Below are 72,089 nucleotides of genomic sequence, written 5' to 3'. Positions count from 1 at the left end.
TATTTCTAGGTTTCAGAAACCCAGAAACTCTAATTCTCATCTCCCTCTGAATTCTAAGTTAAAATATTATTTTCAGTTGTAGCCAAGTGGGACAAAACACATTTCTCCTCCCTGTATGAGGCCCTAAAATTTGTAACAAATATGTGGCAATTTATTCTGTTTTACTGCCCTATTTTATTGTATGGCTCTCTCCAACAGCTTTCCATTTGGGAATGAAACGTTTAGTCATCTAAAGGCTTGGAATCTGGCTATCTGCTACTGAGAGAAAATATCAGCTCTGATTTCCACATTGACAGATGCTCAGCATCATTGCATTTGTTCTGATTTAGAGCCTTCCTCTGTTCTGTTATAATAGTAGCCATGGGAATTCACAATACTAGGAGGCCAGAGAGACATGGGATATTTGAACATACACATCCTGGATATGATGTGGAAAAGTTGGAAATGGGAACAGTGTTTGAATGTTGGTCAGGCAGTTTCTGAATGTCTGCATCTTTTCCACAGAACCTGTCTCTGTTCCTATTCTTAGATTTTTATCAGCTCCACCAGATGCCTCATGTTCTGGGAGCTCCGTGACAATCTCCTGTGAATCTGTCCACGGATCACTTGCCGTTCAGTACGCATGGTATGAAAAGACCCCATCTGAAGATTCAAAGATATCTCACACCAGTAAACGGGATCCACGTTGTCAATCCTTCACACAGCAACATCATCGATATTACTGCACAGCCTCAAATACTCAGGGAGAAAATTCCAGTGAAGAGGTTCATGTGTCAGTCAGCCACAGGTCAGGGGAGAGCTGCACTTTTGTGGCACAAATCAGCAGCAGTGGTAATTTATACTGTAAATAATCAATATAATTGCTGAAAGGTAGTAAGAACTGCTGAAGCTGGGTCAGACATAACAAGCGTGGAGCTGGAGGAACACAGCAGGACAGGCAGCATCAGAGGAGTAGGAAAGTTGATGTTTCGGGTCAGGACACTTCTCCAGAACCTGATTGTATTGACCGGGTCTTCAACAGATGAAATAGCTATTTTTAGCAGATGAAATTGTGACCTCTATCTCTTGTGTCCTCATTTGTGAAGGATGTCAGGAGAGAGTGTCAGAAAATTTATCTAAAATGCAAGTGACTCAGCATAATTAATGGATGTCTGAAGCATGAACAGACCTTACTGAAATTTCCTCACTCCTGCAATGCAGAAAATCAATTTGTATAGAGCCAGTTCCCACAGACAGCAATGTGAAAATATCCAGATAATCTATTTTTAATTGGGGATAAATATTATCCAGTACACTTGGAATAACTGCACTACTCTTCTTCAAGACAATGCCATGGGTCAAGCAGAGTTGCCAGATGTAGTCTCATTTTAACATCTCATCTCAAAGGTAGCACTGCCAACACTGCAGCACTCCTTCACCAATGCACTGGAGTCACAGCATTAAGTGTTATGCTCAACCCCTGGACCTGATGTAAGTATTTAAAGAGGATGTCAGCATTGGAATACATTTCTCAGGCTCAATAGGTAATGCTGTACATCCATCTCTGAGATATTGGAAACAATTAGAAACTGCTATGACAGATTAGTCACTGGCAGTTCACAATGGGATTGTCTTGGTAGTGGGGCTGTGGGGATAACACAGAGATTATAACTTTCAAAACTATTATGTCAGCCAAAGATTCCATTTGACAATGTTTCTGTTTTGGTAACTGCAGTAAAAATGAGACTAATCTGAATGTTAGATAACACGGTGTGAAGTTGGATGAACACAGCGGGCAAAGCAGCATCAGAGGAGAAGGAAAGTTGACGTTTCGGGTTGAGACTCTTCTTCAGCATCGGCAGTTCCTACTATCTCTGCTTAATCTGAATGTTATTCATTTGTTTCAACTGGAGCTGATCACTTCTGAAATTGCAACAGTACCGTTGACAACTGCAAATTCAAAAGTCAGGTCTCAATTTGAAATAAGGTACAATTATCACATCGTTAGTATTTGACAGCTTCCACATGAGAGATTAAATCCTCTTGAACAATGTTTTGTTATTCATGAAGGAAGTTATTTCTTATTTCACAATGTAGATCCCAGAATGGAAATGGGACTGGACTGACATCAGGTAGTTGCATTAGATTCTTAACAAAGTGTGCTATGTGTTCTTATCATTTCAGTCTGGGGATGATGGAAAAGCTGCTCTTCTGTGGATGAAAATGAGAAATTATATTAATAAATCTGCTCTGCTCTGGTATCACTGGGGAGGAACATATTGCAGCTTTGGTCAAGTTTGCAGTGAGGAGGCCTCCTTCTTGATGGTATTCCCACTGTGGTATGAAGAAATATCAGATACAGCACACTGCAGGGTCACAGATAGGATCATAGAATCATACAGCATAGAAACAGATTCTTAGGTCCCACTCATCCATACCGACCAGGCAGCCCAATCTGACCCAGTCCCAATTGCCAGCATTTGGCCCATATCCCTACTAAACCCTACCTATTTATATACTCATCCAGATGCTTTTTTAAATACTGTAATGCACCACCTGACCCAAGGAAACAAAATATATACTATGAAGGCAGAATGGAATACTGTTTACTGGAGTCTGTTCGCATGATGTTATTTGATGTGTCCTTTTCACTGCTGTAAGTCATGAGGTGATTGTGATTAATGAGTCAAGATTTTCTGTATAGACCCTCTAGATATTGGCATTGCACAGTATGTCTACAGGACAAACGGTGTTAAAGTTGAGAGGGTGCAAAAAAGATTTACGTGGATGTTGTTGGGACCAGAGGCTTTGAGTTATCAGGAGAGACTGAATAAATTGGGTTTTTTTTCCCTGGAGCATCAGAGGCTGAGGATTGACTTAATAAAGCTTTGTAAAATCATGAGGGCAGTTGATAAATGAATAGCTGAGGTCTTTTTCCCAGGGTAAGGGGGGTTGTCCAGAACTAGAGGGCATAGTTTCAAGGTGAGAGAGGAAAGATTTAAAAAGGACCTGTGAGGAGACTTTTTCATGTACATTGTGGTGCATATATGGAGTGAGCTGCCAGAGGAAGTGGTGGAAATATGTACAACAATTACAACATTTGAAAGGAATCTGGATGGGTATATGAATTGGAAGAGTTTACAGGGAAATGGGTCAAATGGAACTATGCCAGATTGATATGGCTGGTCAGCACGGGTGAGTCGGACGAAAGGGTGTGTTCCCATGCTGTACAACTCGATGACTTTACCTATGACTCGATGTCCCTGAGATGGTGTGTCCTGTTTACACTGTCAGCCAGTGGTGGAGCAACTGGGTATTCACTGGTGGCAGCTGGACTTTGTGTCACGTTAAGTCAATGCTTGGAGGTGACCTTTCCATTTTCATTTGTGATGCACTTACTCATTTTGTATAATATACTTCTCATTTCCATACTCTTTGCCCAAGCTGCTGGCAATAACCCTCAGAAATTGTAGGCTGGAATTAACACTGCAGAACTGAGCCTTTGAATCTACGTGGCAGTAGTAGAATAGAAAGAAACAAAACATCAAACAAAATGGAAATGAGAAGTGAAATTAGAAACAGGAATAGAGAGAGTAGGAAGCACACAGCAAGTCAGACCTTAAGTTTGGAGAAAACAGATGAAGCGGTCTCCTAAAGATGTTCCCAATTCTTATTTGGTCATATCTCATTGCTGCTTCAAAGATTTTTCTCTATAGAAATCAGGTGTATAATTTCCTGTTTCAGACATTGACAAACATTCAAAGGCATTTCCTTGAGGCTATTCAAAGGTCATGAAAGATCCTTTATAAATGTTAAAGCTTCCTTTCTTTAAACAAGTGCCCAAGAGCCAACAGTGAACAGTGAACTGACGCTTTGCTATTCTCTATATCGCAGTCCGGTTTACATTGTGGTCGCTGTACTGGGGGCCATGCTCATTGTTTTTGCTGTTTTGCTGCTTTTGTACCTGAAGCAAGTCAACAAGGATAAGTTTCAATTTCTCCTCAATCATTTCATAGTCTGTCAATAGCTTGCTGCAGATTAAAAAGAGATTGCAGTTCATCGTAGTTAGCAGACAATACTTAACAAACTATTGTAACTTGTTGCACATTTTGGTTCAGGTGCATTAATAATAGAAGTATGATTGTTGTCTCTAGCTAGTAACCGTGGAGTCTGGAGGAAGTAAAAGTCCCCTCAACAACTTCTTTTTCAATTCCTCTCACTTCCTACAGATTAAGGGGGTGGCCATGGGTACCCGCATGGGTTCAAGCTATGCCTGTCTCTTTGTAGGTTAGGTGGAACAGTCCCTCTTGCACACCTACACAGGTCCCAAACCCCACCTCTTCCTCCGTTACATTGATGACTGTATTGGTGCCGCCTCTTGCTCCCAAGACAAGCTCGAACAGTTCATCCACTTCACCAACACCTTCCACCCCATCTTTAAGTTCATCTGGGCCATCTCCAACACATCCCTCACCTTCCTGGACCTCTCAGTCTCCATCTCAGGCAACTAGCTAGAAACTGATGTCCATTTCAAGCCCACCGACTCCCATAGCCACCTAGAATACACCTCCTTCCACACACCTTCCCGCAAAAATTCCATCCCCTATTCCCAATTCCTCCGCCTCCGCCGCATCTGCTCCCACGATGAGGCATTCCACTCCCGCACATCCCAGTTGTCCGTGTTCTTCAAGGACCACAACTTCCACCCCGCAGTGGTCGAGAGCGCCCTCGACCGTGTCTCCCACATTTCCCACAACACATCCCTCACACCCCACCCCCGCAATAACAGCCCAAAGAGAATCCCCAGTCCTCACGTACCACCCTACCAACCTCCGGATACAACGCATCATCCTCCGACACTCCTGCCATCTACAATCCGACCCCACCACCCAAGCTATTTTTCCATCCCCACCCTTGTCTGCCTTCCGGAGAGACCACTCTCTCCATGACTCCATTGTCCGCTCCACACTCCCCTCCAACCCCACCACACCCGGCACCTTCCCCTGCAACCGCAGGAAATGCTACACTTACCCCCACACCTCCTCCCTCACCCCTATCCCAGGCCCCAAGATGACTTTCCATATTAACCAGATGTTCACCTGCACATCTGCCAATGTGGTATACTGCATCCACTGTACCCGTTGTGGCTTTGTCTACACTGGGGAAACCAAGCGGAGGACTGGGAATCATTTTGCAGAACACCTCCGTTCAGTTCGCAATAAATAACTGCACCTCCCAGTCGCGAACCATTTTAACTCCCATTCCTTAGACAACATGTCCATCTTGGGCCTCCTGCAGTGCCACAATGAGGCCACCCGAAGGTTGCAGGAACAGCAACTCATATTCTGCTTGGGAACCGTGCAGCCCAATGATATCAATGTGGACTTCACAAGCTTCAAAATCTCTCCTTCCCCCACTGCATCCCAAAACCAGCCCAGCTCGTCCCTTCCCCCACTGCACCCCAAAACCAGCCCAGCTCATCCCCGCCTCCCTAATCTGTTCTTCCTCTCACCTATCCCCTCCTCCCACCTCAAGCCGAACCTCCATTTCCTACCTAGTAACCTTGACCTGTCCGTCCTCCCCGGACTGACCTATCCCCTCCCTACCTTCCCACCCATACTCTCCTCTCCACATATCTTCTTTTCTATCCGTCTTCGGTCCGCCTCCCCCTCTCTCCCTATTTATTTCAGAACTCTCTCTCCATCCCCCTTTTCTGATGAAGGGTCTGGGCCTGAAATGTCAGCTTTTGTGCTCCTGAGATGTTGCTTGGCCTGCTGTGTTCATCCAGCTCCACACTTTGTTATCTCGGATTCTGCAGTATCTGCAGTTCCCATTATCATCGAAGTAAAAGTCAACATTGGTTTAGCCTGACAGAAATGATTAACAGGAAAGGATTCAGTCAAACTGAAATTTAGAGACCTTGATATTTCACATTTTTAAAACAAGTACATTATAATTGCAAGTACTCAGGACCTAATGAGCCAAACCATTTTTATATCCAATTGTAATCAGTTGCAGGCCAATTCAGGACCAGAACTTCATCTTCAAGTGAGTTAGTTTGAGAGTCAGGTGACCAATATTGAAATACTGCAATACTGCTGCCACTTCACATGCAAGTTCGATAAGTACCTGAGCTAGAAAGGATTAGATGAATATATTGTTTGGGTTAAATGACGACTGATGTGAACTGGTTCGTGTGGATGAACAATATTGAAATATTGACTGATTCCCCAAATAGTTCCCAGATTCTCTGTAGGACTGGATCTTGTCAGGTTCAAATCTAACATGAAACTCAGCAGGTCTGGCAGCATCTGGGGGAAGAAAGCAGAGTAAACAATTCGAGTCCAGCGTCTCTTTACCTTCATCTGTCAGACCGGCTGAGTTTCTCCACCAATCTCTGTTTTTATTTAAGATCTCCAGCATTCACAGTTCTTTGTTTTATGAAATAGAAAGAGATTTAACTTTCTGTAAAGTAGATCTGTGTTAAGACCAAGTTGATTCTTTCTCTAAGACTTCTGTTGATTGAAGGGAAAACATTTCAGTGAGTTTTTTTTTTCTGTGAACACCGAATTCCCTGAATTCCCAAAAATCTGAAGTTATTTCTGAAGAAGGGTCCAGACCCGAAATGTCAACTTTCCTGCTTCTCTAATGCTGCCTGGCCTGCTGTGTTCCTCCAGCTCCATACCATGTTGTCTAAAAAATCTATCGATCTCTGTTTTCAGTATGCCAAATGCCTGAGTGTTTAAGGCTGTCTGGGTAGAAATTTCACTAACCTATGTGAAAACACATTTCTCCCAATCTCAGTCCTAATTAGGTCTACCCTTTATTTGGAGACTGTGACACTGTTGTCTACATTCGCTAGCCAAAGGAAACATTTTTCAACATTTTGCTTGTCAAGTCCCTGAAGAAGTTTACACATTTCAATGGCATTACTTGTCAAACATCTAAACTCAAGCTGTTCTCGTATAACAATTTCCGCCACCTTGGGACCTGAGGATAAGTTGGCCCTTCAAGGAGATCAGTGCTACAAATGGCACTACCACTATGTGAACACTGCTTCTGTATTTTTACATTCATCCCTTCGTAATAAAATATGATGTATTACTTGCCTTCATTTGGCTATGAATTGAAGGTCTTATAGTGCAATAATAGCGTTGCTTCCTCTGCACCAGGAATCTTTGGTTGAAGTCTCAGTCTAAGACTTAATAGAAGAGAAGTGTGTTCATAATGTAGCAGCCACATGGGTTAAGTATTGGCTTGTAAACCCCTCCAACCTTTCCAATACGTGCTAACTCAAGGGGAAATTCCTATTGAGTGGAATCTTAGAGTAGAATCACAGAATGCCTACAGTGTAGAAACAGGCCCTTTGGCCCAACAAGCCCACACTAAATCTTAGAGCATCCCACCCAGACCCATCCCCACATAACACACCTAATCTATACATGCCTGAACACTACAGGCGAACAATTTAGCATGGCCAATCAACCTAGCCTGCACATCTTTGGACTGTGGGAGGAAACCGGAATGCCCAGAGGAAATCCACACAGACACAGGGAGAGTGTGCAAACTCCACACAGATGGTTGCCCGAGGCTGGAATCGAACCCAGAGCCCTTCCCTCTTGACCCGTAGCTGCACCATTTAGCCAATGAGAAAACATCCTCCATTCTGATCACAGATATTTCAAATGCGGTGTTGTAATTTTTCAGGTAAAGGTGGTGTAGGTGATAGAACAGATAATGCTTTTGAGAATCAGGTAAGGAGATCAAATATCAATTTATTGAATAATATTCAGAAATTTACATATTCAACGAATAGCACAGAAACATTCCAATCACAACAACTGGTTCCTCCCAAGACCTCTCAAACTAACCCGATCAATAGAAGCTCCTATTTCTTTTGCCCTCTTTTGTTTCTCGAGATTCTCCTTAAATATGTCAACTTGACTGATCTAGCTCTTGGTTTTGTTTATGTTTGAATATTCTAATTGATCAGCATAAAGAGAGGATGAATCGTCTTTACAATTAAAAATGAGACTTTGTTAAGCATTTAATCGTGATTTCAGATTTGCTGACACTTCCCAACCTGCATTTCCATCTGTTCCTGAAGAGTTCAATGTGTTGACACAAAAACAGAATAACATTAAGAATACCGAAAGACGGTCTTCACGAATCCTACTGTCCCTCAATGTCTACTTCCACTGGTCACCGCTAGGGTGCACACCTTTTCGTATGAATTGTATGTTGACCTTCTTCAATCACAGAGTTCCAAACATATTCCATAATTTGTGAGTAAAAGTGCTTTATAATATCTCTGCTGAATGGTCTGGCCCTAATTCTCAGACAATGCCCTCTAATTTGAGAATCCCCAATCAAATAGTTAATCCTTATCTACCCTGTCTTTTTGTATTAATATCCTGAAAATTTCAATCAGATCACCCCTTACTCTTCTAAACTCGAGAGAAAACAATCATAGTTTGTAGAATCTATCCTCACAATATAACTCCAGAAATCCAGGTAGTGTTCGTGTAACTCCACACTGTATTCCCCCCAAGGCCAATATATCCTTCCCATCTTCTGTAACTGTTCTTGGCTTTTTAAAGATCTATGTATTTGAGGTTGCATGTTTCTTTTGGCGTTCACTATGTTTAACTTCATTTCATCCAGGAAGTATCCTGATTGATCCGTATATACTCCAAAATGGATAGCCTCACACTCGTTTACATTGAACTCCATTTGCCACAATGATGCCCTATCACTCAGTCTATCAATGTATCCCTTTGTAAATATATGCTGCCATCTACACTGACTGCAATACCCGCCGAACTGCTACATCACATGCAAGTTCGATAAGTACCTGAGCTAGAAAGGATTAGATGAATATATTGTTGGGGTTAAATGAAGACTGATGTGAACTGGTTTGTGTGGATGAACTTATCAAACCGAGTTGTTCGTTCCAGCCTGAGATAACATACAAAACTTTGCAACGGTTTGTCAACTAACTTATGATAATCCAAATACGGATTTCCTCTCATAGCTACGGAAATCACCATTAAAGTTAATCAAAAATGAATTCAAACTTCATGTTTTTGTTTTAGCAAATGTGAAGGAGTGAAGAGAACATGGTATATTCAGCTATGAAACACAAGCAAAGTAGATCAAGAGGAATACATAGTGAAGGAACTGCCCATTTTAAGAATAATACAAATGGAGTCATGTATGTAGAACCGCAGTTTCAAAAGAAGTCGTCAGCACGGACGGTGGGACAACAAGTTACTCAGTTACCAGGGGCAATGCCAAGGTTCAAAGCCAGCTCCCAGAGAACAAGGTCGTAACTCTAACATTAGAGAATCCACCGGAATCTGAAATGGCAATTTATGCTAAAGTTAATCGTTAGGCAATCTCTTCATGTCAATAGGTGATGACCATTGCTTCTTCTTACTTTACAGTTTAAATTCATCTGCTATGAACTACAAACCATCTACTTCTTCTATAATCTCAGTTGTTACCTCTGACTCCACTCTTGTTCACAATCTGGTATCATCAATAAATGTTTCAGAGATAGTAGGAACTGCAGATGCTGGAGAATCTGAGATAACAAGATGTAGAGCTGGATGAACACAGCAGGCCAAGCAGCATCAGAGGAGCAGGAAGGCTGACGTTTCAGGCCTAGACCCTTCTTCAGAAAAAAGGGTCCTTTGCTGAGGAAGTGTCTAGGTGCAAAACGCCAGCCTTCCTGCTCCTCCGAGGCTGCTTGGCCTGCTGTGTTCATCCAGCTCTACACCTTGTTATCATCAATAATTGTATCAGTTTCTAAAGTCCTCTTCTTTTATATCAATGGAAAATCTCATTGGTTCCTATATTGAGCCTTGTGGTACCCCATTCAGTACCCATTGCCCCCACAAACCCATCCCACCATAGTATAGCAGCTCTAAGAAGTCAGTTTTGGCTTTTGATCAAACTCTAGTCTCGAAGGTCGAAAGTCATGGATTAATTCATTACTTGGTCAAATAACCCAGGCTAACATTTCAATTCCCCTGAGGGAATGCCACCTCTAAAGTGAACCCAGACCTCTGTCTGACATCTGAATGGGTTGCAAAATGTTCAATATATTCAAAAATATAAGCTTAGGTAGGAAGGGGAAAGCAGATTAGGATTTTCTCGGGTAAAGACTTATATCAGCAGGTCTCCTCATTCTCTTAGTAATTGTGTCAATTTTACTCACACAGCTTGTGCATGATTGTATCATGAGATAAACTATATCTTGCTTAAGACATGAGCCTCTTGTCATTTAAACTCACTTGTGAGTTTCTCCTCCCACTATCAATCAAAGGTAGACATTACAGCAAGGATTACTCCAACTATAACATGGCGGTGGGTTGGTGTCACGGGGCATGAAATTTTCATTTCTCCTGAACTCAATGAATGGCTTCTTCTGAGGGCAGATACTTCCAAAGCTAAATGTTCCCTGTGTGGTGTAGTGTGTATATCAGAAACAACATACATTACTTCACAACGACCTATGACCTGATATGAGCTGATATCTATGAGCTGATAGAAAGAAAATGCAAGTGCATTGTGTGTTATTTTTCTTTAAAGAGGTGATAGCCATTATTTAATTAATTTGTCAGCACAAGGTTTGGTGTAAATATAAACAAAACTTGACAGTTAACAGTCTGTCATCATTATCTGGTGCATTTCCATGACAATGCTTCCAATCATCACTCCCTTCTCAGACAGTAAATAAAAGATGCTACCCTTTTATGTTTCTTGTAAATGTCTGATGTGTGCAAGCTCCCACAAAATGGGTCTCATGTGATGGTCCTTGTAGGGCCAGTGGTCATCAGCAAGATAAACTCTTCAGATGGAAGACAGACCAAAAGACATTGAGGAAACACTCAGAGAACAATTCACTTGAAAAGTTAGAGAACACGCTGCTACATGCACAACTTATTGAGATTGACGTATTCTGCACCAATGAGTGAATCAGCACCAATGGTCATGTATTGTCTGCACATTTTATTTTATACAATTATCTAATGTATCATATCTAAAATGTTGGGTTTAATCAAGCTAATAAACTATTTGAAAACTCCTCACAAATACCTTATTTTCTATGTTAAGGAACTGAAACAATAAAGCCCCAAAATCTAAAAGATGATATCAGACATTAGGGGAGGCAATGACCCGGTGGTATTATTACCAGACGATTAATACAGAAATTCGGTGAACATTTTGAGGACCCAGGTTTGAATCCCACCATGGCAGGTGGTGGAACTTAAATTCAATACAAAATCTGGAATTTAAAAAAGTCTTTAAAAATCTGGTCTCCAGTCAGAAGGGAATTGCTCTCTGAGCAGTCAACATTGACTCTGGATGCCATGAAGGCTCATGGCTTCAGGTTAAGCATTGGAAAAGAAACTTCTTACTGATTGCCATATACTGTCCTCCCTGGGCTGATGAATCAGTACTCCTTCATATTGAACAACAATAGGAGGCAACACCAAGTGTGCCTAGGCCAGGGTGCAAACTATACCCTGGGTGGCGGAATCCAATCTCCATCACCAACAGTGGCTAAGAAGCATCAGTATTGATTGAAGTTGTTGGGTCCTAAAGGATATGGCTGCTAGGTTGGGTCTGTGGCAAGTGGTGAGGGAACTAAAAAGAGGGAAAAACATACCTCACCTCATTCCTACAAATCTACTGACTGCCAATGCACCTTTCCATGATGGTATTGGTAAGAGTGGCCACCACACAGTCGTTGTGGAGACAAAGGCCAACCTTCACTTTGAGAATAGCTTCTGTCATGTTGTGTGGCATGATCACTGTGCTAAATGGGACAGGCTTTGGACAGACCTAGCAACTTTAAATTGGGCATCCATGAGACACTGTGGGTCAATGACAGCAGCACAATTGTACTCCAGCACATTGGTCCAGTATATCCCCCACTCAACCATTACCATCAAGCCAGGGGATCCATGAGGAGTGCAGGACGGTATGCCAGGAGCAGCACCAGGTACACCTAAAAATGAGGTGTCATCTGGTGAAGCTACCAAGCAGGACTACTTGCCAAACAACTTGAGCAGCAAGTGATAGACAGAGCTAAGTGAGCCCCCAACCAATGGACCAGATCTAAGTTCTGCCACAAACAGTTTTGAATGATGATGGACAATTAAAAGCTCACTGCAAGAGGATGCTCCACAAATATCCTGATTTCACATCAATGGAAGAGCCCAACATATCACAGCAAAGTGGCTAAAGCATTGGCAGCAATCTTCAGCCAGAATTGTAGAGTGGACAATCCACCTTGACCTCCTCCAATGGTTCCCAGCATTACACATAACAGCCTTCAGCCAATACAATTCACTCCACATGATATCAAGAAACGGTTGGAGGCACTGGATACTGCAAAGGCTGTGGCCCTGACAACATGCCAGAAACAGCGCCAAAGACTTGTAAGCCAGAATTTGCCATTACCCTAGCCAAGGTGTTCCAGAACATCCACCTAACAATGTGAAAATTTTCCCAGGCGTGTACTGTGCACAAAAAAGGGCAAATCCAACTCAGGCAATTATTGTCCCATCAGTCTACTCTCCATTACCAGTAAAGTGACGGAAGGTGTCATCAACATTACAAACAAGCAACACCTGCTCAGCAATAAGCTGCTCACTGACGTTCAGCTTGGGTTCCGTCAGAGCTACTCATCTGCCGACCACATTAAAGCCTTGGTTTAAACATGAACAAAGGAGCTGAATTCCAGAGGTGAGGTAACTGACAGCTCTTGACATCAAAGCAGCAGTTGACTGTGTGTGGTATCAAGGAGCTCGAGCAAAACTGGACTGAACAGGAATCGGGGAAACTCTCCACTGGTTGGAGTCCTACCTAATACAAAGGAAATTGTGGTTGTTTGAGATCAAACATCTCAGCCTAGAACATTTCTGCAGGATTTCCTGAGGGGTAGTTGTCCTACACCCAACCATCTTTAGCTATTTCATCAATTACATTCTCTTCAGCATAAGGTCAGAAGTGAAGATATTCACTGATGATTCACAATGATCAGCACCATTCATGACTCCTCAATATTGAAGCAGTTCATGTTCAAATGCAACAAGATCTGGAGAATAAGCAGATTTGGGCTGACAAGTGGCAAGAAATATTGTGACCAGACAAATGGCAGGTAATGAGCATCTCCAATAAGAGACAATTTAACACCTGCCCCTTGACATTCAATCATGTTCTGATTACTGAATCCCACATTATTAACATCCTTGGGTTTAGCAATGATTAGAAACTGAACTGGACTCACCGTATAAAGTCAATTAAGAAGGAGAAATGCTCGGAATACTGCAGTTGGTAACTCACCTCTTGACTCCCCAAAGACTGTCCATTATCTATAGGGCACAAATCAGGAGTGTGTGGGAAGTCTTCCCACTTGTCTGGATGGATGTAGCTCCAATAACATGCAAGACTCAAGGTCTGTCCAGCTTAAGAAAGCCTGCTTATTTGGCATCACGTCCACAATCATCCATCTACCACTGAGACTTAATAGCAGCAGTGTGTACTATCTGCAAGGTACACTGCAGAAATTCACCCAAGATCCTTGGACAGCACCTTCCAAAACCACAATCCCTTCCATCTCAAAATACAAAGGCAACAGATACATTGGAACTCCACCAGCTACAAGGCCCCCTCCAAGCCATTCACAATTCTGACTTGGAAATATATCACTGTTTCTTCAGCGTCACTGCATCAAAATCCTGCAAGTCCCTCAGTACAAGCATTGCGGGTCTAAAGCACATGACAACAGTAGTCTTCAGTATCCAGGTAGATACATGCGGAATAGCCCTTAAGCAAACCAGGAGCTACAACAGGTTTGGAATATGCCAGGTAATTATTGATAGTGAGTTTAAAGCTGTATTGACGGTGATAATGGAATGGGAGAAAGATTGTGTGGGAGGAGACAGAAATGTCTAATAATGCACACCATAGAAAGAAGCCCAGATTGCCAGATTGAAGCAAGAACCGGAGGACGGAAGGGCTGCTTTCAGAGAACTAACATAACATCAAAGCATTAAATCCCATGAAGCAGATCATATCCCTTCTGTAATCAACATTTGACAGCTCCAGACACACATTAGTGTGGCACAGTGGCCCACAGCACCAGGGACCTGGGTTCAATTCCAGCCTTGGGCGGCTGTCTGTATGAAGTTTGCACATTCTCCCCATATCCGTGTAGGCTTCCTTCCACAGTCCAAAGATATGCAGGGTGGGTGGATGGGCCATGCTAAATTGGTCATAATGCCCAGAGATGTTTGGGCTAGGTAGGTTAGACATGGGAAATCAGGGGAATGGGTCTGGGTGGGATTCTGTTCAGAGGGGTGGTGTGGACCTGTTGGGCCGAATGGCCTGTTTCCACACTGTAGGGATTCTATGAAATTAGCCAATGAGAAGTGCTAATAGCTGCAAGCTCTCATAGTGAGGAAAATAGTCTTTATACACATGCTATGACAGCTATTTCCTTGCTGATTTCATTGTTTATTAATGAGATTTATTTGATTATTATCACCTGTACCAAGATTGAATATGAGGTGTTAACAAAGTGTGGGGCTGGATAAACACAGCAGGCCAAGCAGCATCTTAGGAGCACAAAAGCTGACGTTTTGGGCCTAGACCCTTCAGCAGAAAAGCTTTATCAGAATATGAAGTATTGTTCTGTGTACTCTACAGGCAGACCTTACTGTAATATATTACCTCTATTAGTCCCTATATTAGAGAGATAATATAGTTGAAAGCAAATGTCCCTTCACTCAGGATAACAAAGTGTGGAGCTGTAAGAACACAGTAGGCCAAGCAGCATCTCAGGAGCACAAAAGATGACGTTTCAGGCCTAGACCCTTCATCAGAGATGAACCCTCTCTGATGAAGGGTTTAGGCCCGAAACGTCAGCTTTTATGCTCCTGAGATGCTGCTTGGCCTGCTGTGTTCATCCAGCTTCACACTTTGTTATCTTGATTTCTCCAGCATCTGCAGTTCGCATTATCACTGTCCCTTCACTCAGCTGTCTTGCGGAACAAAGCACAGCTGGCCTGTGTGGTCACAAGAACCATAGTAAGAGGAAGTGAGTTGGGACATCCCTTTGTGGTTAAAGAGTATGTCACACTGTGCAGATACCGCTGTCACCAGCTGTGGTTTGGGCCCTGAGGGAGGAACAGGAGAATGCAATAGAAGACACCACAGAATGCATCCTATCTGGGTGCAGCACAGCATGGTATGGCAACTGCTGTTGCAAAGACTGCAAGGAACTACAGAGGGTCGTGACCACAGCCCAGTCCATCACACAAACCACCCTCCCATCCATTGACTTCATCTGTGTATATTGCTGCCTCGGGAACATAGAACATAGAACATAGAACAACACAGAGCAAAACAGGCACTTCGGCCCTCGATGTTGCGACGACTTGTGAACTAATCTAAGCCCCTCCCCCTACACTATCCCATCAGCATCCATCTGCTTATCCAAGGACTATTTAAATGCCCTTAATGTGGCTGACAACTACATTGGCAGGCAGGGCATTCCACGCCCTTACCACTGTCTGAGTAAAGAGAAGGGGAAGCAGCCAACATTATCAAAGACCCCTCCCACCCTGGTTATGCTCTCTTCCACCCTCTTCCGTCAGACAGAAGATATAAAAGCTCGAATACATGTGTGAATACATTCAAGAACACCTTCTCCCCTGCCGCTATCAAACTTTCAAACAGTACTCTCAACTCTCAAGAAACTCACATGTTAATTCTGATCTCTCTCTCTTGATCTTGGTGCACCCTCTCTGCTATGGTAACACAGTGTGCTGTACTCTGTTCTGCAGCCCTGATGCACATTGAATACGATCTGCCTGTACAGTGCATAAAACAACACTTTTCTCTGCATCTCACCACATGTGACTGCAATAAATTAACCAAACATATGAGTTCTAATATCTTTCTCCTTATGTAAGGATGAGAAACATTTCAAGTCAGAGCTAGAGAGCAGTGACTTTAAAGTAGATTGCCCAAGCTGCATGTTCCTTAAATTTAAAAAGAAAATTGAAGTATGTCATTATGACTAAAGGCCACTCAAGGAATGAAAGAATGAAATAAGAATAGTATTGGAGGAAGAGGTTATTGATTTCCACTCTCTGGAATGTGATATGTTGGGTGGATTTCATTATTTTGTTGATTTGTGCTGTTTCTGTCACAGTGTAGTCGACAAGACAATATCAGGTGAGGATTATAATTCATTTATAATTATATTAATTTATAATTATTCTGAGCACCTTGTAAATACTCCAACTATTTCAGATTGCTCACAGATTTTGTAAAGAAGAAAACTTGTATTTATATCCATCCTTCCATGTCCTCAGAATGCGACAAACCATTTAACCGATCATGTGAGCAATTTCTGCAATATTACTGATGTTGCGAAGGAAGCATCAAGTGGATTATTTGTTCAGAATAGCATCAGGCTTCTTGATCCTTGTGGTAGCTGCATCATCAATATATGATCAGTTGTCTTAATCTAGAATCACTCTGGCAAATAAATCAAAGTTTTACTTCATCATTGAAGACATTTTTAATGAAATGTTCAGAATTTAAGACATCCCAAAGGCTTTAAATTAATTGAGCTTATTTGCACTGTCATTATGCAGCAAAAGTAGCAAACATTTTGCAGATGGAAAAGTCTTGAAAAAGGGAAGGAATTGGATGCCCAGATAATACCTGCTTAGGCTGGTTAGCCGAACAAACTCTCTAGCTCCTCTTCAAGTAGTCTCATGGCATTTTATACATTCATCTGATCATACAGGTGGGGCTCACAGCTAGTGCTACATCTGGCGGTAAGGTAGATCTCTCTGGTGTTGAATTCAGCCAAGATTATGTGTTGTCCCTGGTGAAATGGGTTCCAACCAGGTTACAGAGATCTGTGTGGCTTTTCTTTCAAATTGGGGCAATTAGAGACACTTACCAAATTCACAACAAGAGCAGAACTCTGAGAAGTATATCACCCACCCATTCTAGAATGTAAACTGTGCGGAGGGGAGCAGCAAATTCTGTAGGAACATTGAAAATCAGAACAGGATTAGGCATTTCAGCTTCCCTTCAATTCATTATTATCACCCTAGGACCTAGAATGAGTCAATGGCCAAATTTATGAGGACGATGTAGTTTAATATGGGGAAGTAGGAGGTCACCTACTTTGTGCCTGAGAAAGAAGTGGAATAAATGGTTAATGTCAATCAGATAGCGATGTAACTGATGATGTAATTATGATATTGAGAGAACTCTCGGGGACACAACCTGAGATTGAGAACTAGCCCTCTATATTAGACTGCTGTAGTATACATAGTGTGAATAAAGAGGTGACATTGCTTTCCTGCGACTATCTCCAGATTCCTATCAGAGTAGATAAGGACAGCCAACTGACTGAATACTACAGTGACAGGGACAAACTAAGTTTTGGAACAAGGGCAGACAGGACCAATGTGCAGATCTCCACTCCATGGTCAACCTCATCTCAAGCCATGGTGGCACGCCAGCGAGCATCAGTTAGAGGTACCTGATGCCAGGAATTGATAAACCCACAGGGTGAGCTGCCAGCTTCAGAAAATAAATAAGTGGGAGTTGAGAGCTGCCAAAATCTTCAGAAGCAAGGAACACTTTGAAATCGGGTAAATTTGGGGATGAAAAGGCAAAACAATGGAGCAGTGCAAGATGTTGATGCCAAATGAGTAACCATGACCGCCGTTGCAGCAATTCAGAAACATCAAGCAGCCTGAGCATGGGAGCTCCAGCTTGAGAGACACAGAACAGCCTCGGGATTACAGGTCAATTCTCCAAGCACCAGGTCAGTACATTTTTGCACCCAATAAGATCAGGAGCTGATGATAACCCCGCAAAGCAAAGACTTAATGAATAGTCTCACAATTACCTTAGTGGATTACGATTTAAGATCCAGACCGAACACAAATCTATGGGCCTCCTCCAAAATCCTAATTGTCAACATGTCACCTTTAACCCAATGTTTTGACTTAGATTCATGAGATATGACTCAACACCAAATAATTTGCAGGGAAGATTTAAACAGTTGCAGAGACTCCATCAAGAGCTACACATATTGAAGTTTTGAGACTTTCTTACACCTGTACTGTCCAGTCAAGTACTGACAAAACCATTGATGCCACTCGGCTTTTCAGTTAGCAATGGTAGACCGCATATTTATTCAACTTCAGAGGATAAAACCATGCTGGTGTTAATGGCCTTGGGTGGAGACTGATAGACGTCATTCCACAACACAGGATGCCGTGACATAGGCTTTGCAAAACAGTGTATTCAACACCTGGGCTTTCTAATAGAATAATCACAGACAATGTTTCACATTTTGCAAATTAAACTTCTCAATTATTAACAGAAGAATATTGGTTTCTGAGGTAACTAGTTACTGAAACCAACCACAAGGTGACAGTAAAGCTGTGGGTCTCCAGAGAACAGATCAGGTAGACCAAACTGAAGAGGATTGACTTGAAATATTTCTCTCTCCAAAGATGCTGCCAGATGCGCCTAGATTCTCTGGCACTTTGTTTTATTTCAGGTGACGTCAGCAGATTTTGTTCTTTAAAAGAATTTTGTTCGCCGACTGGATAATAGCAGCATGATCACTGTTAGCCTCGTTTTTAATTCCAGATTTATTAATGTATCAAACCTTATTAATCAATTACGTTAAGCTCCACCAGCTGCCATGGTAGAACTTGAACCAAAGCTCCCAGCACATTCTCATAGACTGCTGTATAACTGGTCTGGTGATATTATCTCTACTCCTCCATCTCTCCAATGTAAATGCACCAGAACAATATAGGGTTTAACTGATTAGGTCCTGAGCACTGGCTGCACAAATTGCACTGTGTTGCCTTCAACGTTGAGGTTAAGCGACTGAACAATTGATAGTTTCTAAGGAATTCATTGTGGTAGTTCCAGAGACCTGATAGTTTAGTGAAATTGAACATAAGGTAGGGCATCATCTAAAAACGGGATGTAAAATGTTTTAGTGAAATCAGAAAGCTCTCTTTCACACTCATGAATAATATAAATGGACGCCCTCTTGTGTGAAAACAGGTCATTCAGCCAAACAAATCTGCACTGATTCTCCAGAGAGCATCCCACCCAGATTCAACCCACCCCCACTCTATCCCTGCAACCCTGTATTTCACATGGCTAAGCCTCCTAGCCTACATATCTCTGGACACTCCAAGCAATTTAGCATGGCCAATCCACATAACCTGACATAACAAGGTGTAGAGCTGGATGAACACAGCAGGCCAGGCAGCATCAGAGGAGCAGGAAGGCTGACACTTCAGGCCTAGACCCTTCTTCAGTCCTGCACATCTTTGAGTGGTGGGAGGAAACCCACACCTTCTCGGAGAGAAAGCGCGCACTCCCCACAGACAGTCATCTGGGATAGGAATTGCATCTGGGTCCCTGCTGCTGATGCACATCTGGAATGGATCCACCTTAAAGCCTGTGAATAGAGGATTAATTAAAATTACAACTGCTGAGATGACAAGAGATTGGGTAAGGTTACAGTCGGTGACTGGAAAAAGATTAGCTTTAGACATTTTATAAGCCACTTGTTCAGAGACATTAGATTAGATTCCCTACAGTGTGGAAACAGGCCCTTTGGCCTCACAAGTCCACACCACCCATTGGAGCACCCCACCCAAAACCATCCCCCTATAACCCACACACCTCTGAACACTGCAGGCAATTTAGCATGGCTGATCCGCCTAGCCTGCACATCTTTGGACTGTGGGAGGAAACCAGAGCACCCAGAGGAAACCCACGCAGACACAGGGAGAATGTGCAAACTCCGCACAGATGGTTGCCCGAGGCCGGAATCGAACCCGGGCCCCTGGTTCTGTGAGACTGCAGTGCTAACCACTGAGCCACCGTGCTGCCCCAATACATAGCTCTGGACCAGGTCCTATTGGTTCAGGGGAGGGGCACTGCCACTATACCTCAAAGGCTCAAAGTATTAGCCTCATACTATCTAATTAAGGGCTGCAACAGTCTAAGGAAGTTAATGCCATATTCGGGCTCTGGATGGTTTATGGAGTTGATTGTAACCAATCCTTCTTAGGGGCTTGTGTAATAATCTCTAGGAGCAAACAGGCCACTGCTGATTGTTAACAGAAGAGACACTTGCATTATTTAAGAAGATAGTCTATAGCATCATTTGGGACTTCGATGTTGTGGCCATTTCAGTGACATGGATAGAGCAGGAACAGGAATGATTGTTGCAGGTTCCGGGATTTAGATGTTTCAGTAAGAACAGAGAAGATGGTAAAAGGGAGGGAAGCGTGGCATTGTTGGTCAAGGACAGTATTACAGTTGCAGAAAGGATGTTGGGGACTCGTCGACTGAGGTAATATGTCTGAGGTTAGAAACAGGAAAGGTTGAGGTCACCCTGTTGGGAGTTTTCTATAGGCCTCTGAATAGTTCCAGATACGTAGAGGAAAGGATAGCAAAGATGATTCTCGATAGGAGTGAGAGAGACAGGGTAGTTGTCATGGGGGACTTCAACTTTCCAAATATTGACTGGGAACACTATAGTTCAAGTACTATAGATGGGTCAGTTTTTGTCCGATGTGTACAGGAGGGCTTCCTGACACAGTATGTAGATAGGCCAACAAGGGGCGAAGCCACATTAGATTTGATACTGGGTAACGAGCCCGGCCAGGTGTTAGATTTGGAAGTAGGTGAGCATTTTGGTGATAGCGATCACAATTCTGTTATGTTTACTTTAGTGATGGAAAGGGATAGGTGTATACCACTGGGCAAGAGTTATAGCTGGGGGAAAGGCAATTACGATGAGATTAGGCAAGATTTAGGGAGCATAGGATGGGGAAAGAAACTGCGGGGGATGGGCACATTAGAAATGTGGAGCTTATTCCAGGAAAAGCTCCTGTGTGTCCTAGATAAGTATGTACTTGTCAGGCAGGGAGGTAGCTGTAGAGCGCAGGAGCTGTGGTTTACGAAGGAAGTGGAATATCTGGTCAAGAGGAAGAAGGCGGCTTATGTTAGGATGAGATGTGAAGGCTCAGTTAGGGTGCTTGGAGGCTACAAGGTAGCAGGAAAGACCTAAAGAGAGAGCTCAGAAGAGCCAGGAGGAGATATGAGAAGTTGTTGGCGGATGGGATCAGGGTAAACCCTAAGGATTTCTATAGGTATTTAAGGAATAAAGGAATGACGAAGGTAAGATTAGGGCCAATCAAGGATAGTAGTGGGAAGTTGTGTGTCGAGTCAGAGGAGATAGGGGAAGCAGTAAATAAATATTTCTCAACAGTATTCTCTCTAGAAAATGACAATGTTGTTGAGGAGATTACTGAGATAGAGGCTACTAGACTAGGTGGGATTGAGGTTCACAAGGGAGAGGTATTGGAAATCCTTCAGAGTGTGAAGATAGATAAGTCCCCTGGGCCGGATGGGATTTATCCTAGGATCCTCTGGGAATCCAGGGAGGAGATTGCCGAGCCTTTGGCATTGATCTTTAACTCGTCATTGTCTACAGGAATAGTGCCAGATGACTGGAGGACAGCAAATGTGGTCCCACTGTTCAAGAAGGGGAGTAGAGACAACCCTGGTAATTATAGACCAGTGAACCTTACCTCAGTTGTTGGTAAAGTGTTGGAAAAGGTTATAAGAGATAGGATTTATAATCATCTAGAAAAGAATAAATTAATTAGGGATAGTCAGCATGGTTTTGTGAAGGGTAGGTCGTGTCTCACAAACCTTATTGAGTTCTTGAGAAGGTGACCAAACAGGAAGATGAGAGTAAACCGGTTGATGTGGTGTATATGGATTTCAGCAAGGCGTTCGATAAGGATCCCCACAGTAGGCTATTGTACAAAATGCGGAGGAATGGGATTGTGGGAGATATAGCAGTTTGGATCGGAAATTGGCTTGCTGAAAGAAGACAGAGGGTGGTAGTTGATGGGAAATGTTCATCCTGGAGACCAGTTACTAGTAGTGTACTGCAAGGGTCGGTGTTGGGTCCACTGCTGTTTGTCTTTTTTATAAATGACCTGGATGAGGACGTAGAAGGATGGGTTAGTAAATTTGCAGACAACACTAAGGTTGGTGGAGTTGTGGATAGTGACGAAGGATGCTGTAGGTTGCAGAGAGATATAGATAAGCTGCAGAGCTGGGCTCAGAGGTGGAAAATGGAGTTTAATGCAGACAAGTGTGAGGTGATGCACCTTGGTAGGAGTAGCCAGAAGGCAAAGAACTGGGCTAATGGTAAGATTCTTGGTAGTGTAAATGAGCAGAGAGATGTCGGTGTCCATGTACACAGATACTAGAAAGTTGCCACCCAGGTTGACAGGGCTGTTAAGAAGGTATACAGTGTTTTAGCTTTTATTAATAGAGGGAACGAGTTCCAGAGCCAAGAGGTTATACTGAAGCTGTACAAAACTCTGGTGCAGCCGCACTTGGAGTATAGCGTACAGTTCTGGTCACCGCATTATAAGAAGGATGTGGAAGGTTTGGAAAGGGTGCAGCGGAGATTTACTAGGATGTTGCCTGGTATGGAGGGAAGGTCTTACGTGGAAAGGCTGAGGGACTTGAGGCTGTTTTCATTAGAGCGAAGATGGTTGAGAGGTGACTTAATTGAGACATATAAAATAATCAGAGGGTTAGATACGGTGGATAGGGAGAGCCTTTTTCCTAGAATGGTGACGGCGAGCACGAGGGGGCATAGATTTAAATTGAGGGGCAAAATATATAGGGCAGATATCAGAGGTAGTTTCTTTACTCAGAGAGTAGTAAGGGAATAGAACGCTTTGCCTGCAACGGTAGTAGATTCGCCAACTTTAGGTACATTTAAGTCATCATTGGACAAGCATATGGACATGCATGGAATAGTGTAGGTTAGATGGGCTTGAGATTGGTATGACAGGTTGGCACAACATCGAGGGCCGAAGTGCCTGTACTGTGCTGTAATGTTCTATGTTCTATGTTCTATCATAAGAATTTCTACAGATTGCACAAACTTGTCAGGCATAATTACCTAGGGCTCTTGGGAGTTATATCTGCTCCACCCAAGGACTCAAGAAGAAGTTAACTTTTTCTGTCCAAACACCCTGTGACATCACCAGATGAGGTGGAGCTTCATGCAACTTTAATATTAACTCCTTCAGAACGATAACCTAATACAACAGTTAATTGAGCGGCTCGTTTTGTAATATTCCTGTGTAGCCAACACATTATACAGCCCTCCCTTTCTCCAGTCCAATACTATAAAATAGTTTAAAGAAAGGAAAGGAAATTCACAATGGTTATAAATAATACAGGACCAAGGAGAATTGTTTTTGAACAAGAATACAGAGCTTTAAAATTGCAGAGTATTTTTCTTGAATCAGGAGATAGGCGTCACCGTTAAAAATGGCTGCCATGATCCAGTTGCACCCACAACATCACAGCATTAGTGGGAATTAAAAATAACTGCTTCTTAGTCAAGTCATGAACAGGGCAATGAACTGAAGCTGAGACCATTATAGCAAGCACATCCACACATTTTTGCAAGTGTATTCTTGATTGACTGCTGTACTGCGGTCAAAGATTTTTGCTGAGAAGGAAGTCTTCACTTCTGTAATACACGATATGATCTGGGATCTCTTGGGTAGATATGCCACCATCAATCCTTCATATTGGCATTAATCTGGGCTATTGGTACCATGTGGGGAAGGACGCCATTCAGGCATCCTCAGCAGAAGAGAAGCTCAATCATGATGAAGAGCAAATAGGTTTTCGTGCATGATGCATAATTGTGGTTGGATTAAATCTAAGATAAATTATTGTCTCTTGTGAAATACCTTTAGTTACATGTTGTATGTAGCTGGGCCATGTGCTGGCTGGAGTTCAGAAGAATGAGGGGGAATCTGATTGAGTTGTATTAATTACTGAAAGGAATTGATAAGGTGGATGTTGTACACATGATCCCCCTTGTGAGTCAGCCTCAAACAAGAGGTCGTAGATATAGAGTGACAGCGGGTCAGTTCAAAACTGAAATGAGGAGAAACTACTTCTCTCAGAGGGTTGTGAATCTGTGGAACTCACTGCCCCAGGTGCAGGGTTGACAGAATTAATCAATGGATTCAATAAAGAAATGGATGAAGGGCTATGGGGAGCAGGCAGGAAAGTGGAGCTGAACAAAAGCAAAGTTGCTGGAAAAGCTCAGCAGGTCTGGCAGCATCTGTGAAGGAGAAAACAGAGTTAACGTCTTGGATCCAGTGACCCTTCCTCAGAACTCGTTTGTCCAACTTGCATTGGACAAAATGGAGCTGAAACCAGGATAAGATCAGCCATGATCATGTTCAATGGCAGAGTGGGCTTTAAGAGCTGAATTACCTACTCCACTCTTAACTCCCATGTTCTTCTGCTCCTACACACTGAGGACAACAAATTGGGAACTGCTTAGGACACTCGTCAGTTTCTCCCAGCAGCAGTCCTTTATATCCTGATGGGTGGACCTTATCTTTAATTATTAATTAACCCTTTCAGGTAATAACTGTCTTATAAAATATTCTGGAATACTCCCAAAACATTTGTTACTTATTGCTCTAATTATATACTTAAGGAGTAAAATCTGTTGGACAATCTGATTGCATAAGTAATATCTGGCCAGGCAATTTGGCAATGCAAATGGCCAATGCTGATTTGACAGTGAGCACTGAGACCACTCAGCCCCAACGTCAGCATTAAAGTCAACTTGGGACTGCTCAGGTTGGATAATGACTCTACTATTTTGTGTTAATTGTTTCCGACAATAATGTGATGGTGGGAGATGGTTAAATGATGTACATGTCATCAGTAAGCTGTGGAATTAGTGTGAAGAAATTCAACACGTTTTCAGAAGCAGTGTTTGTCCAATTTTGGGAACAGTGCTCCACCTAGTGGTAGTATTGGACTCAAATGCAGCCATTCAATAGGAGAATAATCGATATTTCTGTACCCAGCAAACGTGCAATGGATATGAGTCGGGACGATCTATCGCCACCTTGCTAATAAAAGCATTTGAGAGTTGGCATTGGATTTAAAGAAGCAATATTAATTGATGGCTGAGGTTTACCCACTACCTGACATATATGGCATGTCTGACAAAATCCCGTCACATCTTCATGTGATCGTGGCGAATAAAAATGTTTTTCTTTACATTTTAGCCGGTGTTTCCCTAATACTGAAGTGATCAGCTACTAGAACTGTGAGAGCTGCTTATAAAATGTCATTGTAATGGTCAGATGGAATTATTAGGATCTAACACTGTTAACATGACGCTAAGTACCTAGGAGTTAAACATGACATAATAATAACTCAACAAGGCAAACCAATGTTGCAGAAGCTCTGAATAGGTTGATTAGAAAATATATGAAAATGGATGTTTGTTCTTACTTCTGAATCAAGAGGCCTACGTTCATATCCCACGCATTCTACAGGCTTGTAATTCAATTTCTGGACAGGTTGATTACAAAATGTCTAAAACCAGTGGAGGTACTTGACCTGAGGCGTTAACAGTTGACAGTAGTGCAAAAGGGAGTGTAAGGTTTAGGACTCTTGCAGTGCAGTGGTAATGTCCCTATCTCTGGGACAGGGGGTTCAGGTTCAAGTCCCACCTCCTGTAGAGGTATGTGATAATACCTGTGAACAGATATGTTGTATCTATAAAGTGCATTTTAAGAGACTTGTAATGAAGAGGCAGCGTCTCTACCTCAGGCCAGAAGTTCCAGGTTGAGCTCCACCTCAGGATGCGATGGTCATGTAAATGTGTCATTACATGACTAAATAGATTGATTTCTGGAGGTCTGTATTGGTGTACTGGTAATATCCTTACCTTTGGACCAGGTGGCTCAGTATCGAGGCCTATCTGCTCTAGAGATGTGTGATTATATAAAAGTACTCCTGTTTAACTTCCAGCAATTGGTTTTGGTGTGTCCAGTTTCCTTACACAGGAAGCATATTATTTTCTCTGTATCACTGTTTGGTTCTAGTCTTTTTCCTTTAATGTTCGTGTCCTTCTGTTTGTTCCTTCAAACGAATTGTTTTCCTTTGTCTATTGCTCTATTCTTCGAATTTTTGTGTTGATTCTCATTTCCTCATCTGTAATGCTCTTTGCGAGATATCATGGCTATGTGCTAGAACTACTGCTTCTCAGTTCTTCAATGCTTGACACTGTCTACATAAGTCTTCGGGGTTACTGCAATATATTTCAGAATTCTTCCATATCATGATTTCCATCAAGTTCTCAATTTTTTTTCTCTAACTTCAATTATGTCTTCTTTTTCATTTGCAAATTCTATTGATGTCTGATTAAATTTATTTCCTACAATCCTAAATTTTAAGTGATAAGCTTCAGGGCCAAGTTTATAATTGTTTAGTAATTCCCTTCTGGCAGTTTCAGAGTCTGCTGTTTGTCCTTCTGACAAACTGAAGTATATATTAATACCTGTACCTCACAACATTGTAATATTATGTTCGAGCATCTTTTAGTCACATCAACTTCACAGACAATTTTTCAACTCAGGTGAATTATCTTCCAACTCTGCAGCCTGTCAATTTAGGCGTTAAACTCAGATTTAGATCAGATAAATTGTCACATACTGAAATACAGGGAAAAGTATTGTATTGCATACTGTTTGCAAAGATAAATCAGATCACTAATTGCGATCAGAATCGTCCTCTGAGACACTAACCTTTCTTTTGCCCTTTAGTCTAAACTTTCCTCTAGCTAAGACATGATATCCTTATGTCTTGGGAGTTGAACACTTCTAAACACCATTTCCCTCTCCATTGTTTCCTTTCTCTTTTATTTCACGCTATCTAACTTTCAATCTCATTTTTGCTTTATCTTTCCTCCCCTCCCTTTCCAATTCTATTTTCTTTTAGTTCTCTATCCCTTTCATTACTCTTCTCTTTTTAATTCCACATCAAGTTTTAACATTTCTTTTCTTCTTTCTTTTTGCTCTCATTTGTTTTGTCATTTCTAACAGGTTTTTGCTATTTATAGCTGTGGCACATTAATTTAATGTTGCCCTCCTTTCTTTCAAACGTTGGGTAATTGCCTTCACCTTTATGAAATCCTGCGTTTACTTCTAACTTCAATTCATCCACTGTTGTTTTCAGTGCAGCCTTAGTCAAAGGCTTCAAATAATTCAATGTTAAATTTTCTACTCTGAGAAAAGCCCTACCAAAAAATCAAAGCCATTTTGAAGTTCCAGCCTGTGTAATATACTCCTTAACAACTCCACTTTTTATGCTCAGTATATCCATGTATTTGTTTCTTTAAAGATCCGCACTTCCCTCTCAAATTCAATAAACTTCTATACTACCAAGAGCCCCTGTTTTGCTATTATCCCAGCTGATGATAACACCAGGCAAATCAGATCTCAGAGTGAAACCCAACTTGACAGACCAAATGTCTTTTGTTTGCAATTTCCTTATTATGACGGTCAGTCACTGAAAATATTTACATGAAACTGACAATAAATATTGAACAAAATAACCTCAAGTGCATTAAAAAAATAACAAGCTCATAACTCTCAAAAGGAAACAAAACATGAACCATATTTACAAAGTATAAACATTGGTTGAAATGGTCAGAATTAAATTGAAACAAAGAGTATTAAAAACTTAACAAACACTTATAAGGGTAAGCAAAGATAAGAAAGAATGAGTGAAGCAAAACAAAAGCTGTTAAAGTAGTTTTTTTTATACTCGCTTTATACTCCACACGATCAGTTGGGAAAATAACAGAGGTGAGCAATTGCAGTCAGAATTTATCATTGTATTGTTGATGTCAGCAGACACTTTGTTCATATTAAATATGTGTTACATGGTTTATTGAATAAATTAGCCATATAGAGATACCTTGATTCACGATGAAGCCATCTTAAAAGCCATCAAAATAATTATCTTCAGCATCGAATGTGAAGAATTAATCAAACTCTTTCAAAATCATTTGGTTATGGCATCATCATATCATTTCTATTCTGGATCTGACAGTTCAGTTTCAGATTTATCTATATTCAACAATTATCATCTGCTGCATTCAATCAACTGGATATGTTATCTGCAATAGTTTAATAAACTATCATTCATCAGGAATTGATTTACTCTATGGGTTAGTTTATTTAAAACATAAAGCACATTATAAGTTGTGGAGCAAACATTAGTGCAGCTAGTGGGCCCACAGAAGAAGAACTGCCAAGCAGAGTTATGACATGCACAGCATATGGGAGAGTGAATTCTCATAAAGGTTCTCATGTAACGTCCTTATCTTTCCATGAGAAAGTTTAACTATGTGCAATAACAAGTGATCCTATTCATGTTTGTGTTTTCAATCTCTTTATTTGACTTGGCGTGCAGTTGCATTCTAGCATTGTTTATCCTGATAACAAACAGGTTTTGCTCTAGACAGATCTTGTTTCTTAAGCTATTTTAATCGGTTTAAATCTTATTGTTTTTTTTCTTAAGAGCTTCCAGCTCATTTTGATGTTTTTATTTGAATTTTGCATGTTGGATTCTTCTAATTCTATCAGAGTTTTCACCTTCTGTTATTCCAGTATATGTATCTTTTTCTTTATAATGTGCTCTAATAGCTGTCTAGTCTCTTCAACCATATTTTCGCTTCTTGTTTTCTTTGAAACTTGGACCTCTTCCATATATCTTTTGTTTGCAATTTCCTTATTATGATTGTCAGTCACTGAAAATATTCACAAGAAACTGCCAATAAATTTTAAACAAAATAACATCAAGTACATTTAAAAAATAACATGTTCGTAACACTTAAAAGGAAACAAAGTATGAACTGTATTTACACTACATAGCCATTGTTTGAAATGGTCAGAATTAAATTGAAACGAGTGTTAAAAACATAATAAACACTTAACTCCATCATGTCTGCTTGGTGCCTTTTACTAAGTCTCATTGTTGGCATTTATTTTTGAAAAGACTGCTTATTAATCATATTCGAGATAACAAGATGTGGAGCTCAAGGAACACAGCAGGCCAAGCAGCATCAGAGGAGAAGGAAGGCTGACATTTCAGGACTTCAGAAATGGGAGAGGGGAAAAGTCTTCTGAAATAAATAGAAGGGTGGTGGGAGGCAGATGGAAGATGGATAAAGGAGCAGATAGGTGGAAAGGAGACGGACAGGTCAAGGAGGTGGGGATGGAGCCAGCAAAGGTGAGTGTAGGTGAGGAGTTAAGGAGGGGATAGGTCAGTCCAGAAGACAGACAGGTCAAGGAAGTGGGGATGAGGCTGGTAGGTAGAAGGAGGAGGTGATGGTTGAGGTGGGATAAGCGGATAGGTGGGGCGAAGGACGGACGGATCAGAGAGGCGGGAATGAGCTAGGTTGGTTTTGGGATGCGGTCGGGGGGCAGGGAGATTTTGAACTTTTTGAAGTCCACATTGATACCATTGGGCTGCAGGGTTCCCAAGCGAAATATGAGTTGCTGTTCCTGCAAACTTCGGGTGGCAACATAGTGGCACTGATGGAGGCCCAGGATGAACATGTCATCCAAGGAGTGGGAGAGGGAGTTGAAGTGGTTCGCAACTGGGATTGCAGTTGTTTGTCACGAACTGAGCGTAGGTGTTCCACAAAGTGGTCTCCAAGCCTTTGCTTGGTTTCCCTGATGTAGCGGAGGCCTCATCGGGAACAGCGGACACAATATACCACATTGGCAGATGTGCAGGTGAACATCTGAAAGGTTTCTTGGGGCCTGGGATGGGGGTGAGCGAGGAGGTGTGGTGGCAGGTGTAGCACTTCCTGCGGTTTCAGGGGAAAGTGCCAGGTGTGGTGGGGCTGGAGGGGGTTGTGGAGCGGACAAGGGAGTCGTGGAGAGAGTGATCCATCCAGAAAGCAGATAAGAGTGGGGAGGGAAAAATGTCCTTGGTGGTGGGTGGGATTGCAGATGGCAGAAGTGTCGGAGGATATTGAGTTGGATCCAGAGGTCAGTGGGGTAGCACGTGAGGATGAGGGGGATTCTGTCTTTGTTGCTATTGCGGGGAAGGGGTGTGAGGGCTGAGGTGCGGGAGATGCATTCAAGAACATTTTCAACCACTGTGGAGGGGAAGTTGTGGCCCTTGAAAAACGAGGACATCTGGGATGTCAAGGAGTGGAATGACTCATCTCAGGAGCAGATGTGGTACAGGTGAAGGAATTGGGAATAGGGGATGGCATTTTTGCAGGCAGGTGGGTGAGAGGGGGTGTATTCTAGGCATCTGTAGGAGTCGGTAGGCAAAGAAATAGATATCGATTTCTAGGTGGTTGTCAGAGATGGAAACAGAGAGGTCCAGGATAGAGAGAGAGGTATCAGAGATGGTCCAGGTGAACTTAAGGTTGGGGTGGAAGGTGTTGGTGAAGTGGATGAACTGTTCGAGCTCCTCATGGGAGCATGAGGCAGTGCCAATACAATCATTGATATAACGGAGGAAGAGGTGGGGTTTAGGGCCAGTGTAGATTCGGGAGAGGGACTGTTCCACATAACCTACAAAGAGGCAAACATAGCTTGGGCCCATGTAGGTACCCATGGCCACCCACTTTGTCTGTAGGAAGTGGGAGGAATTGAAGGAGAAATTGTTAAGGGAATTAATTGTTATTAATCATCTTCCATTCCTTATGTATGTGCTGTGCCACTCTGGTTTTATAAGTTTCCAGCTTTGCTTTGAGCTCAACCTGATGTTTCTGAAGCTGCTCCTGCTGAGTTTGATTGTTTTTCTCATGTGAGTTGCTCCAGATGTTTCTGTAAACTGGTTATCTTTTCATTGAATAGATGATTCAGAGTTTCTCATTTACCCTCTCCCTTTCTCTTCCAGTTATTGCAAGCTCAGTGCAAATACCTCCTAGAAACTTCATCATCTCAGAGATGCTACTCTCAACTTTGGATTTATCATGTGCCTCTTGAACGTTACGTTTTCCCTCCACAACAGAGAGCTAAGAATTTAACTCCTCTAATTCAGCAGAAAGTGTGGTGTTCCATTTTTCTTTCATAGTTAGTTTTAAATGTTTCTTGAATGGTCTGCTGCAATTTTAGCTATGTCTATAATGTCTGACTGATTCCTTGGATTTTAGAATTAGAACTAGATTCCATCGTGCACACTCAAACATTGAAGTACAGGAGTACAGTGAAAGGTGTACAATGTTGGTATTTCCATATTAAGTACAAAAGTACCTAGGTACAAAATCTTAGATACAAAGTAGAAAAATAAAGAAATAATTTTATACATTGTAGTCCTTCTGAGTATAAAGTAGAAAAATAAATAAAGTTAAAAGTTCTAAATTACAGTCTTTTTTAAGTGCTGAGCCATGTTAGATTCACACACCCTACAAGGGCTCAAGCTCCTCCCCTTTGACCCGCCGTCCCCAAATTGGCTTGATTTTGATGCTGGGAGACCACGGGCTGTCTGCTCACAATACAACCATAGATGCTGAGGGACCTCACATGACCACATTGGGCTTGTTCCTCCTGCTTTGGACTCGATCTCCAACCGTCAAAGTCCTGATCCAAGTGCCCAGTCACTGACACATGCTAGACACCAATGCAGCCGCAATACTGTCATGGCTGCTGCCTTCACAACCGAGCTCTCTCCCTCTGACACTGACAGACCCCTGTATCAAACACCATACTGCAATCAGATGCTGTGTCTGGGAGCAGGATGTGGCACATGGGTTTAGAATGACTGTTCATGTGCAATTCCTAGTCAGTCTACATGGCAAGAGTGCCACTAGCATGAGGACCTAACTGGTGGATACATCAGCAATTGCTAGTCAAGCTGTATCCACAATGCACTGCAACATTAGGCAGGTTGATTTTAATTGCATCAAGCACTATTGATCATGTCTTGGAAATTAATGAGACAGCAGGGTGCAGAGCTGGACGAACACAGCAGGCCAAGCAGCATCAGAAGAACAGAAAGGCTGACGTTTTGGGCCTAGACCCCTTCTGCTATCTCTGGGAAATTAATGAACCATTTTATGCTGCAAGTTTTACATTTGTGTCTTCCGATGCCTGGGGATCCATGCGTTTTAGAATGTGCAAGGCTAGTTTACTGAAACGTGATCCTGCACCAATCTTAGCGAATAACAAATATTCACTATTTTTCTGAGGACAGATCATTTATAATTTTGCAACCACTTCAGCTGGAGTGATTACATTGATATTCCCTGAGAGACTGACGATGTGAAATAACGTCATGTTGCAGCTCTACAGGACTTTGGTTCGGCCACATTTGGAAGTCTGCATTCAATTCTGGCCTCCCTGCTGTAAGAAGGATATTGTGAAACTTGAAAAGTTCCAGAAAAGATTCCAAAGGATCTTGCCAGGATTGGAGGGTTTGAGCTACAGGAAGGGGCTGAATACGCTCATTTTACCGAATGTGCTCACTGTAAAAGTTTACAGCTTTGAGTTTTGTTTCATTTTAATGGTGTGAATGGGAAAATAGCTCCAGAGGATGAGTGGTGACCTTATAGAGGTTAATAAAATCACAGAGGATGCCATATCCCTAGCTCTGCACTCATCCATGGAACATCTGGACAACAAAGACACTTATGTCAGATTCCTGCTCACGGACTGCAACTCCTCCTTCAACACCATTACCCCTCCAGACTGATCTCCAAACTGTGTGGTCTTAATCTCAGCTCCACCCAATGGAACTGAATCCTTAGCCTTCTGACACATATGCAGCAATCAGTGAGAATAGGTAACTACACCTCCTCCACAATAACACTCAACACTGGAGACCCCCAAGGATGCATCCTCAGCCCCTACCGCACTCCCCGTACACCCATGACTGTGTTGCCAAATTCTGAATGAAGGCCATCTACAAGTTCGCAGATGACACTGGGGCAGATATCTAACAATGACAAGTCAAAATACAGATGGGAGGTAAAGGTCTTGGTGATGTGATGCAATGAAAACAATGTCTCAATGCCAGCAAAACTAAAGAATTGGTCATTGGCTTCATAAAGAAAGGAGGAGAACCCGCCTGCCGTGACATCAATGGGACTAAGACTGCGAGTGTGAAGCACATCAAGTTGCTCGGAGCGACAATAACTGATGACCTGTCCTGGACTTCCCACGTCAATGCAACAGTCAAGGCGGCACAACACCACCTCCTCTTCTTCAGGCAAAACAGGAAATTTGGCATATCCATAAGGTCCCTCACCAACTTCCACAGATACATCAATGAAAGCACACAGTCCGGGTACGTAACAACCCGGTATGGTAACTGCTCTGTCCAGGACCATAAGAAACTACAGAAGGTGGTGTGCTCAGCCCAGACCATCACAAAGCCAACCTTCCATCTATGGACTCTACTTACATAGCTCGGTGTTGCAGAAAGGCTGCCAACATCAAAGACCAGTTGCACCCTGGTAATGATCTCCTACAGCCTCTTCCATCAGGCAGATGATATAGAAGCCTGAACACATACACAAGCATGTTCAGGAACAACATCTTTCCAGCCATTATCAGGCTTTTGAATGGACTTTAGCCTCAAATAACGTAACCTGCAATGTAATCTGTATGTTTCTAAATCTTTTTGATCTGTACACCCTTTGCTTGCTGTGATCTGCCTATATTCTTGTAAACAAAGCTTTTCACTGTATTTTGTGACACGTGACAATAAAATCAATCAATAAATGAGAGGCATGCATAGTGTGAATAGCCGAGGTCTTTTCCCCAAGGTGGCGGAGTACAAAACTAGAGGCCATAGGTTTAAGGGGAGGGAGGAAATATTTAAAAGGGACCTATGGAGCAACTTTTTCATGTAGAGTGTGGTGCACGTGTGGAATGAGCTGTCAGACAAGGTGGTGGAGGCTGGTCCCATTTAAAAAGGTGCCTGAGTGGGTACATGAATAGGAAGAGTTTAGATGGATATGGGCCAAATGCTGGCAAATGGAACGAGATGTATTTAGGATATCTGGTTGGCGTAGACCAGTTGGATCGAAGGGTCTGTTTCCATGGTGTGCATCTCTATGAGTCTATGACTCTGTGTAGTCATCTCTCATGTCCCAGCTTCTGCACACTGTCAGATTCTGGTTTGTCAATTACTCCTTGTGGAGATCTCTGGCAGAACACATTGTAACTTGACACAGCCCATGTAGAATTGATTGAAAGCTGGACATTTGCTTGGTGTATTCAGAAAGCCACACCTTCCACTTCCCTCACTGCGTTTGGGTGTTCTGGTGACTGTGTTAACAATGCAATTTCTGTTCAGGACATGTTAGATTTGTTGGCCAGCAAGAATCACTTTGTACTTAACGTTTCCTTCAGTAATTTCTCTATGGCATAAGTCTTCAGTTTTTCAAACAAATCCTTCTGGACAACTTGTGTGTGAGTGGAAGCAAATCAACAATTTCTGCTTGCTAGCTCTCCATCTGAAAACCTGAATACTGAGTTCACAGAAATACATGATCATTAAAGCTAAAACAATAGGGTAACACTTTACAGAAGGCTTGGCCTGCTGCGTTCCTCCAGCTCCACACTGTGCTACCTCTGGCTCCAGCTTCGGCAGTTCTTACTATCTCTGGGTAATGCTTTACACTCGGTCAAATTATGTTCGGCAAATATCAACAATAATATGGTATAATCATCTTCTTAAAAGGTTACCTGCACAGCCAGACTTTGTCAATCTCACAAGGAGGTTGACAGGAAGCAAATAGCGGAGCTACACAGACCAGCCAACAGCCTGCAGATTTTCACGATTTATAGGCTGTCTCTTTATCAGCGCAAGTTTCTTACTAATTTTCAGATGACTAAAGGCTTCACACCCCATAAATTATTTCAGAAAATTATGGGCTGTTATCAGTATGGCTTGCCTAAAGGCATACCCAAAAGTTGAATTATGGGCATTACGTTCTAAGTATAACCACAATGGAGGCAGCACGGTGGCTCCGTGGTTAGCACTGCTGCCTCACAGCGCCAGGGTCCTGGGTTTGATTCTACCCTCGGACGACTGCCTGAGTGGAGTTCGCACATCCTCCCCATGTCTGCGTGGGTTTCCTCCTGGTGCTCCGGTTTCCTCCCACAGTCCAAAGAAATACAAGCTAGGTGGAATAGCCATGCTGGATTGCCCATACTGTTTGAGGATGAGTGGATTGCTGAATTATAGGGGGGTGGATCTGGGTGGGATGCTGTGAGGGTCAGTGTGGACCTGTTGGGCCGAGGGCCTGTTTCCACACTATAGGGATTCTAAAAAAAATGCAGGTATTACCTCTTTGCCAGCACATCTTGATCTCATCAATATGATATGCGCATGGCCCTCACTAATAATCCATGTTCTTTACATAGTTCATTATTTTCATGTTATTGATCTCTAACTTCATTTGAACCTCATTTATTCAACAACTACCATGCACGTGTACAAATATTCACAAAGGCATCTTGATTTTTGGCACGGTTTTATATTTGAATATTGCCATATGCATTCATTTCACTCTTTAAAAAATCCATTCATAGGATGTGGGTGTTGCTGGCTATGCCATAGCCAATTATTCTTGAGAAGGTGGTGGTAAATTACCTTCCTGAGCTACTGAATGGAAGGGATTTCCTGATGCAAGCCAACACCACCATGATTCCTATCGTGTTCTGTTGTTTTTGTGAGAACTGCTTCAGTATTGTAGGGAATCAGGCCTCAGTTCAATTCCAAGCCTCGGCTTCTTTCTACATTTCAACAGCTCTATTTACAGACATTTCAATACCTTCCTGGCAGCAGTTATCTGCAAGTCAACACTGGACAGATGTGGACTTGTCTGTCATAACTTCCTCTGTGACACGTGTGCTGTTGTAATGTCTAAAATGTGGTTTTCTTTATTAACTTTTCCCTCAAACTTCAACAAGATCTCTCTAAACTAAAGTACTCCTGCGATATGCCCACGCATTCCACCATTCTGTCAACATCCTCCTGAATTTTACAATATCCTCCTCACAGTTCTGAATGCCTACACATTTTGTAAATTGTTCAATTTTTGAAATTGTGCCTTATACAACATTGTCCACATCATGATGTTACGGTCTCTTTTATTTCATGAAATTCAAATTTGCTCACAAATTTGTTGCACAGGATTTTACCAAGTATCTTTTGCCAGTCACATGTAACACACCAACAGTGTTACCATCAAACCTTTGTGTTATCTCATTGAAGAACTCAAGCAAGTTAGGTGAATTGCCCTCAGCATCTCCATTCTGGCTTTCGTTCATTAAACTACATGTGTACAAATGGTTATAAACTTTGTGAATTATTGTTCTTAAAGCTTTTTCACCACTGAGTTTAAACTGATTGGCCTTGAAGGTATTGGGTTTATCTGTATACACTTTTGATTAAAAGTTTACCATTTTCAATTGCGTAGCCCTCAGCCACAATTTCTAAGAGTCAAAGGGAAAATTACGGACACTCTGTCTGCAATTTTCACCCTCGTTTCCTTCAATATCCTTGGATGTATCGCATGGGTCATGGTGAGTTTTCAACTTGAAGTACAGGCAGTTTATCCAAGTCTTTTTTCTTATTATTATTTTACACCATTCAAGTGACTGAACTAAATTCTCTTGTCATGCAACCTGTGTGGTATCTTCCTCCTGGTAAAGACACAAAAATATCTTCATTCACACAGCTGTGTATTTTTGAACTTCTGTGGATGCTCCACTGATGACTATAATTAAGGCTGGGTTAAACAGATATTTAGCCTTGTAGGCGATTGATGGTTAAGGGAAGAGGGCACGAGAGGGGAGAAAGACTGATGACTATTGAATTGTGGAGGGGCAAGAGGGCAGCTGCATAGAATCCCTACAGTGTGGAAACAGGCCCTTTGGCCCGACAAGTCCACACTTGACTCCCAGTGCGTCTCACCCAGACCCATTCCCTCTAATCAACATATCCCTGAACACTATGGGCAAATTAGCATGGCCAATCCACCTAGCCTGCACATCTTTGGACTATGAGGGGAAACTAGACCACCCAGAGGAAACCCACACAGACGCAGGGAGAATGTGCAAACTCCACACAGACAGTTGCCTGAGGATGGAGTTGAACCTGGGTCCCTAGTGCTGTGAGGCAGCAGTGCTAAACATTCCCCAACCCCCTCCTAACTTATGTTTTTATTTTCATCAGCCTCATTAGTCTGGTTTCACCATGCAGCTTCCTGGTACTTTCTTCCTCTTTTAAAAAACCAGAGGCTTATTTCAACACGAGACTTGAAGTTGATCTTTCAGATTAAAATGATGTGGACTCTGATTTCTCTCATTTGTTTGTTGCATGGTGAGTAACATCCAGAACCAATTATTCAAATCATTGCTGTTAGTTTAAGTCATGTCCAGGTTGTACAGCAGAGATGTCAAAGCATGTAGAATCATGGAAAGGCATAAAGTAAACAGCAAAAGTAAAGGAGTAGTGCATCTCTGATGCCTTGTGTCCTTTCATGATGTGGAGATACTGGTGTTGGACTGGGGTGGACAATAGGCTTGTGTCGTGTGACTTCTGACTTTGTCCTTTTGACAGTACTCTTGGTCTAAAGAAATATTTACTGATGTACAGTAAACTATTATTAGTTCTGACTAGAATATTAATAGAGCATTTAATTCTTGAAAATATTAATGAAAAACAATCAAAGCACAAAAGTAACGAGTTGACAGTGATGATCATTGTAATCTAATGGGGAATACATACTTTGAAGATTACAATGTACAAATCCCTGAAACAAAATATGTCTTGGTGGTGCAATTGTTTCTGTTGATAAAACATTGTTTTTCGAGGCTCTGTTATTTATACTGGGAGACTGTTAATTTATTTTGCTTCCAATCAGTGACCGCTTTCTTTGTACTTTTTAACTTTACACAGCTCTACTTAGCTTTTACACCCCCACTTTAGATTAACCTTACAACAAGAGATTGCAATGGAACTTTTGATCATACTATCATTTCTCCTCCATTAGTGACAAACATGCTTTATGGTGAATAATCTTGGAATAATTCTCTGAATTGTGACTCCATTAATTCTATTACATTAAATCACCAACTGCAAATGGGTGCCTTTAGTTGGACAATTTTATACAACACTCATGTACTTCAGAACATGCAATTGATAAATGCCATGATCTGGCAATCAATGTCTTTTCAATAGCCTTTCTCTTTCTGATCTGAACTCTTCCATCTTTCCCTTGTCCCTTTTAAGTTGTATATATATCCTTTCTGCTCTTCTCTCTGTCTCGTCACCTGGTTTTCAATCTGCTACTTCAGTTTGAAACCTTTCTTCACAGCAATTTCCTCTCCCAGCAGGGCCATCGGCCCAATAGATCCTCAAGTAAACTACTCCCAAGCTCAACAGGCTGCCCTTCTTCGAGAACGAGTCCCAATGCACCAGCTATCGAAACCCATCCAGCCAGAGAATTATTTCCCTCATCTTACAATTCTTTAGTTGTCTTGTGGCACTGGCGATCATCCATTGTTTATTGCCATCAAAGACTGGTTTTGAGTTCCTGAACCTTGCCTTTCTGAAACTCCATTCTCTCCCTATGTCCTGGATTATATTTCCTCCCATCTCCCAAATCCCTTTACTGTACACGTTGCAGTCTTCAAAACTGAAAGAGCAGAAATTCTTTTGACTGTTTACGTGCTGATGAACTGCAGGAGAATTTCAAATTTAAAGTTGCTATTGCCAATAGAAAGAAAGACTCAAGAATCATCTAGAGCCACCTGATGGCACAAAGCATTTAACAGGTATTTATTTATTTGAAGAATTACCCCTTTTGATTGAAGGAAAGTTAACAATCAATTCGTGCACAGCAAGCCCCCTTCAGCAGGCAGATAGTAACAAACAGATAATCTTTTTTTTAGTGATTGCTGTTAGCAAGGGCAGAAGGGAGAATTCTCCATATTCTTCTTCGAAATAATGCTTTGGAAACTTTTCTGTTTAAAATTGTTCCTGTCAATCTGAGAAGGCAGATATGAGGAAGCTTGTGCCGGCGATAGAGGTCTTCGTTGTACATTATGGCTTTTCAAGAAGGTTTAATGCGTTACAAAAGGAAACGAGAAATAGGAGCAGAAGTGGACCATTCAGCCCCTCAAACCTAGCCCACCATTCAGGCTGTTCTTCCCCGTCCTTCAACATGTCCTTCGTGCCACCTCACTACAGCCCTCAGCTCCCCAACACTTCAGAAATGTATCTATTTCATCTCTAAATACTTTCAGTACATTAACCTCCATAATTCCAGACTTCTACTACCTTTGAGAGAAGAAATTTCTTAACATCTCAGTTTTAAATTCTAAAATCATGTTCCTAAGCTCGATATTCATCCACCAGTGAAACATTTTCTCAACATCTACCTTGTCAAGCCCCTTCAGCATCTTATATTTTTAAATAAGACCGACTTTCATTCTTCTAAATTATACTGAATAAAAGCCTAAACTATTCTACCATACTTGATAAGTCATTCCTTTTCATCCCAGGAAGCAGCTGACAGAATCTCTTTCAAGCTGTTTTCAATGCCTATACATTCTTATTATATACAGAAAACATATCAAAACACAATGCTCCAGGTGTGGCCTCACCAGCACTCCATCGTTATACTAAGATGTCCCTAATTTTAAACCAATGCTTCCACAGTCTCTAAAGTAACCTCCCTTAAAACCCTTGGATGCAAGTCATCAGGTCCCTGGTGACTAATCTGCCTTTTGTCCAATTATTAGTCAAATACTCAGACCCTCATGACAGAAAGTTTGACCAGATCTCTCATCAACACCATATTTATCCATTATCTTTGAAATATTTAAAGAATTGTGAACTGCGAAATCCAAAGCAAAATATTAATTTAAATTATCCTCCGTTTCCCCGTTTCCCTGGTACAAATTCCCCAGTTGATCTTCAAAGGATTCCATGGTTACTTCAACTACTCTCTTAATATTCATATACATATAGAAGTTCTTGCCGTTTGATTTTATATCTCTTGCTAATTTACCTTCATTTACAATTTTTTCACTTTTTAATAGATTTACAGTCACCTGCTGCTGGTTCCTATAAAATATTCAAGCATCTGGTTTACCACTAGATTCTGCTACTTCGTATGCCTTCATTTTTGATTGGTTACTCTCTATGGCAATGTTTGTTCGGCCTTCTCACCAAGTCTGTCTTTCAAACTGGAATAAAGATTTGCTGAGTGTAATGAAATATCTGCATAAATGTTTGCCATTGCTTATCCATTGACTTCCCCTTTGTCTGGATTAGACAACTCTTTCCTCATAGCTCTACAACTGTTCCTGTTTAAATGGAGGACACTGGTTTGAGACCCAAGTTGCTATTCCTCAAATTGAGTTTGAAATTCTATCATCTTGAGATTGCAACCAGAGATACCCTAATTATTAGTTCTTTCAATTACCCGATCACAATACACATTACTAGAGCTGAAAAGGACGCTTCCAAGTTGATTCTGCAATGTATTACTTGAAGAAACAAGCCCTGTGCACCTGAGAATTAATCTTTCATGGTATCCCTGTCCATGGTCAGAAAAGATACAGATTGGAATTGCTCATGACAGTCGCAGTGCTCTTCACGTACATCTCCATTACTTCCAAATTAATCATTTTCCCTGCAGTAATACAGTTTTTGACCCTAATAGATGACTCCCACCCATGAATTCTTTCTCTTGCTATTCCTTAATTTTACCCAAACAAATTCCACATCACAATCTATTGCACCTGTATCCCGTAAACCTCCAGGCTGTGTTACAGGAATAACAATGGAGACTGCTTCAGAGCCACTACAAATTCTATTCCTGTCACTGTGCCCCAGAAATCTGTGATGGAAGGACTCATCACTGAGGGTGCAGCAGGAAATCTGTAACATACCTTTAGGGCACTGAGCTATTGGGAGTTCACTAGCTCAGTTGGCGGATGGCAGACTTGCAATTCAGTAATAAGTACAGCTGTGTGTGCTCAATTCTGCAGGGGCTAAATCTACTTGAAGGTATTGCCTTCTCAATTTTGCTTGTCACCTGAACAATGGTGACATTTGGGTTAAACTCATCACTGGTCATCTCATTCTGGGAAGTTTATTTTTATCCACTGCTCAAGTGGTAAGACGGAATGGAAAATCTAACTCATTAATGAATGGATTGATGCTGCAATAAGACACAGTTAAGGGAGACCCCTTCTATCGGGTGCTGAAAGAAATTACTAGCACTGAATCTCTCATTGACCTATATCTCAATATTTTTGCTGTTATCTTGATCTGGAGACCTCAATGTATACTGGACTTGAGAGTTCAGGCTTCTGAGAGGGCGACAAGCTACAGAGAAGGAGAAGGTCTGGTGAAATTCTGACATGCCCCTGGAATGATCCATGGAATGGTAGGTTTAACGTATGATGAAAGGCTCAGGATCCTGGGATTGTACTCATTAGAGTTTAGAAGGTTGAGGGGAGATCTAATAGAAACTTACAAGGTAATGTATGGCTTAGAAGGGGTGGACGCTAGGAAGTTGTTTTTGTTAGGCGGGGAGACTAGGACCCGTGGGCACAGCCTTAAAATTAGAGGTGGTAAATTTAAAATGGAAATGAGGAGTCATTTCTTCAGCCAGAAAGTGGTGGGCTTGTGGAATTCATTGCCACAGAGTGCAGTGGAGGCCAGGATGTTAGATGCCTTCAAGGCAGAGATTGACAAATTCTTGATCTCACAAGGAATCAAGGTCTACGGGGAGAGTGCAGGGAAATGGAGTTGAAATGCCCATCAGCCATGATTTAAATGGCTGAGTGGACTTGATGGGCCGAAAGCCCTTACTTCCACTCCTATATCTTATGGTCTTATGCTCTTATGCCAGGCATTGGCTGAGATACCAAAGTACTGAGAATCCATGAGCATTACCTTTATAGATATTCAATTAGCATTTAAATTTTTGTTTCCTTCCCACAGAAACAGTGTCTGTTCCTGTAATTACCTTTGAATCTTCACCAGATTTCAAATGCACAATATCAGCCTCCTGTGAATCTGACTCTGGATCCCTGAAAGTTCTGTATGCTTGGTATGAAAAGACCTCGTCTCAAGATTCAAAGATCTCTGACACCAAAAAACTGGATCTACATTGTCGGTTCTTCAAACAGAAACATCATCAATATTACTGCTCAGTCTCAAATATTTGGGGAGTGATTATCAGTGAAACAGTTGATGTGTCGGTCATCCAAAATTCAGAGAGGCGCTGCAATTATGTGGCACAAACCAGCAGCAGAAGTAAGTGATACAGCGAACAGACAATATGATAACTGTATCAGAGATAATAGGAACTGCAGATGCTGGAGAATCCGAGATAACAAGGTGCAGAGCTGGATGAACTCAGCGGCCAATCAGAATCCCTAACATGATGACTGTAGTCTTTTTAATCAAAGTTTGTCCAACAGGTTGTAGTTCAAACTCTCTCAGACATTTATGAACCACAAGTGGTCAAGTTTACCCTACTTATTTTCTCAAGAGTTAGAAATAAGGACATTGTTGTATGCCTCATAAGAAATGGAAGGGAATATTCCAAATAAATGCTTCACCACTGTAGCAACTCCAATAATCCCATGGAGCTAAAAAGTCTTTTAAAAATACTTGGCCTATTTCACACAACTAGTATTCTGAAATATAACCACTGACTGCTGTGAAGAATTTAAAGGGCTATGAAGATAGGGTTGGAGAATGGGATAGAAGCATAGAAGATAGAGGCAGGAAGAGGCCATTCGGCCCTTCAAGTCTGCTCTGCCATTCTTCACAAACATGGCTGATTGTCCAACTCAATAACGTAATCCTGCTTTCTCTCCATAACCTTTGATCCCATTCGCCCCAAGTACTATATCTACTCGCTGCTTGAATAAATTCAATGTTTTGCGATCAACTGGCTCCTGAATTCCACAGGCTCACCAGTCTTTGGGTGAAAAAATGTCTCCTCATCTCTGCCCTAAATGGTCTACCCTGTATCTTCAGATTGTGACCCCTGGTTCTGGACGCAGCCACCATTGGGAACACCCTCCCTGCGTCTATCATATCCAATCCTGTTAGAATTTTAGAGGCCTCTATGAAGTCCCCCTAATTCATCTGAATTCCAGTGAAAACAAGCCAAATCTAGTCAGTCTCTCCTCATATGTTACCGCCATCCCCGGAATCAGCCTGGTAAACCTTCGCTGAACTCTCTCAAGAGTAAGAGCATCCTTCCTCAGAAATGGAGACCAAAACTGCACACAATATTCCAGGTGTGGTCTCACCAAGGCCCTGTATAACTGCAACAACACATCCCTGCTCCTGTACTCGAAACCTCTCGCGATGAAGGCCAACATACCATTTGCCTTCTTTACCACCTGCTGCATCTGCATACTTACCTTCAGCGACTGGTGCACAAGGAAGCCCAAGCCCTGCTACACACACTCTCCTCTCACAATTTACAGCCATTCAGGTAGTAATCTGCCTTCTTGATTTTGCTTCTAAAGTGAATAACCTCATATTTATCCAAATTATACTGCATCTGCCGTGGATTTGCCCGCTCATCCAACCTGTCAAAATCATGCTGAAGGACCTTTGCATTCTTGTCACAGTTCACCCTCATACCTGCTTGGTATCGTGGGATAAGCTGGCTCGCTCTTTTGTGAGCCGGTGTAAATATGATGGGCTGAATGTCATCCTTCTGTGCTGTAAAAATCTATGATTCTGTTAGATGTTTTAATAAAGAAAATTTGAGTTAATTACTTCCATTCACCAGTCAGTGAGCAACTGATGGGCATAGAGTTAATATCATGACCAAAATGAGATAGAGAGGTGCATAGGATATCACTGATGCAACTAATATATATCTAGACTGTAATCTGTTCTTTCATCAGATCTGCTATAGATGCAGTTACAAGATTTTTACCCTCAGCAAAGTATTTGTACCTGATGAGGCAATACTTACGTTAACTCCCATAACATAACAACTAGACAGGGGTAAAGTAGTCAAATGACATTTCTCATAAGCATGGTATCTACATAAATATTATCATCACAAGCAATAGTCTCCCTGGACAAGTAATAAGCAATTTAGTTACAAACTGCAGCAAGCTTTCCTCTGTATGTCATGCTGCAAGTGTCCCCAAGAAGATGGTTTCTGAGATCTTTATACACCAGGTCGCATGCCATGATGTGGTAGAGGTCAGCGTTTCCCCTCATTTGTTTTCTAGCTGTCTGGGCCTCCCATGTCCATGCATGGATCAGTGCTGTGGTTAGTATGCTGACAGCAATTTCCATGCACAGAACCTTGGAGGAGCTGCATGCATGTAAGTACACAGCTTAGAGGAAAAATAAGAGCATATCTCTTAAAAGGATATTGCACTTTAGCTGCACGACATAACACAACAGAGTAAGTGGCAGAAATAGAGTCTGAGGTTTTTTTTTAAAGTGGAAGTGAAAAGATGCAAATTTAAGCTTTTAGAGAAAGTGGAATTCAATGGGGTTTATTTGGGAGCTGTTTCAAAGGACCAGCAGAAGAATGATGGCCCATTTGCATTCTGTGCTGTAATATTTTATGATCACAAATCGATTGTCAATATCTCAGACTTTTTTAATTTACAAGAAACTGAAATACTTAAAGTTACAGTCAGAAAACTCAGGAGTGTCAGGGCAGCAGCTCAGATAAATTAAGATGTGAAAACCCTGATTCTGGCCATAGGACAATGTGGACACTCGCTTTAGAAACCTGAGGTGAAGAATATCTGTGACAGGTAGAGATTTCATTTGCAAGCTGCAACTTTACCTCTGGCAATAGCAGGAGCTTGTACTGAAGCAACATTTTAAGATAGCATTTGGTGTGGGAGCAAATCTATCTTGAATGGTTATAATTCAGCCAAAGGGCAAAACAGCTATAAGGAGATGCAGAGACAATGGGAACTGTCTGGATTAACTGTTAAATTCAGTTTCCATCCACTATGTTCTGCCGTCAGCCAAATATATCAGATTCCATTTTATTGTTCAAAGAAAATTATGGCTTCAAGGAAATCCTTCTTCCCTCAACCAACCACAACAGCAAACTGATTATCTGGTGATTTATTTCATTGCTTTTTGTGATATTTTACACATGCTAATCGGTTTCCATCTTCCTTTACAATGCAACCCAGGACTCCATTCAGAAATTTGCAGGTGATGTTTTATTTTCAACATGAGCAGATTCTCAGAAAGGTGTAACTCAGACAGGAGGCGTAGACCATTTCAGGTCTCCCACTGGGATGACTGTTTTCATTGCTTTTATATAAAAAGTTACTTTCAGGTCAGGCTGTCCTTTGTCCAATCCACATCCATTTCATCAAGTTTGGCCAACCTGCATTGGTCAGGTGACTCCTGTAGCCATAGTTAAAGCAGCATTTTGACCCATTTATAGAAAGAATCAGTCCACGAAACCCTCGGGTATGAACCCATGACCAAAGGAAATCAAAAGATCAATATTCAACATTATATATCACATGACAATGGAAATGACATAAAGATTAAACCATTAATCCCCTCCCCAGTCTGCCAAAAAAGTCCTTGGGGCCCATTTGCGAAGAGAGGCCTCTTGGTTGACTGCAACTGAGAATCAGAATAAATTGAACATTTTCCCCATTTCTCCATAGGAATTGAATTTAACTGTGAAGCTTCTCCGACAATGTCACCAGCAACTTCAACAACATCATCAAAAACTTCAAGAACATCACCAACAAATTCAAGAACAACACTGACAACTACAACGATTGCACCAACTATTTCAACTACAGATTCAACCATATTTTCAAGGCCTGTGAATGCCAGTGAAAGGTACAATTGCCAATGTTTCCATCGGTATTGCTATCAAGTGAGAATAAATGATTAAGTATCTTGTCACAACTGTTTGCAAAAGCTAGCTTCCTACCCCAGTGTCTAATTTATCAGAATGGTTAAGATGGCTGAATTTGCACCATGTTATTTTATGAGCTCATTGCCAGAGGTATAACTGCTGTGAGGGTGGTGAGGTAAGAGTGGGACATAAAAGCATTTGGATGAGCATTTGAAGTGTCATAGCAGACAGAACTATGGGGTTATGGTGTGCAAAATCGGGATTAGTGTAGATAGCAATGTGTTTTTGGCAATACAGAATCAATGGGCCAAAGGCCCTCTTCTGTACTGTATGATACCATGATAAATATTTCCAATTTGTTGATCCTCGCATACTGCTGGTTTTAGTCTTCACCTTAATTATTTCACTTTAACCCTATCACATGGAATGGTCATTGTCACACTCCCGCATTGCCATCTTTCATTAACCTTGCCTGTTCTGGGAATGGCTCTGAAAGAAAAGTTGCATTCTTTTTCATTGTGTCCATCTCATTTATCTTTATATTACAGTGTGTTTCCAAACTGAGCGTTGGGGAGTGCTCTCTGCTTCGAGCTGGTTGTCAATTAGTTGCCAGTTGGTGCGCCAGAGCAGATTGGGGTGAAGGGCCTATATTGTGCTGAACTGTTCTATGTTCTATGTTCTATGTTCTATGATAGTTTGAGTATTCTTAAGTCCTGAGGGGCATCTCACAATTGCTACCTGACCCCAAGAGCATTGCTTCCCTTAGGTGACCAGTTTGTAATGTTCTTAACATATAAAATTATGCCCAATGTTACAATTAATTGTGGACATGTCAGTGAACATTGCTTTATTTTACTGGAAAAGCTCAACAGGCCTGGCAGCATCTGTGAAGAAAAAAAATCAGTTAATGTTAACAATGGTATTTTTCTTGACAGATGTTGCAAGACCTGCTGAGCTTTTCCAGCAACTTCTGTTTTTGTTTCTGATTTACAGCATCTACAGTTCTTTTGATTTTTATTACTTTATTTTATCTTTATTTGATAATCACACCATTGTCTTTTGTACATAATCCAAGCTTAATCTTTCAGTTAAGGTCCCTTCTTTCTGATGCTTTAATTGTTAAAATATGCTAAAATTAGAGTGTAAATAGTTGGGTAATTGTTTCAAAAATGAAGCAAACTCAATTCCTTCCATTTTTTTTTGCTCAGCTGCACTGCCTACGATGTAGTACGTTGGGGGCTCTTTGCTGTCATGGTGATTTGGGCTGTTTCAGTCACGGTATATGCAAGAAAATCTAAGGTACAGGTAATGCACTTTGATACATTCCTCCACTGCTTTTAACAATATTGATCACAGATAATGTGAATCAGAACATTCATTGATAGAAATCCTTTCATGGCCCCAGGATGAAACAAAGTGTGTTACAGCCAACACTGTAAGCATGTTACTGTTGTCAAGCAGGAAAATCAAGTTGATCCTCATTCTGGATGGAATTGTAATTTTTAAACTTTGTTGCTTCATCCACCCAGAAGGGATCAGTGTTACATCAGTCTAGTCTAATCTCTGATGTATGAAAGTTTCACAGTGTGTTTGGTGGATGTTTTTATAACTTAATGACTTTGTCTTTACGACATCCCAGCCAAACTTAAAAAAGTTATCTTTCAAATGTTATCATCAATTTTTCAACAAAGGTGACAAGTGATACATGCAGAGAAAAAAATCAGCAAAGAAGTGAACAAATAAGTGACTTAGATCAAGGCAAATTTCTCTGCTCTTCCTTCAATATTATGTCATGACAGCTGTTGGTACTGGGACAAACATATGACAATCAGTTTCACCGCAGAGAACTAACTCTTTTCAAGACTGAGGTGTGATAGACTATCAGGCCAAACAGCCTCAGTCCCAGGTAAAAAAAAACTCCATGTGACATAGAAATACCAATCTCACCGCAGCAAGGATAATGCTCCAAGTCTAGAATTTTCCTTGGGATGGGAGCAGAACATCTCAAAACTGAGAGAAAGGGCAAATTTATCCAGATGGAGCTCAATGTGAGGAAGTGAGAGTTCATCCTCTTTGGATTTGATAAAGACAAGTCAGAATAATTTATTTAACAAAAACAGAAACTGCCGAAGAAACTCAGCAGATCGAGCAGGATCTGTGAAGGGAAAGCAGAGTCAACTCTTCAGGTTCTTAGATAATAAAATGTGAGGCTGGATGAACACAGCAGGCCCAGCAGCATCTCAGGAGCACAAGCTTCTTCTTCAGGATTGTTATTTGACTCGAAATGCTAACTCAGCTTCTCTCTGCACTGATGCTGCCAAACCTGTAGAGTTTCTTCAGTAATTTCTGTTTATGCTTCAGATTTTCAGCATACACAGTTTCTTTGTTTTTAGTTCAAAATGATTTCTTAATGTTGAGAGAATGGAATATGCGCACAGGCGTAATAAGTATGCTGTACACCAAACTTCACAAAAAGGAGTGTATGAATGCAGAAAACAATTTGAGGATCAGCTAACGTTGGCCTTTAAAGGAATTGGAATTTAAAAAGTCAGAAAGCGATGTTTGAGTTCTATAGAATCGTGGTGTGATCCCCTGTGTAATTCTGCATTTAGCTTTGTCACTAAAACCCGGAAGAGAAACACTGGCATTGTGAGGGTGCAATGTAAATTCTTGTAGATTTGTAGCTCGGGTTGTGGGTGTTGAGGTCGGTTGGCTCGCCGAGCTGGTTCATTGTTGTTCCACAGATGTTTCATTACCCTGCTGGGTAACATCATCAGTGCAGCCTCCGATGAAGTGCTGTTGTGTTTTCCTGCTTGTTATTAAAACTCTGGAGTCCATTGGGCTGGATTACCTCACTTGGGGTTTTCGTTTGCAATGGAGTGTACATGTGTTTGTTGATGGCTTTCTTCGCGGAGAACCAGGCTGCGAGGAATTCCCGTGCCTGTCTCTGCTTACCTTGTCCCACGATATTCGTGTTGTCCCAGTCGAACTGGTGGCTCTCCTTATCCATGTGGATAGAGATGATTGAGTATTGGTTCTGTCTTTTTATAGCCAATTGGTGTTCATGTGCCCTTGTTGTTAATTTCCATCCTGTTTATCCAGAGCAGTGTTTGCCACAGTCTCTGCAGGGAATCTTATATATGACATTGGTCCTGTCCATAATGGGTCTTTGGTTCGGGTGAGCAGTTGTTGTAGGTGAAACCATCTCCACTGACAACATGTTGAAGCTACTGGACCTATGTCTCATCACCCCCTTCACTTTCAACAGCCAAGTATATGAACAGATCAATGGGACTGCCGTGGGCTCACCTGTCTCCGGACTAATAGTTGAGGTGGTGATGCAAAGACTGGAAAGTACGGCCCTTCCGCTAATCCAACCAAAACTATGGATACACTATGTGGATGACACCTTTGTCATCATTAAACCGGCCAAACTAGAGAAGACACACCAACTAATAAACAACACTCTCACCAGAATCAAATTCACAGAGAGGAGGAGAAGAGCAAACAGCTCCCATTCCTGGACGTCATGGTAGAGCACAGCATCAATGGGAAACTCCAAACAAAATTATACAGAAAAGCCACACTCACTTACCAGGTACTGAGCTTCAACAGTAACCATCCCAGCACACACAAACGAAGATGCGTGCAAGCACTATTTAAACAGGCAACAACACACTGCAGCAACATGGAACTACGCCAAGAAGAAGAAGAATACCTCTTCCAGGTTTTCAGGGATAATGGATATCCTAAAAACTGGGTCACATGACGCCGACATGAACAACATCAACAAGATACTACACGCCCAGACACACTCATCACACTACCCTGCATCAGGAACACATTGGGATTAACCACAAGACTCCTATGACTGCTGGGCATAAGAGTGGCCCATAAACCCACATTAACCCTACGACTACTGCTCACCCTAACCAAAGACCTACTACCCACTATGGACCAGACCAATGTCATATATAAGATTCCCTGCAGAGACTGTGACAAACACTGCTTTGGATAAACAGGATGGAAATTAACAACAAGGACACATGAACACCAATTGGCTACAAACAGACAGAACCAATACTCAATCATCTCTATCCACATGGATGAGGAGAGCCACCAATTTGATTGGGACAATACCAAGATCCTGGGACATGCAAAGCAGAGAGAAGCACATGAGTTTCTAGAAGCCTGGTACTCCATGAAGAAAGCCATCAACAAACACATAGAACTCAACCTCATATACACTCTATTGCGAAGGAAAACCAGAAGTGAGTTCATCTAGCTCATCAGGCTCCAGACTTTAAATACCAGGCGGGAAAACACAACAGTGCCTCATTGGAAGCTGCACTGGTGATGTTACCCAGCAGGGTAATGAAACGTCTCCGGAACAACAATGAACCAGCTCGGCGAGCCAACCAGCCACAAACTAATGTACCTGTGATTAAAGAGTTCAATTAGGAGGACAGATTGCATCAACTTGGCTTGTGTTCCCTTGAGTTTGCAAAGATGACAGCTGGACTGATTGAGCTATTTCTAACTCTTTAGGGAATCACACGGATGCATATAGATTGTAGAGAAACTGATTGGAATTCTAGCATGGGGAGATATAATCTGAAAGGCTATGTTGGTGATGCTGTAACTGCAGAGGGTGCTCTTCCTACACATGCAGTTGCAATACCAATAAATTTACAGGGAAAGTGCAGATTTTGCCAAACTCAAAAGGCTAATAAGTGGAAACAGTGCTTACAGCTCTCATGTTTTCGGTTTTAACAGACACATACAAGCCTCAGTCCATATCCCCTCATCACCCATTCCTCCACTGTCTCTGCTCTCCTTTCACATGGAATCATCCTGTTACTCGAACATATCACATAATTTCACACACAGCAGAGATGGACAGGAGCATGTTTACTTCCTCACATGAATGATGTTTCGTGAGCAAATGTTAGAGGCATCCATTTCAAAAAAAAACAATTGCCAACATACATTTTGACAGTGCTTTTTTAAAACATCGCTGCTATAATTCTAAAATGTCTAGTGTATTGAATGATGTGGAGGTGCCCATGTTGGACTGGGTTGAACAAGGAAAGAAAAAAGTCACATGACGCAAGGTTACAGTCGACAGGTTTATTTGAAGACACGAGCTTCTGGAGGCTTGCTCCTTCTTCAGGTGTCAGTGAGAGACGTAATATCAGACACAGAATTTAGAAGCATAAGATCAAAAGGCCATAGAACTGGTATAAATGTGTTGAATAAATGTAAAATGGCTGCTAAATCATCAATCAGTCAGAAAGGAATAATATGCAAATCTCAGAATTTCTTTCAAGTCACTGTCCCGAGATAACTAAAGGTTTTATCAGGTAACAGAGTTGGCATCTCAGGTCAGACCGCATTTTAGGGGTAAGGCCTTGTTTAGAACCTGGCTGTGTATCAGCTTAGAGTCAGACTGGTTTTATTTCCAAAGTACAAATTTATAAAATTCTACATTGTCTACAAATTGTGCACTTTTTGAACAATATAGAATGCATCTGCAATTATAAGCCTGCAAATGCAAAGTCTGTGCGCGCGCGCACGAGTGTGTGTTTGTGTGTGTGTGTGTGTGTGTGTGTGTGTGTGTGTAAGAGAGAGAGAGAGTGAGAGAGAGACTGTGTGTGTGAGAGAGGGCCTGTGTGAGTAATTGAGTGTGTGTGTGTGTTTGAGTGAGAATGTGTGCATATGTGTGCATGTGTGGGAGTGTATAGTGCAGTGTGGTTGCCCTAGATGTGACATTTATAACTATTTTTGGTTTGTTCAATGCATTTGCATCAGTTCTATGAGCCTTTAATCTTTTGCTTCTAAATTCTGTGCCTGATGCCGCCTCTCTTACTGAAGCCTGAAAAAGGAGCAAAGCTGCAAAAGCTTGTGTCTTCAAATAAACCAGTTGGGGAATAACCCAATTGGCATCAGCTGAAAAATTGTTTCATACTTTTTTGAAACACAAAAGGCAAATAAACAATAAATTTTATGCAACCAATCGGGGCAAAGATGGCCTAAATTCTGGGAAGTTGTATGGGCTGATTTTTGCCATGTTCACACCTAGCCCTCTGTAGGAGAACGCCCTCAAATAGCAGTCTATTGTTATTAAAATGTTGAGAGAAGAGACAGGAAGAAAGCAGATTTAAAAGGTGGCAAAATTAGGTGCATTACTGTGAGGTGCCAGGAGGAATTGTTTTCAGAGAACAAGGGACTAATTTTTATCTGCTCAAACACAAAATTGTTCAGGTGCAGATCCTATGCAATTACAGTTGGGAATCATATAGACTGGCCCCAGTAAAATAGACTTTCTAGAATAGCGAATCATTTATTTTGATGTCAACTGACCACTTGTACAGCTGCGGGGAAATGCTGTTGACCTGTTTGAGAGGTTGATTAGTGTGCAGGAGAGACAGGTTCCTGTGAAAATGAGGGAAAGAAATGGCAAGATTAGGGAACCATGGATGACAGGTGAAATTGTGAGACTAGGAGGAAAAAGGAAGCATACATAAGGTCTAAGCGACTGAAGACAGATGAAGCTTTGGAAGAATATCGGGAATGTAGGGTGAATCTGAAACGAGGAACTAAGAGGGCTAAAAGGGGATATGAGATATCTTTAGCAAACATGATTAAAGAAAATCCCAAAGCCTTTTATTCTTTTCTGATGAGCAAGAGAGTAACTAGAGAAAGGATCGGCCCACTTAAGGACAAAGAAGGAAAGTTATGCATTGATTCAGAGAAAATGGGTGACATTCTTAACGAGTACTTTGCATAGGTATTCACCATGGAGAGGGACATGATGGATGTTGAGGTTAGGGATAGATGTTTGATTACTCTAGATCAAGTCAGCATAAGGAGGGAGGAAGTGTTCGGTATCCTAAAAGGCATTAAGGTGGACAAGCCCCCAGGTCCGGATGGGATCTATCCCAGGTTACTGAGGGAAGCGAGAGAGGAAATAGCCGGGGCCTGAACAGATATCTTTGCAGCATCCTTAAACACGGGTGAGGTCCCAGAGGACTGGAGACTTGCTAATGTTGTCCCCTTGTTTAAGAAGGGCAGCAAGGATAATCCAGGTAATTATTGACTGGTGAGCCTGACGTCAGTGGTAGGGAAGCTGCTGGAGCAGATACTGAGGGATAGGATCTATTTCCATTTGGAAGAAAATGGGCTTATCAGTGATAGGCAACATGGAAGATCATGTCTTACCAACTTAATAGAATTCTTTGAAGACGTGACAAAGTTGATTGATGAGGGAAAGGCTGTAGATGTCAGATACATGGATTTCAGTAAGGTGTTTGATAAGGTTCCCCATGGCAGGCTGATAGAGAAAATGAAGTCATTTGGGGTCTGGGGTGTGCTAGCTAGATGGATAAAAAACTGGCTAGGCAACAGGGGACAGATGGTAGTAGTAGAAGGGAGTTTCTCAACTTGGAGACCTGTAACCAGTGGTGTTCCACAGGGATCTGTGCTGGGACCACTGTTGTTTGTGATATATGTAAATGATCTGGAGGAAGGTATAGGTGGTCTGATTAGCAAGTTTGCTGGTGATGCGAAGATTGGTGGAGTAGCTGATAGTGAAGGGGACTGTCAGAGATTACAGCAGAATATAGATAGTTTGGAGATTTGGGCAGATAAATGGCAGATGGAGTTCAATCTGGGCAAATGTGAGGTGATGCATTTTGGAAGATCTAACTCAAGAGCGAACTGTACAGTAAATGGAAATGTCCTGGGGAAAATTGATGTACAGAGAAATCTGAACGTTCAGGTCCATTCTTCCCTGAAGGTGGCAACGTAGGCCAATAGAGTGGTCAAGAAGGCATACGGCATGCTTTCCTTCATTGGACGGGGTATTGAGTACAAGAGTTGACAGGTCATGTTACAGCTGCATAAGACTTTGGTTCGGCCACATTTAGAGTACTGTGTACAGTTCTGGTTGCCACATTACCAAAACGATGTGGATGCTTTGGAGTGGGTGCAGAGGGGGTTCACCAGGATGTTGCCTGGTATGGAGGGTGCTAGCTATGAAGAAAGGTTGAATAGATTAGGATTATTTACATTAGAAAGACGGAGATTGAGGGGGGACCTGATTGAGGTTTCCAAAATCACGAGGGGTATAACAAGGTGGATAGCAAGAAGCTTTTTCCCAGAGTGGGGGATTCAATTACTGAGGGACATGAGTTCAAAGTGAGAGGAGTGAAGTTTATGGGAGATATGCGTGGAAAGTTCTTTACGCAGAGGGTGGTGGGTGCCTGGTATGCGTTGCCAGTGGAGGTGGTAGACGGAGACACGATAGTGTCTTTTGAGATGTATCTGGACAGATACATGGATAGACAGGGAGCAAAAGGATACAGGCCCTTAGAAAATAGATGACAGTTTAGACAGAGGATCTCAATTGACGCAGGCTTGGAGGGCTGAAGAGTCTGGTCCTGTGCTGTAATTTTCTTTGGTCTTTGTTCTTCTTTGTGAGAAAATGATATTGCATTAATTCAATGTAACACGCTGACATCTTTTCTCATATATCTTGCAACAATTGATGAGGGAGGGCAAGTGTGGTCTTGACACATGTCCAGTTCATCACAAAGCTTTGCCTGATTTGTTGCCAGTCCTAGAATTCCATTCAGGGGCACCTTGCTTTCAGTCTGAAAGAAAACGAAACCTTAAATATTTTCTTTTCCAGCCACTCGCTGAACCAAATGGCCACAACATGTCCAAAGTGGGAAAATGAAGATCTTTGGGCTATGTATACATGGATAGAATTTTGGGTCCAATTCATAACCTGCCTCGTTGCCAATTTCAGAGAACACAATGGACTTTGTCATCAAATCAGCTTGGCCACAAAACTGGGAAAGGAAGAAATAAAAACAAAAATAAAGTCATTTCCTCGAAGTTCTTGTTTCTCTCCCTGCATTTCGATATTAAGCTACTGTTCTTCTACTTCCTAGATGCACAACTGGAATGTTTCAAAATAAAAAAGAGAAGTTTACAGTGAAACTTGCCAGGTCTGGCAGCACCTGCAGGAAGAAAGCAGAGTTTTAGTGTTTTAAGTCCAGTGACTCTTCAGCAGAACTCTTCTGATGTGAAACATTAACTCTGCTTACTTCCCACAGATGCTGCGTTTTGCAATTTCTTGTTTCTGTTACAGATTTCCAGCCTCTGCAGTTTGTTGTTCATTTTACTTTAGAATTATTTCGTATTTTTGTCATAAACTATGTCAACTTCTAAGCCTATAAATATCATGACCATATGAAGATTGTTTTGGGACAAATAGGCCCATTGAGTTATTCATTCACTGGACACTAATGTCTCAAATAATACGTTGCACTTTTACTGGGTTGGAATGATATTCAATTGTAACAGGATTGTCAGTGGTCTTACAGTGTAATGCAGGTACAGGAAGCTAAACATTGTCACGATTCTGTGGAGTAGTGCACCGGAAATCAATCATAAATGTGAAAATTCAATTAAACCCTTAAATTGCCGAATTTTATCTCACTATCTAATTCAACTTAACAGAATATAAATATCATGCTTTTTTATTAATGAAACAAGCGGGCTAGGAAACAAGGTTTCACTCCATTGAAGACACATTTATCACATATGAGTAATGTGATGTATTAATTTTCATGCCTGTGCAATGCCTGATATGTAGGTGATACATCCCAAGGACTGGTGTTGATATCAAATAGCACATCCTACCTGCTGTTTGCAAAATAACAAGACCCTGACTGTACCCAACGATCCCAGTCTTGCAAAATCTGCAACACTGCGTCCAGCATTAGATGTGCTTCTGCAATTTGATGACATTTGCTGAATACTCTGAAACATAAACAAAAATTGTTGAGAAACTCAGCCAGCGCGGGCAATATCTGTGGAAAGAAAGCAAAGTCAATGTTTCAGATCCAGTGACACTTCTTCACACCGGTTAGTAGCCACAAAAGGTGAAATGTATGCTGAGGACAGGGTAACAAAGTGTGGAGCTGGATGAACACAGCAGGCCAAGCAGCAACTCAGGAGCATAAAAGCTGACGTTTTGGGCCTAGACCCTTTATCAGAAAAGGGGGAAGGGGAGAGCATTCTGAAATAAATAGGGAGAGAGGGGGAGGTGGATCAAAGATGGATAGAAGAAAAGATAGGTGGGGAGGAGACAGGCAAGTTAAAGGGGTGGGGATGGAGCCCGTAGAGGTGGGTATAGGTGGGGATGTAGGGAGGGGATAGGTCAGCCTGGGAAGAATAGACAGGTCAAGGGGGCAGGTTGAAGTTAGTAGGTAGGAAACGGAGGTGCAGCTTGAGGTGGGAGGAAGGGATAGATGAGAGGAAGAACAGGTTAGGGAGGAGGGGGCGAGCTGGGCTGGTTTTAGGATGCGGTGGGGGAGGGGAGATTTTGAAGCTTGTGAAATCCTTATTGCTGAAGACAGGGTTTGGGTGGAAATAAAGGTGTAAGCAAATAGGTAGAGCGAGCAAGACAGTCAGGCAGATAATGGGATAATACTAAGCCTGGGAGAAGGAAAAGCTGACAATGAGGACCATAAGTAGGTGAAAATGGGTTGACTGTTGAAAGGAGCCCATTTCATGACAGGGCTAGAAGTGTAAGGATAGAGAAAGGATGCAGAGGAAGTTGTACAGATTCTCAGGGACTGAGGCTGCAGAGGCCCAAAAAAGAAACTGTGATGGGATGATAGAACTAGCTGGGCAGTCCAGTTGTTTCTGCCTGCGCCTGCCCCACAGAACATGTCTCTTCTTACCTCAACTAGATTTCCTTTCACTCCTTGTCCTGTTCATTCTCATTATAGCTGCGATTCTTACGATGCTTTACAGTTCGTTTGGGGATTTCCAGTTTGTGGGCATTAGCCGCCTTCTGTTCACCATGGACACGCAATTCCTTTACACATCCGTCCCTCGCCAGGATGGTAGTCGGGATTTCCTCTTCTTTCTGGAATGAAGTCCTGAGCCACCCCAATCCACCACCATCCTCCTCCGCCTGGCCAAACTCGTCCTCACTTTGAGTAACTTCACTTTTAACTCCTCTCACTTTCTTCAGTCAAAGGTATGGCCGTGGTGCCCACACGGATCCCAGTTATGTCTGTCTCTTTGTGGCATATGTAGAATATTCCTTGTTCCAATCCTACTCAGGCCTCCTCCCCAAACTTCTTTATCCAGTACATTGATGACATCATTGGTGCTACTGCCCTCTCTCATCTAGAGTTGTAAATATCTCTCAATTTCACTCCCAATTTCAACCCTGCTCTCACTGTCACCTGGTCCATCTATCTTCCTTAACGTCTCTTGTCCACCTCCACACTCCTAGCCCTGTCATGACATGATCTCCTTTCAGCGTAGCCCATGCATTTTCACTTACTTATGGTCCCCATTATCAGCTTTTTGGCCTCATGGTTTAACCGTAATCCCCTTGTCTACCTGACTATCTTGCTTTTTCAGGGCTCCACCCTTTTGCTTATTCCACCCCCTCCACCGTTCATATCTTTGGTACACATGCCACCCCTTCCTAGCTTCTAATTGTTCTATTGAAGGATCACTTGACCTGAAACATTAATTCTGCTTTCTGTCCACAGATACTGCCATACCTGTTGAGTTTCTCAAGCAATTTTTTGCTTCAGTTTCAGATTTCCAGCATACACAGTTCTTTGTTCTATTTACTGCTGAGAGTGTGAACAATTACGCTGATAGCCAATTCAGGATTATCACTTCAACTCACAGTGACCACACTGACATGTACTGGATGCTTCATATATTAATGTACAGAGCCCTGCACTTTGCAGACAGGAAGAACATGTACACACACACACTATCGCTTTCAACTCAGCAATATGAGTGAAACCGATTCACTGGTTCATTTTTCATAGCACTATCCTGACCAATTGGACTCTAACTACCTGGTTCAAAATTAAAACAAAACCTGGCAGTTAACTGTCAATCATAACTACCTCATATATTCTCCATGTCAACACTTGTATCAGTCATAACTCCGTTGCCAACTAATCAGCACTCTCCTCTCAGACAGCATAAATGTAGATGCCCCCTTAATTTGCATTTCTTCAATTGTATTGATCAGTACAAAATGAATAACTTTGATAAAATGTGTTTTATTTTTCTTTAGCAATATTGAAGCTACAAATGCAGGCCCTTGTTCTTTATAGTCAGAGAAAACGTTTACACATATATCAGTTTCAACTCAACAAGTTAGGTGACAGTCTTTTTCCAATTCATTTCTCAAAGTTATGCCTTCACTGGTTTAAAAGCTTGATTGTTAATTGTCAGTCATTACCTAATTGGTATGTTCGTCATGACAGTGTCTCTACCAATCATAATCTACTTGCCAATCAATCAGCGCTTTCTTTTATACAGTATATATGTTGTTTTGTATTTTTTTTAGTATCTCTTGCAAATTGTTCTGATGACTGCAAAGCAAAAGGTTTTGACAAAATGTGTCCTTTTTTACCAATGTTCAATGACTACACTATCAACCAACTAATTTGCACGTTTTCTCAATTGTTGTCTATTTTGTACTTTGGTATTCTTGCCTCTTCCTGCTAAATGTAAAACCTAAAAGTTCTTGAGCAAGTTTTTTTTCAGCAATATGATAATTTTATAAACTTACTTTACGCTTATGAGTATATTCCAAAGCTATAAGCATAGCTTCACGCGGGAAGTCTGCTCTGCTGTTTGATTTCCAGTTCAGCCGACATCTCCCATTATCTCAGTGCTAAATTACATGTCCAATATTCAGATGTAGATTTTCCAAATTATTGAACAATTAAACGTTATGAAGACTGAAGCCATTATCTTTCTCCCCAACTGTTACTTATGCACTGACTCGTCACTAGCTCTGACACTAATTCATAGGAATGTAGGAATAAGAGTAGGCCATTCAGCCCCCCCCCCAAGCCTATTCTAACATTCAATGATATCATAGCTGATCTGTAGCATAATTCCAAATACCAGCCTTTGGTCCATATCCCTTAATACCTTTGCTTAATAAAAATGTATCTAAGTCAGATTTAAAATTACTGTCTGATCCAGCATCCATTTCCATTTATGGAAGAGAGTTCTGAACATCCAGCATTATTTGTGTGTAGATGTACTTCCTAATATCTCTCCTGAACAGTCTGGTCCTAATTCTCATTTTATGCTCCCTTGATCTAGAATCCCTAATCAATGGAAATGGTTTATTATTATCTACCCTTTAACTTTGTCTGAACCCACTTATTGCTGCAAAATTTCCCATCCATACTCAACTATTCTAATGGTCCCCTCCTGGCCTCCCATCATCTGTTTTATATCAATTTAAACGCCCTCCAAATCTCTGCAATGTGAATCCTGATTTGAACCAACTTTGCTCATCAACTAAATGATCCATTTTTGTTACCAGTCCCCAAGTGCCTCAATTTATAAAATCCCTTCATGGCTTCACTTGTTCTTTTCTTTCGAACCCCCTTTGTGAAACCCTTGTTCCTCTTTCTCCTTTCCACTTCGTATTGCCTCAGGATTAACAGTAAAATGTCTTTATTTGTCTAATTGCTCAACTCTAATATTCTCTCTCTCAAACCAGTCACAGTCCATGACGAAATATTTCGACACATTATCTGTCTCTACCTTAAATTTGGCAACAATATTTGTCTGATCATTTTCCTGTCAGGTACCTTGCAAAGTTTTGCAATGTTGAAAGTGCAAACTAAAAATGTTATTACTGACATTGATGATTCCAATCATGGATTTCAAGAAAGATAAATTAAGATGTTTCTCAAGCTATTATTGTTGTTAGTAAGAGTTTTAGCACCGTAGTATTATTAAACAAAGCTTTTTTTTCCCATGTGTAATGGATTGACTTTGAAAATTTTCCTCCAATTTTAATTGTCAAAAATCTTTCTTCCATGTGGAATATTGCAGGTAAATGCTCCATCCTAAATAAAGACAAATTAGTTTTAGTTCAATTCCATTAACTCCTCAAATGCTTTAAGGGTCAATGAACAATGCAGAGAAAGAGTTGGGGTTTGAAACTAATCTGGAAGGATTGAGAATCACAGACATAATTAGAACTGCAGATGCTGGAGAATCCAAGATAACGAAGTGTGGAGCTGGATGAACACAGCAGGCCAAGCAGCATCTCAGAAGCACAAAAGCTGGCATTTCAGACCTAGGCCCTTCATCAGAAAAGGGGGATGGGGAGAGGGTTCTGAAATAAATAGGGAGAGAGGGGGAGGCGGACCGAAGGTGGATAGAGAAGAAGTTAGGTAGAGACGAGACAGATAAGTTAAAGGGGTGGAGATGGAGCTTGTAGAAGTGGGTATAGGTGGGGAGGTAGGGAGGGGATAGGTCAGTCTGGGGGGGTGTGGACAGGTCAAGGCGGCAGAATGAGGTTAGGAGGTAGGGAATGGAGGTGTGACTTGAGGTGGGAGGAGGGGATAGGTGAGAGGAAGAATAGGTTAGGGAGGAGGGGACGAGCTGGGTTGGTTTTGATATGCAGTGGGGGGAAGAGAGATTTGAAGCTTGTGAATCCACATTTATACCATTGGGCTGCAGGGTTCCCAAGCAGAATATGAGTTGCCATACCCATTGTGGCTTCCTCTACATTGGGGAAACCAAGTGGAGGCTTAGGGTCCGCTTTGCAGAACACCTCCGGTCGGTTCACAACAAACAACTGCACCTCCCAGTCGTGTACCATTTCAACTCCCCCTTGCATTCCTCAGATGACATGTCCATCCTGGTCCTCCTGCGGTGCCACAATGATACCACCCAAAGGTTGCAGGAACAGCAATCCATATTCTGCTTAGGGATAACAAAGTGTGGAGCTGGATGAACCCAGCAGGCCAAGCAGCATCTTAGGAGCACACAACTCCACATTTTGTTATCTCAGATTCTCCAGCATCTGCAGTTTGCATTATCTCTGATCACAGCTGGAAATTACGGTTCAGACATATTTTGGAGGAATTAACTCCATGGGTAATGTCATTTCGTTGCAGAGTGATGGTGGAGTTGGAAGGTAAAAGCCTGTTTCTTGGCTTGAGGTGTTGGTGGCCAAATGCATGGGGTTGAGTGGAGACCAGAAGGATGGAGAAGGGGCTTTGAGATTGTTTGCTGCTGGCCAAGGAAAGACATTGAATCCTTCAATGAAGAGGAAAAGTACTATCCCCATTGTTCAGGCCCTCAGCGCCCTTGCACTGTCATGTTTCTGAATGAACAGGAGAATTTGAATGGGCCATTCATGCTAATTAACATAATTAAAAGCTGACCCTCCTCCCTGGAGCCTCTATCATAGACTTTCCACGTTTCATCTCTTCTGTTAAAGTGAGAAGTCAGTAGCATGGTGACTATTGATCAAATTCCACACAGAGCTGAAGATCTCAGCTGGCCATAAGACCATAAGGCAAAGGTGCAGAAATTAGGCCATTTGGCCCATCAAGCCTGGTCCGCCATTCAATCCTGGCTGAGAAGTTCCTCAACGCCATTCTCCTGCTTTCTCCCCATAGCTATTGATCTCATAGATAATCAAGAACCTATCTATCTCAGTCTTAAATGTACTCAATGACCTGGCCTCCACAGCTTTCTCTGGCAGTGAATTCCATAGATTTACCACTCTCAGTCTGAAGATTCCAAGTTGTCATTCCAAGTTGGTACTGAGGGGAGGCACTGCTCTTCAACGACCACATGTGTCATCTGGTGCCCTCCCTTGTCTGCCGTGTTTGATGCTGAGGGCCATTTAATCAGCTGGAAGAGGGGCAGGGGGAGGCTGTCCCACTTGCACATTGATTAAACCTGTTACTGGAAGCCTTCCCACTCTGCCCCCAAATGAGATCAATTCATACCCACAAAGGGCTTCATCTGTTGCCATTGTTATGAACAATGGGGCTCAGTACAATTTCCAAAGCTGGCCGTGTTTGCTTATGGTTTCTCAAGGGGACAATTTTCCAAAGCCCCCAAGTGCCTGACCGAGGGACCCTATATTAAGAGGTTTGGTGAGTGAGGCTACCTTCCGAAACTACCACCCCTTCCTTGCTGCCAACAAACCCCTCTTCGATGCCACTTTACCTATGACCTATGCCCCATCAGACCCCCTTCCACCTTGACTCAATTGTGCCTGGCCCTATGTTCATTCTGAGGCCTTAGGCCGCTGTGGTACCAGCTGCAGTCACCACCCCCTGATGGCGCTGCCAGGTGCTGAAGAGTTGTTTCCTTTGGTGGGCAGGCTTTCCATCCACCAGGGCCCACCTCTCATCTGTTAAGTGCCCAATTGACTTGAGATGCACCAGGCCTCTGGAAAAGGCCTATTGCAAGCATCTGACTGGCTTTCCAGCCAACGGCTATGGCCCCAACCATCTCCACATGATTCAGTCCCATATTTACCCTCTCATGTGGACTGCAACGTTCCAACATGGAAAGGTAGCCACGGCACAAATTTGAAGAAGAGCAGGAACGCACTTCACAATCCATCCTTAAAGTTACTCCTCAAGCAACAATCATTGAGAAAACACATTATATGTTTCTTCTCATCTGTCTGATACGCGTCCTTGCTTTGCACAAATTCATGGCTGTTTCTCCTTCATTACAAAAATAGCAGGTCTTCAAACAAATAAGCGATTGCTGAGTATTTTGGGGCATCTGGAGGACGTGAAATGTTCTGCATAAGTGCAATACTTTCTTCGTAATGACAAAAGCAACTGAATTTAAGATTTTCTCCAATTCATTCAGCAGTGAAGCAAAGGCAAGTTAATTTCCACTCTCCCCATTGTTGGCTGCTGTTGAATGTGGAGTGAAACCAAGTTTGCCCCTCATCACGTGGGAGGTTTGCATCTAGCTTCCTCTTTGTAGGAAGCTACAATGACTGCTTGATCCAGCATGACAGAGAAAAACCACTTACTGGTCGAACTCGAAGTGACTATTGTATTGAACAAGAAGTAGCTTGCTGCCTGTTCGGGAGTTGGTTAGCTCAGTTGGCTGGATGAATGGTTCACAATGTAAAGTATGAGTTTGATTCCTGCACCAGTTACAGTCATTACAAAGGCCTCTTTGGCCTTTACCCTTGCCCGTGGCTTGGTGATCCTCAAGTTAAATCCACCACCAGTATTCTTTCCAACATGAGCGAGCAGCCCAATGGTCATAGTCATACAGCATGGAAACAGACCCTTCGGCCCAACCTGACTGTGCCAAATATCATCCCAAACTAACTGAGTCCAACTGCCTGCTCCTAGTCCATATCCCTCTAAACCTTTCCCTTTCATGTACTTATCCAAGTGTCTTTTCAATGGGCATCTTCTACTATTCTTGCCTATTAGCAACAAGTTACATTGTTATGAGACATATTGTTACAGAAACTATGCACAGCATCGGTGTAGGTTGTAACTTCTTCCAGATCCGAAGCTGTTCAGTGACAGGTCCACATGGCTTATCACAGTGGGTGGAGCTGCTGGCTCCTCTCTTTACTAACTTGTTCATATCCTTATACAACATTTTGAACTGCAGCAGGATTTGGAGAGGGAAAGCCACATAGTTCATGCGACAAGAGAATAAGAAGGTAGTTTTTTTCATTCAATTCTGGGTTGTGGATATTATTGACCAGTCCAGCATTTATGACCCATCCCCAGCTGCCTGGAGGACATTAGTGTCAACCACGCTGCTGTGAGTCTGGAGTCACGTGTAGGCCAGATCAGGCAAGGGAAGCTTCTTTCCATTGGCATTCAGTAAGGGAAAGCAAAGGATCTTGGAGTAAGGAATTTAAGATAATAAACATAGTGGGTAGGATTTTATAGGGGTCTAGGTGACATGGGAGATGGTGGGTTTTGTGGCAGAATTGGATCAGAATTCCAGCAAGATCCAGGAGAAAGTTGCTATCTCTTCTGTGAATTTACAGTGAGGTATGTTTCTCATCAAGAAGTGGTGCTACACTAATTAAGGGGAATCATAGTTTGTTAAATGCCTTATTAATGTCACAACTCACTTCATTAATATATAACTTCCTCCCTTAGTGAGTGTGCTGCACAAGATAACCATTGAGAATTCTCAAAATGGAAATCAGTGCAGGTAACTGGCTCCCTGATACTCATCACTGTCTCCCAAGGACCTTCATGTTGACTACTGGGCACCAAAACATCACTGCCCAGTCTGTGGGCTTCACCCAAGCATGCCCCCATCAATGGTTAGTGGCACCAGGCTTATATTACTTCTGCCTTGCCTCACCATTTCCCGCACGCACAAAGTTAGGAAGCTTGTCATAATTGTGAGTCGGTCTCAGTCCAATCAACAAGGATAGGCTTCTGTCATTTTTTCATGGCACGTTACGTCAGGCCAGTCTCTGGTGCCAGTCCAGCGTTTTGGACTCAGTCAGTCAGCCACTCAGGTGTGTTACAGTTTGGATATTATTCACATAAAGGACGAGGAGCTGACTGTCGGGTAGTCCAGATCCAATCTTGACTCTTTCTGTCCTATTGTGGACTGTTTCCCTCTTGGAAGGAGAGAGAGGTCATTATTAAGGGTGATGAAAGGGAATGGCATACTTGGAATGTTTTTGGTAGTTGGGTAGATGCTGCAAGTGAGTGAGCAGATATCACAGATGCCATTAGACCATAAGTCATCGGAGCAAAAATTAATCCATTCAGCCCATCGAGTCTGCTCCACCATTCAGTCATTGTTGGTAATTTTCTCCAGCCCATTCTCCCACTTTCTTACTTTAACCCTTGATCTCCTTAGCGATTAAGAACCTATCCATCTCCATGTTAAATATTCTCAATGACCTGACCTCCACAGCCTTCTGCGACAGTGAATTCCACCGGTTCACCAGTCTCTGGCTAAAGATGTTTCTCCATATCTTCATTCTAAAAGGTCTTACCTTTACTCTAAGGCTGTTCCCTTTGGTCCTAGTCTCTCCTACCAATGGAAACATCTTCCTAACATCCACTCTGTCCAGGCCATTCGGTATTCTGTTAATTTCAATTAGATCCCCTCTCAAACGTCTCAACTCCAATGTGTGTAGTCCCATAGTCCTCAAACGTTCCTCATATGTTAAGCTTTTCATTCCTTGGACCATTGTCATCAACCTTCTCTGAACCCATTCCAGGGACAGTATATCGTTCCTGAGGTACGGGGTTCAAAACTGCGAATAATACTCTAAATGTGGCATGACCAGAGCCTTATACAGCCTCAGAAGTATATCCCTATGTTTCTATTCAAGCCCTCTCAAAATAAATGCCAAATTTACATTTAACTTCCTAACTGCTGACTCAACCTGCAAGTTTACCTCGAGAGAACCCTGGACTAGAACACCCAAGTCTCTTTGCACTTCAGACTTTTGCATTTTCTCCCCGTTTAGAAAATAGTCCATGCTTCTATTTTTCTTACCAAAGTGCATGACCTCACACTTTCCCACATTGTACTCCATCTGCCACTTCTTTGCCCACTCTCCCAACCTGTCCAAATCCTTCTGCATCCTCAATACTACCTGCCCCTCCATCTATCTTTGTATTGTCTGCAAACTTAGCCAGAATGCCCCCAGTTCCTTCATCCAGATCATTAATGTATAAAGTGAAAAGTTGTGGCCCCAACACTGACCCTTGTGGAACACCACTTGTCACCAGCTGCCATCCTGAGAAAGACCATTTTATCCCCACTGTCTGCTTTCTGTCAGACAGCCAATCTTCTTTCCATGCTAGCACCTTGCCTGTAACACCATGGGCTCTGATCTAACTCAGCAGCCTCCTGTGTGGCACCTTGTCAAAGGTCATCTAGAAGTCCAGGTAGATAACATCCATTGGCTCTCCTTTGTCTAGCCTGCTTGTTACTTCCTCAAAGAATTCTTGCAGATTTGTCAGGCATGACCTCCCTTTGATGAAGCTGTCCTGACTTTGCGTTGTTTTGCCATGCACTTCCAAGTATTTAGAGATCCCCTACTTCACAATGGACTTTAAAATCTTATGCACGACTGAGGTTAGGCTAATCGACCTGCAATTTTCAGTTTTATGGCTTACTCCCTTTTTAATGAACTGTGTCACATTAGCAATTTTCCTGTCCTCTGGGACCCTTCCTGACTTTCATGATTCCTGAAAGATCACCACTAACACTTCCACTATCTCTTCAGCTATCTCCCTGTAAACTCTAGCGTGTAGTCTATCTGGTCCAGGTGATCTGTCCACCTTCCGGCCAATCAGTTTTATCTAGCACCCACTCCTTGGTGATGGCCACCATACTCAGCTCTGCCCCCCCGACTGTCTCAAATTTTTGGGTATATTCAGTTCCCCAGCCATTTCCTTGTTCCCTACTATTATCTCTCCAGTGTCATTTTCCAGCAGTCCAATGCCCACTTTTGCCTCTCTTTTGCCCTTTATATATCTAAAGAAACTCTACAGCCCTCCTTTATATTACTGACTAGCTTCTCCTCATATTTAATCTTCTTCATCATTTCTTTTTCTTTCGTTGCCAACTGTCGATTTTTGTAAGCTTCCCAACCTCTGGTTTCTCACTGCCCTTTGCTATATGCTTTCTCTTTCACTTTTATGCTATCCCTGACATCCCTGGTCAACCATGGTTGCCTTTTTGTCCCCGTACCAAGCTTCTTTTTCCTAGAGATGAATTTTTGCTGTGACTCCTCAATTACTCCTGGAAACTCCTGTCTTAGCTGTTTCACTGTCTTTCCTGTTAGGCTCATCTCTCAGTCAATTCTGTCCAGCTCCTCCCTCATGCCTCTGTAGTTGCCTTTATTCAGCTGTAGTACCGATACCTCTGATTATACTTTTATATTATGGTCACTGCATCCTCAGGGTTCCTTCACCTTAAGCTCCCTTACCAAGCATGCCTCATTGCACAACACTAAATCCAGTGTTGCCTGTTCCCTGGTGGGTTCCACTACAGGCTGCTCCAGAAAGCCATTTTGTAGACATCCCACAAATTCATTTTCTTGCAATCCACTACCAACCTGATTTTCCCAGTCCACCTGTGTATTGAAAACCCCCACGATCACTGTGACTTTGCTTTTTCTATCTCTTTGTGTATCTTGCGTCCCAGCTGCTAAATATGATTTGGATGCCTGTCATAATTCCAACTATGGTTTTTTACATCTGCGGTTCCTCAACTCTATCCACACAGATTCTACACCATCTGGCCCTACTTTGTTTCTCAAAATTGATTTAATTTCATTTCTTACTGGTAAGGCAACCCCACACACCTGCCCACATGCCTAGCTTTTCGATTAAATATATATATCCATGGATATTCAGCTCCCAGTCATGATCCACTTGCTGCCATGTCTCCGTGATGCCCACTAAGTCATATCTGCCAATTTCAATTTGAGCCGCAAGCTCATTTACTTCTTTCTTATACTGCGCACATTTAGATAAAATGCCTTCAGTCCTGTATTAACCCTCCCTCTTCTCATTGTCATTTGTTTATCCAGTCTGCTTGAAGTTTGATTCCTAACCCTTTCCAAACACTCTGTCCTATTTGGGCCTGTGCTGGAGACTTTAATAACTTCTCCTGAGTTCTCCTTTCATGTCATTTTTTTCATATTTTTCAACACAGTGGAATCAATCCTAACAGCTTTCAGCCTGATACTGGGGGACGTTTTATCCTTCCCCCACTCCCAACTTTATAGTTTAAAGTCCTGTTGACCAGCCTATTTACCCTTTTCGCTAGAACATTGGTCCCAGCACAGTTCAGCTGGAGACTGTCCCAGCAGAACAGATCCCTCCTGTTCCAAAACTGATGCCCCATGAAAAGGAAGCCCTTTTTCCCATAACATTTCTTACACTTCCGTTATTCTTGTGCCCCATGCCAATTTGCACGTGGCTCGGGCAGTAATCTGGAGATTATAATCCTTGAGGACCTGCTCTTTAATTTTATTCTTAGTTCTTGGTAACCCCTAAACAGGTCCTCTGACATATCCTTGCTTATGTTGTTTATTCTGACGTGGGCCATAACAACTGGATCCTTCCCTCCCACTCCAATATCCTTTCAAGCCAGTCAGAGATATCCCGTAGATAATAAAATGTGAGGCTGGATGAACACAGCAGGCCCAGCAGCATCTCAGGAGCACAAAAGCTGATGTTTCGGGCCTAGACCTTTCATCAGAGAGGGGGATGGGGTGAGGGTTCTGGAAAAAACACAAGTCCTCCTCCTGGACACCACCCCCAGGCCTCCTACCCTCCCTTGACCACTTCATCTCTAACTGCCGTCGAGACATTAACTGCCTCAACCTCTCCACCCCTCTCACCCACTCCAACCTCTCCCCCGCAGAACGGGCAGCCCTCCGCTCCCACCGCTCCAACCCCAACCTCACCATCAAACCCGCAGACAAGGGTGGCGCAGTGGTAGTGTGGCGCACTGACCTCTACATCGCCGAGGACAAACGCCAACTCTCCGACACCTCCTCTTACCGCCTCCTCGATCATGACCCCACACCCGAGCACCAAACCATCATCTCCAACACCATTCATGACCTCATCACCTCAGGGGACCTCCCACCCACAGCCTCCCACCTCATTGTTCCCCAACCCCGCACGGCCCATTTCTATCTCCTTCCCAAAATCCACAAACCTGCCTGCCCTGGTTGACCCATCGTCTCAGCCTGCTCCTGCCCCACCGAACTCATCTCCATCTATCTGGACTCCATTTTCTCCCCTTTGGTCCAGGAACTCCCCACCTATGTCCGTGACACCACCCATGCCCTCCACCTCCTCCAGGACTTCCAATTCCCTGGCCCCCAACACCTCATTTTCACCATGGACGTCCAGTCCCTATACACCTGCATTCCGCATGCAGATGGCCTCAAGACCCTCCGCTTCTTCCTGTCCCGCAAGCCCGACCAGTCCCCCTCCACCGACACCCTCATCCGCCTAGCCGAACTCGTCCTCACCCTCAACAACTTCTCTTTTGATTCCTCCCACTTCCTACAGACTAAGGGGGTGGCCATGGGCACGCACATGGGCCCCAGCTATGCCTGCCTCTTCGTAGGTTACGTGGAACAGTCCCTCTTCTGCACCTACACAGGCCCCAAACCCCACCTCTTCCTCCGTCACATTGATGACTGTATCGGCGCCGCCTCTTGCTCCCCAGAGGAGCTCGAACAGTTCATCCACTTCACCAACACCTTCCACCCCAACCTTCAGTTCACTTGGGCCATCTCCAGCACATCCCTCACCTTCCTGGACCTCTCAGTCTCCATCTCAGGCAACCAGCTTGTAACTGATGTCCATTTCAAGCCTACCAACTCCCACAGCTACCTAGAATACACCTCCTCCCACCCACCCTCCTGCAAAAATTCCATCCCCTATTCCCAATTCCTCCGTCTCCGCTGCATCTGCTCCCACGATGAGGCATTCCACTCCCGCACATCCCAGATGTCCAAGTTCTTCAAGGACCGCAACTTTCCCCCCACAGTGGTCGAGAACACCCGCATTTCCCGCAACACACCCCTCACACCCCGCCCCCGCCACAACCGCCCAAAAAGGATCCCCCTCGTTCTCACACACCACCCCACCAACCTCCGGATACAACGCATTATCCTCCGACACTTCCGCCATCTACAATCCGACCCCACCACCCACGACATTTTTCTATCCCCACCCCTGTCTGCTTTCCGGAGAGACCACTCGCTCCGTGACTCCCTTGTTCGCTCCACGCTGCCCTCCAACCCCACCACACCCGGCACCTTCCCCTGCAACCGCAGGAAATGCTACACTTGCCCCCACACCTCCTCCCTCACCCCTATCCCAGGCCCCAAGAAGTCTTTCCACATTAAGCAGAGGTTCACCTGCACATCTGCCAATGTGGTATACTGCATCCACTGAAAACCAAGCGGAGGCTTGGGGACTGCTTTGCAGAACACCTCCGCTCAGTTCGCAATAAACAACTGCACCTTCCAGTCGCAAACCATTTCCACTCTCCCTCCCATTCTTTAGATGACATGTCCATCATGGGCCTCCTGCAGTGCCACAATGATGCCACCCGAAGGTTGCAGGAACAGCAACTCATATTCCGCTTGGGAACCCTGCAGCCCAATGGTATCAATATGGACGTCACCGGCTTCAAAACCTCCCCTTCCCCCACCGCATCCCAAAACCAGCCCAGTTCATCCCCTCCCCCCACTGCACCACACAACCAGCCCAGCTCTTCCCCTCCACCCACTGCATCCCAAAACCAGTCCAGCCTGTCTCTGCCTCCCTAACCTCTTCTTCCTCTCACCCATCCCTTCCTCCCACCCCAAGCCGTACCTCCATTTCCTACCTACTAACCTCATCCCACCTCCTTGACCTGTCCGTCTTCCCTGGACTGACCCATCCCCTCCCTACCTCCCCACCTATCTTCTTTTCTCTCCATCTTCGGTTCGCCTCCCCCTCTCTCCCTATTTATTCCAGAACCCTCACCCCATCCCCCTCTCTGATGAAGGGTCTAGGCCCGCAACGTCAGCTTTTGTGCTCCTGAGATGCTGCTTGGCCTGCTGTGTTCATCCAGCCTCACATTTTATTCTCTTGGATTCTCCAGCATCTGCAGTTCCCATTATCAGAGATATCCCTTACCCCTGGCACTGGGCAAGCAATACCTCATGCGGAACTCTCGATCCTGCTTACAAAGGACACTATCTATTCCCCTGATTATAGAAGCCCCTACAACTGCCACCTGTATTTTTGCTCCCAGTGGGCAGTGTCCATGGTGCAGAGGTCTGCTGGCTCATCCTCCCTGCAGCCCTTTTCCTCATCCACACAGGGAGCAAGTATCTCGTGCCTCCTGGACAAGGGCTGAAGCTCCTCTGTTCTTGAATGCAGGATCCCTCTACCCGCCCCACTTACAGTCACACCCTGCTGTCCTTGGCCACCAACCAAATTTAAAGTACTTAATCTACCAGGTGTGACTGCTTCCTGAAACACAGTGTCCAGGTACTTCTTCCCCTCCCGGATGTGCTAAGGTATTTGAAGCTACAGTTCCAGCTCTTCAACTCTGAGCTGAAATTTCTTAAGCAACCAACACTTGCTGTAGATGTGGCCACTGCAGTTTGCAATGGGGTCAGCCATCTCACACATCATACAGCTACAACACATCACCTGTCCAGTCATTTCTACTCAGTTAACTACTTTATTGATTTAATTGAATTTATTGATATTTCTTGGCTGCGTTCTTTTTCAAATTTAGTGCAGATTTCCTACCAGTGAACCAGGTCACAGCCTCCCTGTTACATCACACCAGCCTTTTCTCACAGCTACAATGTGCCCTGAGCTCTGGTAGGTTTGTACCTACTCTGCTGCTGCTGCTTGTGGGCTTCAGAATGGGCTTCTGTTTGTTAATTAGAGGAGGAGGGAGGGAGGGAAACATTGAAATAGTGTTTCGGGTCTAATTGTCCCTTGACAACGCTCTGGAGGGTTAGTGATGCAGGATGCTGGGGTGTGGGGCAATACTGAGAATGGTGGAGCTTGAGTCTTGGTGGGAGGTGAGTGGCAGAGAGTGTGAGAGAGAGAGAGAGAGAGAAAGAGAGAAAGAGAGCGAAAATGAGACATTGGAAAAGATGGTGGCTCTCACATTGGTGAATTGGAGAAAAATGGAGACCTTCATTTTGCAGTGCTGTATTTTCCTTCAGAGAGTGTGTTCACCTTCAGACCAGACTGTCAACTCCAGGCTGATAGTATTTAGTTATGTCCATAATGGGCATTTACAGATGGTACAGTAGAAGGGATGCCAGCCAAATGGCAGATATTTGCTGGCTGATAAGTTGTTCTGGGTAGGGTGCTTAGTATCATGGGGCTAGAATCGGATAAGATAGTGCCTTCAGGACAGGCTAGGTAGTTAATGAAACTGGTTTGGTAAGGTGCAGTGAGAAATCTCACAGAGAGAATCCCCTCAAAACCCTCAATGCAACTATCACGCTATAGCAGAACCGCCACTACCTGAGAACAGTGAAAGGTTTTGTTTAGTGAGCAGTGCAGGCAGATCATAGCAAACAAGGACACACAGATCATCGAATACTTAAACAGTGTTAGGTTACAGTGCATTGGACATACACAAAGTAAGATCAACATTATTTAATGTTAGGTCCATTCATGAGTCTAACAACAGCAGGGAAGGAGCTGCTCTTGAACCTGTTGGTGCGTGTGTTCAAGCTTCAGTATCTTCCGCTTAATGGAAGAGATTGAACAAGGACATCACCAGGGCAGGAGGGATCTTTGATGATGCTTGCAGTGTGCCTGTGGCAACAAGAAGTGTAAATGTGTCCATGGATGAGTGGTTGGCTTCCGTGATGGTC

General features: G+C 42.7%; 1 protein-coding gene across 2 annotated transcripts; it reads left to right on the top strand.

The window, feature by feature from the left end:
* The first annotated feature begins 37,226 nt into the window (after positions 1–37,226).
* Positions 37,227–55,644, top strand: LOC132206007 (uncharacterized). 2 transcript variants are annotated; one of them, XM_059653349.1, is made up of 5 exons: positions 37,227–37,308; positions 41,950–42,264; positions 45,645–45,825; positions 47,053–47,149; positions 54,537–55,644. In XM_059653349.1, the coding sequence occupies exons 1-5, from the start codon at positions 37,269–37,271 to the stop codon at positions 54,582–54,584; spliced, it is 681 nt and encodes a 226-aa protein (XP_059509332.1). In that variant the 5' UTR covers positions 37,227–37,268; the 3' UTR covers positions 54,585–55,644. The 2 variants fall into 2 exon arrangements, with proteins under 2 accessions (XP_059509332.1, XP_059509333.1); XM_059653350.1 differs by having other exon boundaries at positions 47,053–47,143; positions 54,537–55,643.
* Positions 55,645–72,089: the final 16,445 nt, after the last annotated feature.

The sequence above is a fragment of the Stegostoma tigrinum genome, chromosome 21 (assembly GCF_030684315.1).
Source record: "Stegostoma tigrinum isolate sSteTig4 chromosome 21, sSteTig4.hap1, whole genome shotgun sequence".
Lineage (NCBI taxonomy): Eukaryota > Metazoa > Chordata > Chondrichthyes > Orectolobiformes > Stegostomatidae > Stegostoma > Stegostoma tigrinum.
The sequence above is the reverse complement of the archived record's forward strand: the minus strand, read 5'-3'. Positions and strand labels throughout refer to the sequence as shown.

What these genes read in the sequence shown, in the direction of transcription:
- LOC132206007 (XM_059653349.1), top strand. Translation starts at nt 37,269, where the DNA reads ATGATGTGGACTCTGATTTCTCTCATTTGTTTGTTGCATG. An exon ending in GGCACAAACCAGCAGCAGAA is followed by an intron (nt 42,265 to 45,644) that starts GTAAGTGATACA and finishes ATTTCTCCATAG; the next exon opens with GAATTGAATTTAACTGTGAA. An exon ending in CCTGTGAATGCCAGTGAAAG is followed by an intron (nt 45,826 to 47,052) that starts GTACAATTGCCA and finishes TTTTTTGCTCAG; the next exon opens with CTGCACTGCCTACGATGTAG.